The sequence below is a fragment of the Miniopterus schreibersii genome, assembly GCF_964146895.1.
Source record: "Miniopterus schreibersii genome assembly, chromosome: 8".
NCBI lineage: Eukaryota > Metazoa > Chordata > Mammalia > Chiroptera > Miniopteridae > Miniopterus > Miniopterus schreibersii.
This window is the reverse complement of record NC_138109.1, coordinates 14,124,960-14,185,907: the sequence shown is the minus strand read 5'-3', so window position 1 is coordinate 14,185,907 and position 60,948 is coordinate 14,124,960. Positions and strand designations below refer to the sequence as shown.

General features: G+C 51.5%; 3 protein-coding genes across 4 annotated transcripts; 2 read left to right on the top strand and 1 right to left on the bottom strand.

Annotated features, from left to right (window-relative positions):
- Positions 1-4,052: 4,052 nt before the first annotated feature.
- On the top strand, positions 4,053-20,111 carry TRIM63 (tripartite motif containing 63). 2 transcript variants are annotated; one of them, XM_081145478.1, is made up of 9 exons: positions 4,053-8,189; positions 9,080-9,252; positions 11,955-12,120; positions 13,335-13,430; positions 14,615-14,848; positions 15,518-15,540; positions 15,849-15,973; positions 18,217-18,288; positions 19,785-20,111. In XM_081145478.1, exons 1-9 carry the CDS (start codon positions 8,031-8,033, stop codon positions 19,793-19,795), a joined length of 1,059 nt encoding a protein of 352 aa, XP_081001604.1. In that variant the 5' UTR covers positions 4,053-8,030; the 3' UTR covers positions 19,796-20,111. The 2 variants fall into 2 exon arrangements, with proteins under 2 accessions (XP_081001604.1, XP_081001605.1); XM_081145479.1 differs by having other exon boundaries at positions 7,894-8,189; positions 11,952-12,120.
- Positions 20,112-22,946: 2,835 nt separating this feature from the next.
- On the top strand, positions 22,947-30,906 carry SLC30A2 (solute carrier family 30 member 2). Its single transcript, XM_081145477.1, has 8 exons — positions 22,947-23,238; positions 23,951-24,171; positions 25,466-25,612; positions 26,227-26,380; positions 27,136-27,292; positions 27,981-28,086; positions 29,151-29,285; positions 29,750-30,906. Exons 1-8 carry the CDS (start codon positions 23,189-23,191, stop codon positions 29,893-29,895), a joined length of 1,116 nt encoding a protein of 371 aa, XP_081001603.1. The 5' UTR covers positions 22,947-23,188; the 3' UTR covers positions 29,896-30,906.
- Positions 30,907-31,622: 716 nt separating this feature from the next.
- On the bottom strand, positions 31,623-45,812 carry EXTL1 (exostosin like glycosyltransferase 1). The gene is made up of 11 exons (XM_081145476.1): positions 44,181-45,812; positions 39,378-39,468; positions 38,962-39,069; positions 38,011-38,130; positions 37,397-37,529; positions 37,092-37,198; positions 36,168-36,257; positions 35,394-35,480; positions 34,926-35,086; positions 34,084-34,255; positions 31,623-33,919 (listed from the first exon to the last, which is right to left on the bottom strand). Exons 1-11 carry the CDS (start codon positions 44,948-44,950, stop codon positions 33,755-33,757), a joined length of 2,004 nt encoding a protein of 667 aa, XP_081001602.1. The 5' UTR covers positions 44,951-45,812; the 3' UTR covers positions 31,623-33,754.
- Between the last annotated feature and the right edge of the window lie 15,136 nt (positions 45,813-60,948).

Genomic DNA, 60,948 nt, shown 5'->3' with positions numbered 1-60,948 from the left:
ACCTCCAAAGGCCCCATCTCCAAATACCATCACATTGGGGTTAGAGCTTCAACATTCATTTTGGGGAGACACAATTCAATTCATAACAACGGCCCAGGCCATTTCCTAGAAATGTAACCAGCGAAATTAACTAATTACCCTGTGACTCAATCTGTAAAATAAGGATGAGAAAAGTATCAACCTCATAAGTTAATAATCAATAGTTATAAAACAGAACAGATTGTGATAGCTGGCCTCCAAGATGGACTTCAGTAATTCTTTTTAAAAATATATATATTTTATTGATTTCAGAGAGAGGAAGGGAGAGGGAGAGCGAGTTGAAACATCAATGATAACAGAGAGTCATTGATCCTGCACACCCCCTGCTGGGGATCAAGCCCGAAACCAGGGCATGTGCCCTGACCAGGAATCGAACCGAGATCTCCTGGATCCTAGGTCGATGCTAAACCGCTGAGCCACGCCGGCTGGGTGGATGTCAGTAATTCTTGCCTCCTGTCATTCATGTCCTTGTGTGCTTCCCTCCCACACTGTATCAGGGTTGGTCTGTGTGACCAATAGAATACAATAGAAGTGATAGTGTGTGATGTCTGAGGCCAGGTCATAAAAGACATTGCCACTTCTGTCTTGCTCTTTTGGATCACTCTTCAGCCAGCATGCTATGAGGATGCTCAAGCAGCCCTATGGAGAGGTATGTGTGCTGAGGAACTGAGGCCCCCCACCAACTTGCCCACCATGTGAGTGAGCCATCTTGGAAGTGAAGCCTTGAGATGAACTGTCTGCAGCCCCAGGCAACATCTTTGCTACAACCTCCTTAGAAACACTGAAACGAACCACCCACAGAAATGGGGCGAGATGATTGTTTTAAGCTGCTAAGTTTTGGGAAAATCTCTTATGCAGCAATAGCTAATACACAGATCATGGGGTTATCCGTAGTAACTGGTAAATGCCAGCCAGTATTATTCCCCTGACTATGAAAATACTAACAACAATGTTTGCCAAGTGTCTGTCATGTGCCAGATATGTGCCATGTGCCTGGGCAAGTGGACTCCCACCTCTATCATCTTTTTCGGCAAGGGATAGAATGTTGGGGACAGTCACTCAAAACCTGAGACTCTCAGGGCTAGAAAGGCCCAGAGATATCATTAGTCTAACCAACTCTCATTTTACAGATGAGGAAACAGACACACAGAGGTTAGGTAACCTTTCCAAGGAAACAGAACTGATATGTAGAGGAGCCTAAACTTGAAATTGGACTCATTGTTGTTGCCTTGCACTCTCAGGGCCTTCTAGTAATGGTTTATTACATCTCAGTCTATAAAGCACTTTCAATACTTTATTTCAGAATCATCGCTGTAGAGCCCCCTCCAAACCCTATTGACACACTATGCTCCCTGGGACAGTCCCTTTCTCTAAGGCCACCCATTCCCCAGTGTCCTTGTAGCTACCCACAATAATTATCTGGACCTGGGGGCAGAGGGAAGAGGCCTGTGGGACTTCCAGTCCTGAGCAGTGAGTCCCAGGACTCTATGTTCCCCTTCCATGGCACATGGGCCAGGCCCAGGGGACTTTGTCCTGGCATCCAGGGCACTGCATCATGCTCTGGACCCCATAGACCTGCCTCTGCCAACTGCTCTGGCTTTAACTTCTAAATCAAATGACCTATTGGTTTGATCCCATGATTTGGGATGATTCTTCTCTGAGGATGACTTTGAAGCATGTGACAGGGATCTCAAACTATTAGAAACCCCCCCCCCCTTTCTGAGGCACCACAGAGGCTCATGGGGAAATCCAGAGAAAGAGGCAGGGTAAACCCCACCCTCCAAGGGAGGTCACGGGGGCTGGAGAGAGAACAGCACACACGTGGAAAGGCTCTGCTCCGTGATGTACCAAGGAAACATTTAAGCAAGCCCAAGCTATGCAGAAATGAAAGGGGAGATGGAGGGTGGTTTCCTCTCCAGCGTCACTCCCCCCAGGCCTGTGTCATCCATGGAGAAGAGCTCCTCCAACAACCCTGCCACTGGGGAGGGGGAAGGACCCTTAAGGATCATCTCTTTCGGTTGCTCCATTGGGCAGATGAAGAAACTGAAGGTGGGTGTGGCTTGCTGGGCATCACATTGCTGGTTTCTGGCAGAGCTGAAGATGGAGCCCAGGTGTCTGGGCCCCAGGCCACCATTCTTCCCCTAACCAAGAGGCCTCGAGATCTCAGGTTTCTAAAAAGTCCCCTCTCTAGTGACAATCAAAAAGAGCACAGACTTTGGGGTTAAATCTGCCTATTTCAGCTCTGCTTACACTAGCTGTGTGGCTTGGGGCAACTCCATATGCTAATCTGTGCCTCAGTTTCCTTATCTGTAAAATGGAGATAAATATGATCTACTCATGTTTGTTGTGACGACTGACTGAAATAGCGCCAGGCTGCCCAGACACTTGCGAGCATTAAATCAATCAAAAATAGTGTTGTACTGTAATTACTATTACCTTCCAACTCTCTCTTTTCTTTGCCAGTCCCAGAGCATTTTCCCTGATAATTTTCCTGCCCCCTTACTCAGCTGGGACCCTTTTGGGCACTAAAGCTCCTTCCATTATTAGTAACACAGACTCTGGGGGCAGTACCGAGTGGGAAGTCTGTCTCTTAGCTGTGTAATGTTCCACAAGTCACTTAGCCTCTCTGAACTTCAGTTCCTGATATGTCAAAATGAGAGTCACAATACCCCGAATCATTTTCTGACAAATCGATGGCACAGAAGGATGGGAGGGAAGGCGACTGTTATAGATTAAAAGAGATTGATGAGACAAAATCAACAGCATGCCCTGTGTCAGACCTTGTTGGGGTTGGATTTGGATAAACTAACTGTAAAAAGACATGTGAGACAATCAGCAACCTCTGAAAATGGTCTGGGATTTAGATAATATTAAGAAATTATTGTGTCCTGGCCAGGTAGCTCAGTTGGTTAGAGCATTGTCCCGACATGCCAAGGTTGAGGGTTTCATTCCTAGCCAGGGCACATTCAAGAATCAACCAATGAATGTATAAATAAATGCAATAGCAAATCAGTGTTTGTCTCTCTCTCTCAAAATCAACAAAATAGAAATTTAAAGAAAAAAAGAAACTGCAAAACTTTTATGTTCCAGAGCATTTGAGGTCTTGCTCCCTGGCATATGTTGTCAGTTTGCTCAAATAAACTCTTGGGAGGGGGGAGTAAGCATTGTTAGTTTTGCTAGGTATGATAATGGCATGGTGATTATGAAAAGCAACCCTTATCAGTTAGTAGTGCTTACTGAAGTATTTATGGGTGAAATGACTTGATGACTAAGACTGGCTTTAAAATATTCCAGAAAAAAGAAGTGTATGGAAGGAATTATAGGTGAAATAAGGTTGAGGAAACATTAAGGATGAAAGCTGGATTTGGTTACATGAAACAGTGAAGTGAATAAATGAGACTTGCAGAGAGGGAAGCAGTAAAATGTAGTAGTTAGAAGCTTTGGGCTCAGATACACCACTGATATTCTGAATTTGTCTCTTAATCTGTCAGTCCATAGTTTGATAGAATGTTCTAATAACTGGTAATGATACTGGTTTATAACTTCCTGCTTCTGATGCTGGTGCTGCCACTCACTGGCTGGGGGACTTTGGCTAAGTGACTTAACCTCTCTGAGCCTCTGTAGCTCAGCTATAAAATAGGGAAAATCATGACCCCTGTCTCACTGAGTTATTTTGAGGACAGAACAAGAGGATGAATGGAAAGGGCTTAGCACAGTGCCTGGCACGCAATAAGCACTCAGTAAATGTTTCAGTGTGAGGAGCACAGATTTAGGAGTCAGGCTGCCTTATATGTGAACCCCAGCTCAGCTCTGCCACTTGTGACTTTGGCCAAGCTGTTAACTCTCTGAATCTCGTTTCCCCCTGGGAAAAACGATCATAATACCTCTCTTGCAGGACTGTTGTGAAGATTAAATGACAGGACGTGTTTTGATGCCCAGCATGGCCCCTGTGGGAATTTCCCTTCCCCACCCCTTGACTTTCAACGGTGCTGGTCTTGCCAAATCCCAGACTGGAGTCGATCCCACTGTCCATTTGCTTGGCTTTTGCACCTAGACTGCCAAGTGTGGCTGGAGAAAGTCAACAGAGTCATGTGAATGGCTCCTCCCAAATGGCAAATGCGTGTTAGGAAACATCAGCGAGGCTCTTCTGCTCCCAGACAGTCCTTTCACCCCTCTCTAGGGCACTTCCTCCTGTGTTTCACACTGTCTGGTCCAAACTTTCTCCGCCACCCACTCATGCTACCCTTCTTCCTGCCTCTGCCTCAAAAGTTGACCTCAACTCTCTTGACTGAGGTCATCAACATGAGCACCTTTCTCTCAGCTTCCCAACACCTCTGATCCTCACCTCCATCTTTTCCTGCCTCTTATCCTCCCATCTCAACAGTCACATTGTCCCTCCCATTCCCAAAGCTTCAGGATTTACTCCATCACCCCCTCCCCAATCTTCCAGTGCTTTCTCTCCACTGGCTGCACCATCTCAGACAACAAACAAACAAAAAACAGGGGGGAAAACTTGGTCAAGTGCCTTGATCTCCCTCAAATCTCACAGTGACCCTGCTGCTCTCTTGTTTAATTCACACACTCACTTGTTCACTAATTTAAGAAACATTTTTGCCCGGCCAGGCGTGGCTCAGCGGTTGAGCATCGATCTAGGATCCAAGAGATCTCGGTTCAATTCCCAGTCAGGGCACATGCCCGGGGTGCAGGCTCGATCCCCAGTAGGAGGCATGCAGGAGGCAGCCGATCAATGACTCTCTCATCATTGATCTCTCTCTTCCTCTCCCTTCTTCTTTGAAATCAATAAAGATATATTAAAAAAAGAAACATTTTTTAAGTGCCTGCTATGTACAGGCACTGGAGGTAAAGAGATGGACAGAGCCAGTCTCTGCCCTTGAAGTCTTCAACGTGCAGAGGGAGAGTCAGACTCACAGATGGGAGGATGACAAATGAGATGTAACGATGGGCCCATGCTTGATGCTGGGATTGACTGGGTGTGCCATAGAGGAAGGGGGAGCCCAAGGATGACTGTCAGCCGCCTGGTCTGTGCAAATGGGTGGATGGTAGAGCTGTTCCTGAGACGTGAAACAAGGAGAAGGGAAGGAGAAGCTCGGTGTCGCGGGGGTTGGTCTGTTCTGTTTGGGATACGATGAGTTTGAGGTGCTAGTGGAGCATCCCAGTAGAGATCGCCAACAAATCTTCAGTTTAAGGGAGAGAACAGTATGAACTAGAATTTGAGATTTGAGGATCATTAGCAGACAGTAGTTGGAATCAGGAATGTATATAGAGTGCTCTCTGCTGCAAGTAACAGAATAATTACACTATGATGACATTTGTTGTTACATCTTAAATAGTAAAGAAGTGGGCAGTTGCAGGGTGGGTAACCTGGGCAGCACAGTGACCCCAGTGCTTTCCCTAGGCCCTCTTTGTTCTTCTCAGGGAGCTGATTTCTTTCTCAGACTTGTCCTGTCTTGATTGCAAGATTGAACAAAACGGAGGTCATGTGAGCCAGGAAGAAGGAATGGCCTCCTTTCAACCCTCGTCCTCCGGCCCCCGCTGGCCTGACACTGCTGACCTATACAGTTCAATAGAGACCTAAGGAACTCGGGCTCCTGAGTCAAGCAAACCTGGATTCATGTCCTAGAGTCACTTTGCAAGCTGTGTGACCTCATACAAGTTATTTTACCATTCTGTGCCTGAGTTTCCTCATATGTGGAATGAGGATTGTGATATATAACAAGAAATACATCTTTGGCCTCTGCCCTGTTTCTGGCTCACAGCTCCCTAAATGCTTAGAATTTCCTAAGTGCTGGGAGTGATGGAGGTGTCTTTTGTTGTGTGAATGAGGTGATTTGGAAGCACCAAATGATTGGGGCTGGTTGCCTGGAGAATCCAACATGTGATTAGAGGGTTGGAACTTTAAGTGCCATCTATCTACCACTCATTGCAGGGGAGAGGAGCTGGAGGTTGAATCAATCACCAATAGTTAATGATAAAATCAATCATGCTTATGAAATAAAGCTTCCATAAAAACCCAAAGGATGAGGTTTGGAGAGCTTCTGGGTTTATGAACACGTGAAGCTCCTGGGAGAACGGTGCCCCTGGAGAGGGCATGGAAGCTCCACATACCTTGCCTCATGCCTCTCTTCCATCTGGCTGCTCCTGAATTTTATCCTTTTATAATAAACCCTTGATCCAGTAAGTAAAATCTTCCTCTGATTTTTGTGAACCTCTCTAGCAAATTAATTGAACCCGTGGAGAGGTGGGGTGGGAACCTCCAGTTGGTCAGAAGCACAGGTGAGAGCCTAGGCTCGTGGCTTGTATCTAAAGTAGAGGGTGGTCTTGTGGGGCTGAGCCCTTTACCTGTGGAATCTGATGCTATCTCTGGGTAGATCACATCAGAATTGTGTTGAATTCTTGGGCATCCTGCTGATGTCTGAGAATTGCTTGTTGGTTCCCCTCATGTTGGAATTGGGTCCAGGAACACTTTTCAGGGATATAAAAGTTTTATTGTTGTTGAGATCATGAAATGAAATGATACATATAAAGTTCTTAGCACAGTGTCTGCCGCATAGTAAGTACTCAGCAAAACTAGCCATTAACATTTTGGGGGACCGCCCTCTCCTTGAATTCCCCCAGCCCTTTGTCTTCTAGGCCCCTCCTCTTTCTCTGACTGGTCCCCCTCTCCTCCTCCTTACTTCCTCCCCTTCCCAAGTTGGCTCCTCTGCCCTCACTACTCTCTAGCTCTTGTCTCTGGGCTCCAACCATCAACTCTTTTCCAGACTGAGGGGGCCAAGCCTACTCTTCTGCTATCTCTTTCATGAGATCCTGGACACTCGTGTATGTCCCATACCCACTTAGGCACATCCTGAGGCCTAATGTTACCGCTCCCATTCTCACCCCAGCACCTTATACCCTAATGTCCCTTTGCATGAGATTCTACCTTAAAAACAGCCTTTAGAGCTGCTCTAGTGACTTCTACCTGCCAACATGGAAGATGTCCAGAAGCACATGGAGGAAAATTTAAATTGGTGCAGAGAGCAGAGGAGGGCATGTGGATAATGTCTAAGTGTGACCAGGTAGAGCTTATTATTTCTGCCCATTTCCCCACCTAGGCTGTGAGCATCTCAGGGCAGGGAAAAGGATTACTCATCTGTGTGTCACTTGGTGCCTGACAGATAGTCAGTACTTAGAAAAATATCTGATAAATAAATATGATTCCTGGCTTTGCCACTTACTTTCTTTGACTTTGAAAAAGACCCTTATTTGACCCCAGAGTCAAAATCTATAAAATGAGGGGACCGGACTACATTTTAAGGGACCCCTTTCAGCATTAAAGTGACATTAGTGGTTAAGGAATGGGGGGACAGGCTAGCTGAGGTGGAGTGTGGGTGTGAGTGCTCAGGTCTCGATGGGTTCAGAGAGAGGGGCTGCCCTGCTCTCAAATCTTGGGAGCTGCCCAGGACTCCAGAGGAGGGATGGGACCTGCTTATGGTCAGTGAGGGGTCACTGGCTATTAACCCCAAAAATCCCAGTGGCCCGTTCTCTGGGTCCCACCCCTGGCTCACCAGCCTGGTGTGGGAGGAGACTAATTTTTGGAGGAAACTCTGGGTCCCCAGCCCTCCCCCAAGTCTGCCCACGAACAAGCTGTTCTTGTTTACGACCCCCACCCCAGGGGAACAGTGATTGCTCATCCCTACATGTGATTTGAGAGGCAGCTCTTGTAGGCCCGCAGGAAACTCAAGCAGGAAACTCAAGCCCCGCCAGCCGTGCTGGCACCGGAATGCTCAGCTGGTCCCCTCCTGGGGCTCATGTGACCAGGGTTCAGCTATAAATATCAGAGGGGCCTCAGACCAAGGCAGAATTCGGGCACCAGGAGAAGGCCAAGAGGCTCCAGGCGGGTGTTTTGTTACAAAGGCAAGGCCCCAGGTCTGCTTAGAGCGAGCGAGGCAAGTAAAGGAGGCAGCCAGGTGGGCCCCACACCGCCTGACAGTATGGATTATAAATCGAGCCTGATCCAGGATGGGAACCCTCTAGAGAACCTGGAGAAGCAGCTGATCTGTCCCATTTGCCTGGAGATGTTTACCAAGCCGGTGGTCATCTTGCCCTGCCAGCACAACCTCTGCCGGAAGTGCGCCAACGACATCTTCCAGGTCAGTGCCGGGCATGGCCTAGTCCCGGGGCTCGGGTGGCTCCTCAGCTTTCCTGTGATGAAAGCTCTTCTCTCTTAGCCCCAGGCCCTTCTAAACCTGGGCCGGGCCCTGCAGTGAACCCCAGCAAAGGCCTCCGGACTGGGCCAGGGGGGCCGGGGCTGCGGCTCTGGCTGCCCGGTTCCTTTTCCATGACGCATGTTTCTCCCCACCCTGCCCGCAGCTCTGCCACCGCCGCCTCTGCCCCGAGCACCACAGGTGACTCTTCAATCAGGAGTCAAATGCCTCAAGTGATAAGTGGGGGAGGCAGGGGGAGAGGAGAGAGAAACCAGACCCCTGGGGCTGGAGCCAGCTCCCTGGTGGCAGGGGCCCAGAGCTGGGGGGGGGCGGAGGCACTGAGCAGCAGAGGCATCTGCCCTTTGGAGGCCGTTTCCTCTACTATAGGGCAGGAGGGGCTTCATCTCCCTAAGAAAGGAATGAGAGTGGATGTCCTGGCTGGGAGGCAGGACTCAGGTTCCCCAGAAGCACTTCACAAAACGTCCTCTCGCTATTTTATCTTTAAAGTTGTGGCCGTAACCTCTGGCTCTAATTATAATGCCCATTTGATGAATGGGAAAACTGAGGCTTGGAGGGCTAAAGTGGCTTGCCCAAAGTCATTCAGAGAAAAACTGTGACATGCATCCAGGTCTGCTGGCTCCCAAGCCTGTTGATTGCTTGGTGCTTCTCAGATGCTCCCCCGTGTAAGTGAGCTGCCTCCCATCTCAGGCCGGGGGCTCCAGGTCCTGTGGTTTGACAAGAATGGTTGGGGCGAGCAGGGGGAGGATAATGGGAGACTAGAAAGGGCGAGGGCTGAGGAGGGGGCCCAGGCCTCACCTCTGCCTTGCCACCCACAGGCCGCAAATCCCTACTGGACCAACCGGGGCGGCTCGATGTCCATGTCTGGAGGCCGTTTCCGCTGCCCATCCTGCCGCCATGAGGTGATCATGGATCGTCACGGCGTGTACGGCCTGCAGAGGAACCTGCTGGTGGAGAACATCATTGACATCTACAAGCAGGAGTGCTCAAGGTCAGCTCGGGACCAGCTACACCAGCCAGCCCAGAGCGCCCGGCCCCTCTCCCTCAGGGGCAGAGGCTCCCTGGAGCCCCCAACCCTGGTTCTCCGTGTCACTCAGCGAATGGCAAGGGGCCCAGGCTGCCCTCCTGATGTGATAGGAGCCAGAGGAAAGATGAGATGTGAGAGGGACCGAGGGAGGCACTGGGGCCAGCGAAGTGGTCCTGATAAGCAGAGAAAGCGCCAGGGAGAACATGGCCAGTTTCTCTGTAGCAGCGATTTTCAACCGGTTTGCTGCAGAGCACGAGTGTGTCGCAAGAATTTTTTAAAAAAATGTTTGTATTGATTTTACAGAGAGAGGAAGGGAAAGGGAGAGAGAGAAAAACATCGATCGGTTGCCTCCCAAATGTGTCCTGACCAGGGATGGAGTGGGTGACCCCTTGGGGCAGGAGACGATGTCCAACCAACTGAGCCACACTGGCCAGGGCAGTACCGCAAGAATTTTTAAGACATGTAATAGCTGTCTATTGAATCAGGGGCACTGACCTCTTTTCTCTTAGAATGTCAAAGAAATGACAACAGCCAACACAGCAATAGCATCTGGTGTGAGTGGTCAGATCAGCAAAAAATTAATATATTTTTGGGGGTGCTGCAGAATTTTGGTAATTAGTTTATGAGATGAAAAAGGTTGAAATCGCTGCTCTATAGTGATAGCGTTAGCTAAGGTCCGACATGCCCGGAGGCACAGTACCAGGCACTGGGAATGTCCCCCCCCCATGCTTCACAGCTACCCTATGGGTCAGGCGTGACTTATCACCCCCACCTCACAGGTGAGAAAGCTGGGGCTCAAAGGGGTGAAGTCAGTTGCCCAAGGTTGCCCAGCTGGGCAGTGGAAGAGCTGGGAGTGGGCTCTTCCACTTAGAACAGCAGCTCTGTCTCAGGCAGAATTTGTGAGTGGTAGACGTTGTGCAGTGTTAGGCCTCAGCCTGGAGAGAAACAGCTACCAGGAAGATCTTTACAAATCAGGACATCCTGACAAGGCTTCCAGGCTGCTGACCTCTCAGCCCTTATGGTCCAAAACTGTCACCAAGTGCCTGCCTGCAGGTAGTGTCCTATCCAAGGAGAGACGACAGACCAGTCCTAGTGAGAAAAAGCCCAGGCCTGGGAACCGTGTTTGCTAGTCTGATTCTATTACTAATGCATTATAGGATCCTGGGTAGGTTGTTGGGCCTTCATTTCCCCTGCTTGCCGAGGAGACAGTGAGATTTGTTTTTGTGATTGTATAGGATTTTGATGGGAAATGTTAAAAATATCAAATATTTTTTGAGCACCTACTGTGTGTAGGCACTGTACTAAGTATTTCCCATGCATTATCCCTATTTAATTCTCACAGTGATCCTGTAGGACATTCTTACCCTCATTTTACAGTAAGGAGGCTCAGAGGGTCGGGAGTTTGTCCAAGGCCACTCAGCTTGCAAGTGGTAAAGCTGAAAGGGAGCCTGTCTGACTGACTCCATGATGAACACTTCTGACTGCTATTGTCTCTCACGTTGCTAGGACTCAACACTACAAAAATGCCAATATGTTTTTGGTCATTATAATCATAATAAAATCAACATTGCACCAAAATATTAGCCAACCCAACGTGGGCCTATGAAGACCATGTTGTGTTTGAACCCTTTGAGGCCTTTCTACACAGCTGGATGACAATAATAGCTGTGCTTAGTGAGGGTCTGCCCTGTGCCAGGCACTACACATTCACTACAGACAACTCTGTTAGGGGCTGGGAAATCAGAGGCAGTATAGACATGGTGTTGACTCTAAATGAGTGCATAGTCTAGCTGGGGAGGTAAGACCTAGAACCCCCTAAAATGAATCTAGGGTAGGAGGTGACTGATTTCCTGAGAGAAGCACAAATAACATGACAGAGACCCTGAGTGGAGAGAGAGACACGAAGGGAGAAAGACATTCTTAGAATGAGTGTTTGGAAAGAAAGAGAAGGAAGAGACTGGACCCTGGAAACAACGTCTGGACTAGAAGCCAGGCTTGTGCTGGGCTGCTGGACAGCCCTGAGCCGCCCATGTACTGGCTGTGGGACTCGGGACACACACCCTGCTTCCTTCTCTGAGCCTCAGGCATCACCCTTCCCGGCAATGCTTACTTACCACCTTCTCTATGCAAGGCACTGTACACTGCAGATTCAGGAGTGAGAGAACAGGCAAGTTTCCCTGCTTTGGTGGAGGTTACAGTCTGGTGGATTAAATATAGTATCCAATGAGGCCATGAGTATAAATTGCTTCACTGAGAGCCCAGCCTGCAGAAACCGAGAGCTATGGTGACTATAATTAGAGCAAATGAACTTTAGCCTTCCCTGCCCTGACTTGCTGGGTGACCTTGGGCAAGTCAATTCACCTTTCCAGGGTCCAGTTTTCTCTTCTTGAAAACGTCTCCAGCTCTGACTCTGGGGTTCTACCACCCTTCCCATGTCTAGGCCAGCTCCATCACCGGAGTTTGAGTCCTAGTGTGTGGAGACAGCCTTGGTGTCATTGGCTTCCCTGGTCTTGGTTTCCCAGAGGATAAAAGAAAAGTATTAAGGATGTCCAACCACTGAGAACTTGGGTCATAGATCTGAGTTAGAGCTATGATTGGAGCTTGGGGAGGAGACAAGGACGCCGGACCCCCACCGTGTCACTTGTGACTCTTTTCCACTTCAGTAGGCCCCTGCAGAATGGCAGCCACCCCATGTGCAAGGAGCATGAAGACGAGAAGATCAACATCTACTGCCTCACGTGTGAGACGCCCACGTGCTCCATGTGCAAGGTGTTTGGGGCCCACAAGGCCTGCGAGGTGGCCCCGCTACAGAGTGTCTTCCAGGGACAAAAGGTATTGACCTGAGCCACTTCCACCCCCAGCCTGGGCCTGTTGAGCATGGCCTAGTGATTCAGGATGCAGATTTCATCCTTGCAGATCTGCTGAGCCGGCCTTTCAGTAATGGTCTCTCTGGAGGGACTTACCAGGCTATAGGGACAGCAGGCCTTGCCTTCCTGGGGGAGGTGGCTGAGCTCATGGGTTATACTTAGAGTCACTTGAGAGCACCTGGGTGTGGCCACAGGGGAGAGACCAGGCCCCAGGGCCAGGCCACCAGGGAATCTCTCAGGCCATGACTTCTACATCCCAGTGTGCTTTGGGCCCCAGTCACCTCTCTCAGTCTTCAAATTCCCCTGCAGCAGTAGGCAGCTGAGAGCCCTCTCCCTGAGTCCCTGGGCCTGTGGGAGACCCACTGTCCTGTCTGTGCAGTAAGCTGTGGCCCCTCTTTCCATACTCTTTCTTTCCTACCTCCCACTTTTTCTTTCTCACTCTCTCTATTGATTTTTTAAAAAAATATATCTTTATTGATTTCAGAGAGAGGAAAGGAGAGGGAGAGAGAGAAACAGAAACATCAATGATGAGAGGGTCATTGGTCAAGCCTGCAACCAGGCATGTGCCCTGACTGGGAATCAAACCCCGATCTCCTGGATCCTAGGTTGATGCTCAACCACTGAGCGACGCCCGACCATGCTCTCTATTGATTTGAGATAGAGAGAGGAAGGGGGAGAGAGAAAGAGAGAGAGAGAGAGAGAGAGAGAAATCTGTGTTCACTTATCCACTTATTTCTGAATTCATTGGTTGATTCTTGTATGTGCCCTGATGAGGGATCGAACCTGCAACCTTGGCATATCCGGATGACACTCTAACCAACTGAACTACCTGGCCAGGGCTTGACCTCTGTCTTGTAGAACTCCCACTATATTTCTTTTCTTCAGCCCTTCTTTCTTAGAAACAAGCTCCTCCTCTACCAGCACCTTGCTGTGTGTTTTGGGCAGCTCGCTTCTCCTCTCTGTGCTTCCTCTGTAGAATAAAGGAAACAGTATCTCTCTGATATTCTCTGCTCTGGACCTCAGCTGTACCTCAGAAAGAGGGGCCAGACAGCTGCCGGAGGCTCTTTCTAGCAGAGAGGGGAGTAAGGGTGCCACTTTGCTGCCAACTCCCAGGAGGGCAGGCCCTGAGACTATTTCTGTCTCTCCTCTCCTGATCCCCCATCCCCTCCTCCCATCTAGACTGAACTGAGTAACTGTATCTCCATGCTGGTGGCGGGGAACGACCGTGTGCAGACCATCATCGCTCAGCTGGAGGACTCTAGTCGAATGACCAAGGTGAGGGGACAGAGTAGCTCTGCCTGGGGATTTGAAGCCTCCAGTGTAGCCTGGTCTGTGGGGTGAAGGCTCACCCTTGTAACTGAAGGTTGAGGCCTGGAGTCTGGGGTGTTCAAGCAGAGAGAGTGAGGAGGGACTGACTAATCCATTAATCCACTCATTCAACAAATGCTTCTTGAGCACGGCTGTGTGTCAGGCACTGCCAAAGGCTCTGGGGATGGGGTGGCAAACAACACAGACCCCCATCCCACCAATAATACCCAGTATTCTTTTTTTTAACACTGATGTTTTTAGACCATTATTCTCCGGTGTGCTGTAGACCAAGACTTCAAACCTCAGAGTGCCTACAAATCACCCTGGGGTCTTATTAAAATTCAAGTTCTGATCCAGTGGGTCTGGAACGAGGCACGGGACTCTGCAGTTCTAACAAGCACTCAGGGTTTGCCCAAGTTGCTGGTCCGTGGACCACACTTTGAGTAGCCAGACTGTAGGGGCAGAAGGAAACTCATTTCTGCGAAAGCATTCATGATTTTCTCTCCTCACTTGGGATGGGGCCCTGAGGTGAAATGGGGGAAGGGATCACCGTATGGCTGGTGGACAAAGAGCGTATGATTGGTAGGTTCAAAGGAAGAAGAGGGACATTGTTAGCGCCTGTGATGGGCTCCCAGACTGACAGATGATGCTAGAGCCCCGGTCTGATGAGATGCCATTATGATACCCATTTTACAGATAAGAAACTAAGATATAGCATCTGTGTTGATGAGAAGGGAGCCTCAATGAGGAGGTCACTAAGGGAGGAGCTGCTTCTCCACCTCTTCCAGGACTAAATGATGCAGAGCTTCTTGAATCCAGTCTTGGTCCTAAAATGGGGGGACAAGTGTGACTTGGGGACACACAAGAGGGCTAGAATATATATCATTTCATTTGACCCTAGAGTCTCTATTTTTGAGGAAGGGGGTTGCTTTCTCCATGACCCCAGACTCCTAAACCTGTACTGGGTAGCTATGAAACTATGGCAAGAACTTTCTTCTGGCTAAGCCTTCATTTCATCTGGTGTAAAATGAGGGTGTAGTAAGATCTCTTCCAGCTTTCCAGTCTTTGTTCCTAGCACACCCATCCCAGGAAGGAGGTGTTAGGGAGAGGGAGGACCCCGCAGGATGTGACTCCAAGATTCCTGTCCCCAGGAGAACAGTCACCAGGTGAAGGAAGAGCTGAGCCAGAAGTTTGACGTGCTATACGCCATCCTGGATGAGAAGAAGAGTGAGTTGCTACAGCGGGTCACGCAGGAGCAGGAGGAGAAGCTCAGCTTCATTGAGGCCCTCATCCAGCAGTACCGGGAGCAACTGGACAAGTCCACTAAGCTGGTGGAGACAGCCATCCAGTCCCTGGACGAGCCTGGTGGAGCCATCTTCCTCTTGGTGAGCAGGACTAGGAGGGTGTGGGCAGAGTCACTTTAACTCTACAGCTCTAAAATTCAAGTTATGCTCCTTCACTGACCACCCATATGCCCCTGGCCAAGTCATTCAAACCTCCCCTAGGCTCAGTTTCCTCATCTGTAAAATGGGCATGAAACAATCCCTACTTAAACCTATTAATTGAGCACCTATTGCAGGTCAGCCACTGAGGTGGAGACACAGAGATGTAAGAGAGCAGTGCTGCTCTAGAAGAGCTCATTGGGGAGTCAGAAAAGGATCAGCTATAAGATTCCACAGTTTAGTTCCATAAAAATTTCCTAAACACCTACTGTAGGCCAGGCTTTGTGCTAGACATTGGATATAAAAAAGTGAGTAGGATAAAATTCTCATCTTGGAGAGTTCAGGGCTTAAGGTGTTTAGACTGATATCCCTAAAATCCAAGCTTCCTGCCAGGACAATGGGAGGGGCCTAAAAGTGATCACCACGACTTGTGCAGATCATCAACAGAAGGAAAAGATCCAAGTTCTACTCAGTGCAGGGTGGAGAGCAGATCAAGGCTGGGCTAGGGAATGGCACCAAGTACCCACCTGCAGCACCCAGTCACTGGCTTTGCTGATTTCCTGGGGCTACCCCTAATGTAATCCTAATCCTTTGCTCTCTCTCCCCACACAGAGTGCCAAGAAACTCATTAAAAGGTCAGTGTCTCCCTAGGACTGTGATCCAAGGCCCTAGCTCCCATCAGGGCCTCTGACTTCTGTCCAGTGGGCTGCTGGGAGGGTTTCATCCCAGGCTGGCTTTCCTGGCCTTTGCGTGATCCCCTGCTTTCTTGGACCGGTATGTGCTTGAGACTGGAGAGGAAATATTCCACCCCTCCAGGGGGGAGCCTCTAGGTGCAAGGCCTGGGTGTGGGCACAGCATGTGCACTGGTATGAACTGGAGCTAAAACACCCCCTCCCTGCACTAAGCCCTAGAGATCTCACCTCTCTCTCTCTCTCTCCCACAGCATTGTGGAAGTTTCCAAGGGTTGCCAGCTGAGGAAGACAGAGCAGGGCTTTGAAAACATGGACTACTTTACTTTGGATTTGGAGCACATAGCAGACACCCTGAGGGCCATCGATTTTGGGACAGGTAAAGGAAGTGATGGTGCCACTTGTCTATTTCCCTGCTTGACCCTTGGAAATCAGCTTCCCTCCCACCGACCCCATGTGGAGGCAGATACACTAGTGAAGATGCCCACATAGCAACCAACTTCTGGATGAGCCTGGAGCTGAGCACAGTGCTTGGTGCATAATCGTTGCTCAATAAATTATCACTTTTGGGGTGTCTTGGGGTTGTAGGAGGAGCATGGCGGCTGGAGGCAGGCAGACCTAAGTTTCAATCTGGAGCTGCCATTTGTTATCTGTGTGACCTCTGGAGAACCTTCTACCTCTCTGAGCTTAATTTCTCTAACCTTAAAAATTAGGTTAAAAGTGGGCCTGACTATATCATGGTGCTGTTGCAACAACTAAGACATTGATACAGAAGAGTTTGTAGAGTACTAGACATGTACTAGTTAGTGCCTAAAGCTAGTCTTAGCTTCAGCGTTTTCATGCTATCATCTATGATGCTCAGGTACCCTAATTGAGCTATACCATGTCCTCATTTCTGTTTAGAATTAATTACTCTTACATAAAGGACATATAATAATTGCAACAATGTAACTAGAACAGTAACAAGGGGAAAATAATAAGGGGAAATGAGGAAACCTGATGTTAATAATTTGCTCAAGGTCACAGTTGAAAGGTAGCTATTTAGCAACAGAGAGTGAATCCAATTCTGCTGAATGTTGCGTTGTTCTGATAGGCGGTGCTTCAGTGACCAGGACAGAGAGAGGAGTGCAGGAATGGGCAAGAACTGTGCACGGGCTGGCATGAGAAAGCTCGCTCTCCTGCCAGCTTGCAGAATCTGGTGTTACATCTGTTCTCAGCACCGGGTGCACCCCAGTTGTCAGTGAGGACAAAAATGCATCCCAGAGCTGAGATGCTGGCAGACGTGGGTCTGGCCATCGCTGTAGATCACCTGTTCCGCTGTTAGCCTCCCGAAGCTAAGATATTCCAGAGTGGATCACGCTGAGTGAACAGCATGGCGTTGTGAAGACCGGCACTGCCTTCCATTACCTCCCTGAGCCTCAGTTTCCTCAGAGTAAAATGGGGAGAGAACCACACCAACAGATACCATTTATTGAGCACTTTCTATGTCCCAGGCACTAAGCCCTTCACATAAATTCTATCACTTAATACAACAACTTCATGAGGTAGTTTCTGTTGTCAGCTCCATTTCGTAGTTGAGGAAATAAAGCCATGGGAGGGTGAGAGGTCTCCTGGAGGCCACACAGCTATGTAAGTAGCCCACGTGGATGGCACCAAGGGCCACCTGGCTCACAAGGCCCTCTTGAGGATTACATGAGACAGTGCATGTCCGGCGCTTAGCACGACACTTGGCACGTAGTAAGTCTGCAGCAAATGCTGCCGCTAGTAGTGAATGTGATGATTAAAGAACAGCAGCCAAAGTCCCTGGGTCGTGTCTAGATCCCAGGTAGGTGGCTGGAATTTTGGCTGTCGTTTTGTAGGCATTCACTCTTTCGAGCCTCTTCGCAGACGCTCTGGACAAATGCTCTGACTCTGTGGTGACCCCCTCAGGGCCCCAAAGGATTAAGGAAGCAGCTTTGGAGATGAGGTGGACAACAGGCACGTCCCTGTTAGCAGAGCTTGAAGGTGACACCCCAGGAAGGGAGAGTGAGGACACAGGCTGCAGCTCAGTCAGCCTGGGGGCTCAGCTTCAGAGAACCAAGGAGCAGGTGGCCCAGAAGCGTTCCTCACCCCCACCCACCCCTCGGTAGGCTAAGGAAGGAGGGAAGTGCACGGGGAGTGCTAGGCAAGCAGATTTCAAAGGCTGGGCAAATCCCTTCAGGACCGGGACTCTGATCGCTGAGAATCAAGGCGCTCTTGTCCCACCTCCACAGGCGATGTTTATCTGTCTAACTGAGAGGAATGCCGCAGTGCAGTGAGCCTACCAAAGTCCCCTTCGGTCACAGGCAGGTCAGGTCATAGAAGCCGCTGCAGCCACTGGAACAAAGGAGCCTCTTCAACCTCCCTCCCTTGGAGGGTGCAGGATGGAAGGGGAGGGGAGAGAAGGGAGGAAGCCGCCTCCGTGCAGCGTGGGTTTGGCAAGCCCGTCGCCTTCTGGGCCGCTGATGCCACTGCAAGGCTGGCTCACCCCGGCTGGGCCCTGGAGGGGACTGGGATCAGCGTTGTCGCCAGCCTGGCACCGCTCTGAGCAGCTCCTCTGAGAAACCAGCCTGTCCGAACGCTATTGTTCTTTGTAACACACAGATGAGGAAGAGGAAGAGTTCACTGAAGAAGATGATCAGGAAGAGGAAGAGTCCACAGAGGGGAAGGAAGAAGGTAAGAAATCCATCTGCTTTCATTCATTCATTCATTCATTCATTCAACAACAGGAGATGCTGACTGTGTGCAAAGTGCTGTGCTGGACATTGGGGATGATGCCAATATATGATGATGTTCCCAATATGTGTAAATGTTTTAAGGATCAGGTCCTGCTCCCTTTACCCTGAGAGGAAACCCCCCCCAAACTATTCATAATAAAAAGCTCCTATTTTTATATCTAAATGACCAATATCTATATGGAAAGCAATGCAGCGTAACAGGCGTGAAAGAGCACTCATGAGCCAGGCTGGGTCCACTGAGGTGTTTTGTTTGGCCAGCACAATGTTTAATTTTTTTTAAGTCAGTTGCCAACATTTTAAAAATTAGGAGGTTTCTAAAAGGATTTTTTATTTTATTTATTTGAGGGAGAGAGAGAGAAACATGGATGTGAGAAAGAAGCATCGACTGGTTGCCTCCAGCACACACCCCAACCGGGGATCAAACCTGCAACCTGGGTACGTGCCCTGCCCAGAAATCTAACCGGCCACCGAAAGGTGTACGAGATGAGGCTCCAAGCAACTGAGCCGAGCCATCCAGGGATTAAAGGATTCTTAAAAAGGAGATTTCAACTGAGAATCTGGATTTCCACCTTCTTGTAAAAATTTGGAAAGAGCTAACAGTCTTGGGCTTGCCCTTCTCTCTCGTCCCAGAGAGTTGGCACTGGGCAGTGGCTGCCCCCTTTGCGCGGGACATGCACCTGCCAGCTTGCCCGGACCCCCACCGTCAGCCTTCCCGCTCTTCTTCTTCAAGTCATCTGCTGGCCCCAGTAGGCCTCTGAGTTTGCCAACCTGCCAGACTAGAGTTAAGAGTTCTGAAGCGCGGCTTTATCCCAGACTGGCGGTGTGATCTAGAGCAGTTCATAACTTTTCTGAGTCTTGGGTTACTCACCTATGCATGGAGAATGATAGTACTGACCTCAAAATATTATAATGGGGAGTACATCAGAGAATCTTCTGACACGGTGTCTGGCACGTAGGAAGGACGTGTTTGCTAATTAGCATATGTTTGCTAGTGTTATTGTGTTAAAAGCCAAGTTATTATTGGAACTAAATTCCAATCCCGTTGAAACATACAGAGTAGTCTTTTGGAGTTTTTGTCTTGTTTTGTTTTGCTAATCCTCACCTGAGGACATTTTTCCATTGCTATTCGGCGGGAGGAGGGGAGAGAGAGAGAGAGAGGCAACCCAGGTATGTGCCCTTAACCAGGAGTCAAACCCTGGACCCTTCGGTATATGGGTTGCTGCTCTAACCACTGAACCACACTGGCCAGGGCTGGAGTTTTGCATTGGATGTACAATCCAATTTTGTTTTGGCAACTAAATTCTATTTTGGTTTAAAAAGAAAGAGGCCAGGCAGGAATTGGAGCTTGATCATTTGGTAAGCTTACAGCTTGGTAAGCCCTGGATCCCCCTGAGTCCCTGTCTCACTTTGAGTTTCTTTGTATTTTTCTTTCAGGACACCAGTAAGGAGCTGGAGGAGGAAGAGACCCTCTAGATGCAGAGAGACTGGGGAGGGTGGGGATGGGCCCAGCTGCCTTGGTGACAGGCCCAGGGTGGGAGGGGTCGGGGCCCCTGAGGGGGCAATGGGGAGGTGTGTCTTCTCTCTGCTCAAGAGCAGGGACTAGGAGTAGGACCCCCACCGCTGTGTCCAGCAGTCACTGAAGCAGAGCTGGAAATGTGCTTGAAACAACCACACAGGACACTTTTCTACATTGGTGCAAAATGGAATGTTTTGTACATTTTTAAAATGTGATTTTTGTATAAACTTGTATATGTATGCCAATTTGGTGCTTTTTGTAAAGGAACTTTTGTATGATAATGCCCGGTCATTGTGTGACTGGCGATTGTTAGATAGAAGGGAAGGAAGCCAGGTTGTTACAGCTGCCCCCGTCCTTTCCTGGCTGGGAGGGCTGGTAGCACTCGCAAACCTGGAAGGGATAATATTCTGTATTTCAGTGCCTATCCCTGACAGAGGGGATGGTGACTGAGTTTGTTACATGTTGTTTTAATAAATGCACAGAGCTCTCTTCCTGTTATTACTAAAGGAGTTGGGTTCATTCAGCCTTTTTTTCCCTAAAAACTTCAGATGGACAGAGGCCTAATAGTAAGTGTGTGGCAGGAGGGATACATAATGACAAGGCTGGGCTTCTGTCCACCAAAGAAGAGCTCTTTACATCAGCATTTCCCAGTGAGAGCTCCCTGGAAAGCTGGCCCTGCGATGATCCTCAAGAAACAGGTTTAATGCCCCATTCTCTGGTTCTCTGGAAAGCAGAACCTGAGGCAAAGCTTAAATGTTTTAGTCTAGATACAAGCCCAGGGCAGCGAAGGTGAGGGAAAGTGGAAGCAAGGCAGGATAGGAGAAAAGCAAACAGAAAGTATCACAGAGACCCGGCTGTTTGCTCAGACACATGAGATGTTTCTAGCAGGTCATAAAGAACACAACTGATTCAAAGCAGTTCATCAGGGGGAAGGAGAGATTTTTACCTGTTGGCTTATTTCATCTGTCTCAGAACCGAAGTTTGTCTCTCGGAGTGTTAATCCCCTTACACGTCCAGGTTGCATCACTTGGCCCCCTTGGGCAGCTGCTGGGGATGCTAAGGTAGATGGCACACCATCCGCTGACTATGTGGGTAGCGGGAGGAGTACAGCCTCTGTGGTCCAGTGGGTTGGGCATCGGTGCAGGATGCACAGTGGATTCTCTGCTGGCACCCAAATTTACTCCAGGGAAGGTGAAGACAGCCACCAGTTCTAGGGGATGGGGCGATGACCAAGGCCAAAATAGCACCAAGGCTTTCCACGAACAAGGGGCCAAGGGGTGGGAGAGAGATGAAGCTGAGTGAATCGGACATGGTTCATTCATTGGGTCTGAGACGCCTTGTACTTATAAATTTGAGGAACACTGCAGAGTCCGTCCCACCTTTTTGACATTCAGAACACAGCAAGCTAAGGGCTCTCAGTAGTCCTGCCATAAAGAAAGCTACTTGAGCCCATATATATGAAAGCTATTTGGCTTTAGACAATGACTGGCCTATCAAGTTTATGGTGTTTGGAATACTGCCTGATGTTTAAGGCTCTTAATGTTTTTTGGTGGATTGAATATTTAACCCAGCATTTCCCAATTTATTCATTTATGTGACATCCTCCAGAACTAATGTTCTATGGAACTCACTTTATGAAAGTGCTTTAAACCCTCACACCTTGGCCCACTTTCACTTCTGGGAGTTTCTCCAAGGCTAACTCCGTCCCTAACTTTGAATTTCAGGGAATCAGATTTTTGCTTTCATTTCTAGTGCTTTCTCAATTCTGAAGCATTTTTTTAAAATTTCTTTAAAAGTCGTGTAATATATTACAGACACACAACTGTACAAAGCTAGTTATGGAGTTTAATAGTCTACTGTAAAATGAAATCCTGTGTTGCTACCATGCAGGTCAAGAAAAAAACACTGCCAGCCCCCCGAGGCGCTCCATGTACTCCCTCCCCAGTGTAACTTCTTTCACTTAGCGGTAGCCACTATCCTGTCTTTTTTGATAATCACACATTTAAGGTTTTTTATAGTTTTACTTTCTAAAGTATCCTCCCATAGCCCTGGTCAGTGGGACTCAGTTGGTTGGGAGTCGGCTCATGCACCACAAGGTTGCTGGTTTGATTCCCTGTCTGGGTCAGGGTGCATGCCCAGTTCCCCCCACCCCCCACCCCGCTGGGTTCCCCTCAACCCCTAGGGGGCGTGCAGGAGGCAGCTGATACACTCTTCACGTCCATGTTTCTCTCCCCCCCCCAAAAAAAATTTAAAAAAATGTATTTTAAAAATAAAAAAGTAAAGTCCATAGAAGACTGAAGGAATTTGAGGCCAGAAAGCAGGAGGCGGAACCCCATGCACGGCCCCTTCCTGGGGCTCCTGTGAGCTGCTGGAGGGCGGCGGAGAGGGGACGGTGGTGGTGGTGGTGGTGTCAGCTCTGCCCACATGGAGGTCGATGCCAAAGCGCGGCACTGCCCTAGGCAGGGGATGGAGACAAGCCCGGCGCTCCAGATTCTAACCCGAGCGCGCAGGCAAGGCACGCGAGCTGCCTCACTGGCTGGGATGGGTCGGGGGCCCCAACCAGTCCTAAAGAGGGCCACTGGCCAAGCTGCGGGGGCGCAGACCCCCCTCCAGGGCCCCTCCGCCAGCCTGAGCGGGACGCGGCCGACCGCGGGCGGCTGCAGCCGGAGGCGGAAACCTATTTCAAACGAGCGTTCCGGAGTCTCCAGCCCCAGGTGAGACACAGCCCTGGCCTCGGGAGCCACATTCCCGCTCTCCCGAGATCCAGAGCGAATTCCAGCAACTGAGATCCGAGAATTTCTCCGCGGGACGCTGCCGGCCCCCCGCGGGGAGAGCGCGCTCAGCCGTCGCCCAGTCCTAACTCTGTAGAGGCGGTTAGGCTTCTGTCGCAAGCCAGGTGGGCTCCCCGGGCCCCAGGGACGCGGGGATGGGTGCTCGGGGCAGCTCCTGGGCATCCTTTGCAGCCGGCCACCCCATCCCCCTTCCCCGGGGGCTTTTGCACACGACGCGCCGCAGGCCGCTTCACACGGGGTGGCGAGGGCCGAATAAAGCGCTCGGCGCGCGGACCAGGAGCTGAGCGGCGCGGCGGCGGCAGGACGGTCCCCACGCGGCCGCAGCACTGCCCGGGCTGAAGCGGCGGCGCGGCCGCGAGAGGCGCGCAGGGGGGCGCAGGGGGGCGCAGGGGGGGGCGCAGGGGGGCGCGGGAGGACGCACAGCCCGCGCAGGTGAGTGCGCCCGCGAGGCGGCGGGCGCGCGGCTTCCACGTCTCGCCGCGGGGAGTCCGCGCGCGGCTTCCAGACCCAGCGCGGGCCGTGCCGGCCGCATGAAGGCCACGGATAAGCAGCATCTGCTGGACGCCAGGCCCGGAGCCCGGTAAGGCGAGAGCGTGGGGAGGGTGGGAATTTGAGCGCCTTCGGGCGCACCCCCTCGTTTGCTGTCCTAGGTTGGTTTGGGCGGCGGCTGGAGCTGGGACCACACGGGGGGCGGGGTGAGGTGCGGGAGAGGGGAGGTCCGGCCCGGCTCGGGGGTCAGCCCACCTTAGCTGCTGAGCCCAGATCCTGCCCGCTGCCCGCTGCCCGCTGCCCGGGAGCGCGATGCCTAGAGCCCCGCCCACGGCCGGGAACTTTGCCCCCGGGCAGCGTTGCCCAGGGAGGCCCCGTGTCCCCCGGTGCGCGAGATGGGGGTTCACCCATCTGCCAGGGCTTGAGCTCCGTCTGTCCTTCGCGCTCGGCTGGGCCGGTTCCGCCCCTTGGCCGGTTCCCAAGGTCTTCGCCTCCTCCAGGCCCTGGGAGGGATAAAGGAGAAGTGAACATCCGAGACCAAGGCCCCGAGACTCCTGGAGACCGGTCATTCCCCAGCACCCACCTGCGAACGTGGGCTTCTGGTCACTCCTTGGGGACTGTCGAGCTTGGAGTGTCCTTCCTTAGCTAGTCCCCTAATTGTACACATGGGAATGCCAAGGCCCCTGGGACAGACAGGACTGGAGTCAGCCCTCCTTGTCCCCATCTCAGAGCTGAGTCTACTTTTTTTTTTTTTTTTAACTTTATTGTTGATGAGTCTACTCTTTCCCTTCCTCTCTGGCCAGGTCTTACATGGGATCTCTGCAGCAGGATGGGGCTGGCTGGATTTCTATGTCCTCACCTGACTCGGCCTTGCCATCCATTGAGCTGGCTGTGGAGAGCAATCACTACTGTCACTCCCAGAAGGGTCCTGGCAGTCACTGTGACCCCAAGAAGGAGCGGGCCCGTCGCCAGCTTTATATGGCTTCTGCCATCTGCCTGGTGTTCATGATTGGGGAAGTCATTGGTAAGGACTTTTGTGCTAAGTAAATGATATTGGCACATGGATAGCCTGGATGATCCAAAAGGCTTTTCTCCTGAATGTTCCAGCAATATTAATACAGTTGGCATTTGAACAGTGGGGTGGGAGTGGGGAGTTAGGGGTGCTGACCTATACAGTTGAAATTCCACTAGTAACTTTTGATTCCCTAAAAACTTAGCTATAAGTCTCCCCTGTCTCATTGATGGATTCAACCAACTACGGACGAAAAACCGTGTTTGGAGATGTGAAAGTACTGTTTTCCATGGGGATGACTGAGTTAGCAGATGAGAAATCCGCAGATATGAAGGGCTTATTGTATTTATTGAAAAAAATTCACGTATGAGTGGACCCATGCAGTTCAAACCCTTGTTGTTCAAGCGTCATAGTAATTCTTTTTAAGTTTTTTTATTTGAAAATTTCATTTTTCAATTACCATTGACATACAATATTATATTAGTTTCAGGTTAGACATTTATATATCTTACAAAGTGATCACCCTGGTAAGTCTAGTACCCATCTGAAACTATACATAGTTATTATGATATTATTATTATTTATTTGTTATTATTGATTTCAGAGAGAGGAAGAGAGAGAGATAGAAACATCAATGATGAGAGTCATTGATCAGCTACCTCCTGCATGCCCTTTACTGGGGATAGAGCCAGCAACCCAGGCATGTGCCAGGACCTGAATTGAACCATGAGCACCTGGTTTATAGGTTGACCCTCAACCACTAAGCCACACTAGCTGGGCTATTATGTTATTATTGACTATATTCCCTATACTTTGTTAACTCTTTTTTTGTCTGTTAAGTATTACATACACCTATCTCATGCAATCCTCAAAATAACCTTGTGCTGTCATATGAGTGCTGTTAGTTCTCCTGATTTTACAGATTTTGAAACTGAGGTACACTTAGGTCATGTAATTTGCCCAAGATCACACACAACTAGTAGGTAAGGGAAGGTCTGAATCCCTAGAAGGAAAAGAGCATTTACTGAATGCTTACTGCGCTTTCCAGGCCCTATTTGAACTTGATTTTCACATTCACCCTCTAAGACTTAGAGTCTAAGTAGATGTTGTTAGTCCCGTTTCACAGATGGTAGGAGTTGAGGTTCAGAGAAAGTACTTGACTGTGGTTACAGAGTGAATGGGTGAAGAGGTCCTGGCCCAGTGTCTTTCTCCAGGGCCCATGATTTCCCTGCTCCACACGTAGTCTGGGAAGTTGGCTCCTTGGGGAGCTGATGAAGACTCTCCATTGTCATCCCTGTCCCTGCAGGTGGGTACCTAGCGCACAGCTTGGCGATCATGACCGATGCAGCCCATCTACTCACTGACTTTGCCAGCATGCTCATCAGCCTCTTCTCTCTCTGGATGTCCTCCCGGCCAGCCACCAAGACCATGAACTTCGGCTGGCAGAGAGCTGGTGAGGGCCCTGGTCTGGATGGGGACAGGACCGGAAGATTCAAGACATGGGTTCTTAAGTGGCTGTAATGGGTGGATCCCCCAAGTGAGGCCAGGAGGGCAACTTTCCTGGGGGAAGGTAATGTCAAACTTGGCTTCTGTCCTCTGGGAGCTCCCAGTCTGGGGGGAAGGACAGTTTACCTTCCTATGAAATGCAGTGGGCAAGCTTCAAGAACAAATGACTAACATTAACTGCACATGACTCCATGGATCAACTCCGGGGGGTGGGAAAGGTCAGCAAAGCCTTCTGGAAGATACAGACTTTAAACCCTCTTTAGTTCATCTCTGGGCTGCATTGTCATTTTTCTCTTGGTGGGAGATGGCCCAGCCTCTCCTCCTCAGGAGCCTCAGTTTGCCAGCTGAGCAATAGGTATATATTTTAAAAAGTCATCTTCATTACATGTAAAACAAAAAGGCTTGACCCAAATGACTTAAGTTCCTTCTAGCTCTGACATGGTCAGGTGTTTGAGACCCAGGCCCTGACTTGGGGTGAGGGTGGGGACACCCAGAGGGAGGAGGTCTCCTCAGCCTTAGGGCTCCATGCTAAGATTGGTGTTGGGGTCGGTTCCTCCTCAGAGATCCTGGGAGCCCTGCTCTCTGTGCTGTCCATCTGGGTCGTGACTGGGGTACTGGTGTACCTGGCGGCGGAGCGGCTGATCTCTGGGGACTATGAGATTGAGGGGACGACCATGCTGATAACGGCGGGCTGTGCTGTGGTTGTGAACATCATGTGAGTGAGTCCTCGCTCCTCTCATTTCTCACGTGCATACCTATGTGCCTTCTGGTGGAAACAGGGCAGCCGAACTCCAGCACAGGCTACAGGCACAGAATTTCCCTAACGTCTGAGCTCTGGCACCTGGAACGCCTGGGTTCTGCCTTAGGCCTGGGCCAAGTTCGTCAGGAACTGTAAATCTGGGGCAGCGTCAACTCCATGCCCCCAACCCATACATGTTGCTGAATAGCCTGGGAGGCTTCATACCTGAAGTGGGGAGGGGTTAGTCTAGTTCTTGCAGGAGCAGGTGTCCCTAGGGGAAGAATCCAAGTTCTTTTTCAAGCTGATATGACTGAAATTGGTCTCAGTGAGAGGCAGGCTGTAGAGAGTATCTGTCTTATTTGGGTTCTCTCCCTCGTTTAGTGGCCTAGGGCAAGCCACTGCCCTAAGACTCAGCTTCCCCATGTGTGACACAGTAGGGGCAACTGATGACCTCCATGGTGTCCTCCTGCTCTGAGATTTGGCACTGTGGCATCTTTGTGCCCAGATTCGGCCTGGCATTGGGGTTGAGTCCTTTCTCCTATAGCACTCTAAACCAAGGCCTCGTGGGTCTGGGTCAGGCTCCTCATATAGCCAAAGGGATAGCACAGTCTGGGGGTTTGGGATTTTGCCCCCCAGGGAGGCCAGCCCTAACGGGTGGCCTCTACCTGGCTGATTTGAAGCCTGTATCTGCTACCTCAGTGAGCCCTTTGGCTTTGTCTCCATTCCTGTAGAATGGGGTTGACTCTTCACCAGTCTGGCCACGGGCACAGCCATGACACCAGCCAGCAGCAGGAGAACCCCAGTGTCCGAGCTGCCTTTATCCATGTGATAGGGGACTTGCTGCAGAGCTTGGGCATCCTGGTGGCGGCCTATATTTTATACTTCAAGGTCAGAGCTGGGGACAATGGGAAGGGGGTGGGGCCTGGGGAGGGGGAGGGTATAGATCATCTTGGTGCTGCTCTCTGCACAGGACCCTTCCCAGATTCTAGCTCCACTCCCAGGTCTTGGCAAAAGGGTGGGGAGAGGGAAGGAACATTTATTCAACTTCTGATCCTCACAACCCTAAAGGGTAGGTAGTGGTGTTTTCTGCAGCTCAGAAAGGTTCCATGACTTGCGTGGCGTCACACCACTGCTAAGTTATGAAGCCGGATTCAAACCCAGCACTGTGTGCTGCTGAAGCCTGGGCATTGCTTGTCACATAGAGGCAATGGGTATATTGGAAAGAGCCAGGCCTTGGCTCCAGCCCTTGCTAGCTATGATGTAGAGTGGGTCCCTTGCTCTAACAGAGCCTCAGTTTCCCTACCTGTAAAATGGGGGTGATGGACTAGATGGTGTCTAAGATTCCACTTAGATCCGTCCATGTCTCAGCCCCTTGGCAAGGAGGGGTGGGAAGGGACTATGCCTTATCCTGAACTGTGGTCTGTCGGGCCTGTCCTTCTGGAAGGCAAGGCCTGGTAAGGCTCATGCCCACCCGCAGAGAAAGCCCCTCTTCCCTACACAGTGCTGGCAGGGAAGGGAGAAGGGAAGCTGAGGTGTTGGTGCTGAACCTTAGCTCTGCCTTCTCTCTTTTCTGCAGCCAGAGTACAAGTACATAGACCCCACCTGCACCTTCCTCTTCTCCATCCTGGTCTTGGGAACAACCTTGACCATCCTGAGAGACGTGATCCTGGTGCTCATGGAAGGTAACCAGGCTTCGGGCTTCCTTTTTGCTCTTGGTTTTCGGGTTCTAGTGGAAGTTCCAGGGTGGGGGTTGGATCTTGGCACATTGGTGGGGAGCCAGGGTCTGGAGCCTGGCATAGCCTGGGGCCCTAGGCCAGTCTTGGCATAGAGCTGGGCCCTCAGGTGTGGCCATTCCTGGAAATGTCCTCTGGACTATGCCTTCCCTTCCCCGTAGGCCCAAGGGTGCCTCGTCCCTGCTGAGATGCGTGCTCCTTGCCTAGTCAGGTGTTTTCTGGGTTGGGTCTGTAGCACCTGACACTCTAGCCCTTCCCCATACACTTCCTCAATCTCAATTTGCCTTTCCTCAGGTAGAGAGGGGTGAGGATCATGCTTCCCATTGCACAGGGGGACAGACTGAGGCTCGGAAAAGGCAGTCAGTGTTGGACAAGGTTGCTGAATCTGTGAACCAGTTCAGGCCTTCTTTTCCGAGGTCCCTGCCTCAGGAGGATGTGGCTGGGCTTCAAGGGGTGCTAGGTAGTGGCAGATGGTCTGCCCTGAGCTACCACACTATTCATCTGGCTTTCTTGTGCTCCAGGTCTTGGGTCATGGGTCTGTGTGGGGAGGGTCAATCTGGATCCTGGTTTGGGGTCAGCAGGAGTGTCCAGCTGCAGGTCAGAGCTTTTTCTCCAAGAATATGACTGACCCAGATCAAAGTGATGATGATGATGCCCGACGTGGGTGTGACAATCTCCAGGTTCCCTTCTTTCCACTAAAAAAGAAAAACCAACCCCTTTTTATTGAGTACCTACTATGGGTGAGGCAGTTCTAGGTACCGGTGAGGATAGGGTAGTAAACGAAATAGACTGTCCTCTCATGGAGTTTCCGTTTTAGAGGGTGAGACAGACCAGAAACTAACAATTTCAGACAGTGTTAAGAGGAAAATACAACAGGGTGATAGGACGGAGATCATTTAGGAAGAGGGGGCAACAGCTGGCCAAGGAGCTCTTCTGAGATGCCATTGGAGGAGCAGGAACCAGCGTGGGTGGAGGGGAGCAGTTCCACTCAGCCCCATCCCTGCTGTCCCCAGCGACCCCCAAAGGTGTGGACTTCACGGCTGTTCAGGATCTGCTGCTGTCAGTGGAGGGGGTGGAAGCCTTGCATAGCCTGCATATCTGGGCGCTGACTGTGGCCCAGCCGGTGCTGTCTGTCCACATCGCCATCGGTGAGTGGTGGGGACGCTCAGGGTGAGGTGAGGGAGGCAGCCAGAGAGGCCTGGGGCATCCCTAACAGGTCCAGGCGACTCCAGATGCTTGCAGTGCCCAGGCTTTGAACCTGGCCCCGTGCTGAGTGCTTTGCATACATTATTTCATTTGATCATCCCAAGCCCATTTATAGATGAAATTGAGGCTAGGGGAGTGGTGGGGTGAGTCACCCAGACTTTTACAACTAAGTGGCAAAGGAAAGCCTTAAAGCCAGTGCTTTTCCTGTTCTTCCAGGATTGTGCCAGGTGTGGGAGCTGGGGGGTTGCCTGGAGCAGGAGTGGAATCTGGGCTTTCTTGATGTTTAAGATCACCTCTCCTGATCTGCTATGGGTAGAGCATGAGAGTTGGGCTTCTGATTGTTTCTGAGGGCCCAAGAGTAAACATTTTTCTGGTGCCTCCCCTGATGTGTCTTCTTGGCCCCCAGCTCAGAACACAGATGCCCAGGCTGTGCTGAAGGCAGCCAGTGCCCGCCTACAGGGGAGGTTCCACTTCCACACCATGACCATCCAGATTGAGGACTACTCTGAGGACATGAAGGACTGTCAGGCATGCCAGGGCCCCTCGGACTGACTGCCTGGCCAGATGCCAACTGGGGCATGGACAGGACCTGCAGACAGCAGGGCCCAGTGTCCCCCAGGCCCAGCCAGAACTGCTTTACCCTGGCTGTGTTATAAACCAGATCCCTTTCCTGACCTTAGCTCCATGAGCAGTGTGGAGGAGCCTTGCCCACTCCAGGAATGGGGCTCTTCCCCTGCCTCCCCCATCTGACTATAGCCAGTCCCAGGATGGGGACTTGGCAGGTGTAAAGCTAGTTTGATCCCACTCCTCCCGCTCCTGGGTCAGTTCCCGGCAGGGCTGGGTTTGGGCCTAATGTTCAGCCAGTGCTGTCTTAGCACCAACCTCAGGGAAAGGCAGTGAGGCACAGTGAGGGATGCCGGAGGGGAGCCTGGCCCTAGTGTCCCCTGCCTACCTCCCTCACTTCCCATTTTCTTTGCCTTATGAATCTGTAAAGAAGCCTGGGAACAGAGCCCCCTCCCTTTGCCTCTAACATGATCTGATTTAAGGAGGCCATGGGGGCTAGTAAGCCAGGACAAGTGGACTAGAGAAACTGAGACAGGTGGTTAACCAGCCAAGCAGTTTACAACCAGCCATCTAGTAAATAACAAAATCTGATCTTCCCTAACCAAGGACACTTAAGAGTAAATGGTTTACACTTCTCCCCAACCAGAGGGTAAATAAAATCACCCAACTCAGGAGATAACAGATATCCAATTAATGCCATTTGTGCCAACCACACCCAAGGAGGGATGAAGTCAGGGGAATCTCATTTTGGTGTATCAGCGTAAAGCTGATGAATATTTTATTGAGATCCTCCTCTAAACTCCCAGCCTTTAAAATCCTTAAGGACCCAGCACGGTGCTCTCCCTCTAGGGAGCATACCTGCGCCTGTCCCTTCCCCCTCTTCTTCCCCCCAGGCACATTACCTCTGCTTTTCTCTCTCCTAAACCCCAAGGGCCCTTCTGTAACTTTCTAAATAAACTTTCTCTTATAATTTGAGTTCTTAGCTCTTAAATCTTTGCCAAACTCAAGAACTGAGGTACAATTTCACTGCCAACACACTGGTAACATAAGGACCCTGCACTCTCCTACGTGTCCCCCTGAGATGGGGAGCTGGGGGCACCTGAGGCCCATCTCTGTGGTAGTCACTTCAGCCCTCAGCCAAATGTTTCCCTTTCCTGGAGGGAGGAGACTTACTACTAGGTAAGGACCTGGCTGGTTTCCTCTTATTCCCTGAGCTCAGGAAGCTGTGCCAACAGATACCCAGGCCACAGTTGGGGGCAGAAGGGGAGCAGGAATGTCATCCTGGGTCCTACCCTAACCGCCACACAGTTCCTGAGTCAATTCTCAGCCTGATAGTGTCCTGGGGAACTCAACCTGAAATCAGATCTGACTGGGTCAGCTCTGTTGCCCCATGGCCTGACGGGCTCTGAACTTGGGGATGGAGGAGAGGGCCTATATACAATTGGGACAGGAAACATTGGCTTCCTGGAGTGTGTGAAGGTTCCTGAACTAGGGGGTGGCTTGTGTTTATAAGATGAAGGGGGAGACCTGTCCCTAGTCTCACAGAGGAGGCAGCATGCCCAACATCAGGTAGCCCTGGTCTGGTGTCCTTCTGCCATAACAAGCAAGTGCCCTTACGCAAGTCAGCCTGGCTGTGCCTCTGATTTTCATCTGAGAGTAACACCCAACTCACAGGGTTATTGTGAAGACTGGAGCCAGAGTCTGTGAAGCACCTGGTCAGTGAAGACTGGTTACTTTCATATTTATTCTGGAAAGATGGCCGTGGTCCACCCCAATCTCCCAATCTCTGGGGAATCAACAATCCCTTCCTCCTCAGCCATGGCAGGCCCCAGGAACCTGGATCCTGAGCTTTGCTGCATGGCAAGTCCTTACACCCCTCTCCAGACAGTCACTGCAATGCTCCATTTTTACAGATGAGAAAACTCAAACAGGTTGAGTCATTTGCCTTAAGTCACACAGCAAGTGTGAGGCAGGTCTGGGGTTTCTGCCTCTTTCCCCTGGGCCTCCCCCTACAGCAGGGGCTAGGGACCCGCTCTGGGCTGCATGTTGTTACAGTGTGAGTCCTTGAGCCTTGGAGTGCCCTCCCTATGGGCAAGGCTATGCCAAGGCCGTTCAGTGTTCTGGGTGCCACAGCTGTGATTGGGGAAGGGAGAGGTGCCTCTTTCCCCTGGCTGGGCCTGGCACTCAGAGCCCTCTGCCCTGAAGGCTGCCTGGGCTGCAGCTGTGTGCTTTCTCACCCACTCTCAACTGTTCTTGATCCTGGGCCAGGCTGCCTCTCGTAGACTTTAACTCCCAGTTCCCCCTCCACCTCAAGAATCTAGCAGCCCCATGCCTCCCAAGGGCTTCTCAGCACCCCCAGCTGTGACTGGCCCCAGGGAGGACCTGAGTCATCCAGGGGCCAGAGGTCAAGCTGGAGAATGGGGATGGGAAGCCTTGGAGAGGCCTTGGGGGACAGCATGTTCTGGCCAACGAGCTAGTCACAGGAGTTTCCAAAGCGGGGAGGCCATCAAAGCAGAAAAACACCTGACACCCTGGACCTGGGCTGGACCCACTACCCCCACCCTTCTAGAGCCGCCCCCCTCCCAGGTTCCTGCCGGCACACAGCTGCTGTAGGGGTATTTATAGCCTGAGCTTGAGGGGGCAAGGACCGCCCTTTATTTCGGAAGTGATAATTTCAGCTCCAGGTGGATGAACCCAGGAGAACCCAGAGTCCCCTCTCGCACTGCACTCTCACCTACAGGCAATCCAGCTTCTGCTCCCACCCAGCCCACCTGGAAATGGCCCTGCTTAGTGCTCAGTGTGTAGGCCAAAGGGTGAGGCTATGGTTTCAGCTATTCCCCTACTCCCCAAGTTTCCAGACTTCAGGCTGCGCATTACCAAGCCCTGCCCTTGCTTCTCCAGCCCGGAGGTGCTGAGAACTACACTCCCTTTCCCGGAGGAGAGAGCGCGGGGCGGCGCTGACCTCTAGTGGTCGAGGCTGGTAACGCAGGGCTGCGACCGGGCCGGGCCGAGCCGAGCCGAACCGAGCCGAGGGTCCCGGACCCCTGGGGCCCACCGCCCGCCTTCTCATCCCTGCCCTCCCCTCCCCATTCTGCTCCGCCCAGTCGGGAAAGAAGCCCGGAAACTGGCTTCCCGGTGCCTCTTTGCTCCATCGCTCGGACGCGAGGACTGCGCCTGGCAAGCCAGGCGTCTGCGGGTAGCTGCCTTCCCGCCGGACCGGGAACCCCGGAGACGGGGACGGAGTCCCGTCTTCCCACTCGGCACATCCTGTCCACACTCCCGCTACCGTCCTCAAAGGGCCAGGCACGCAGTTGATGTGTCTTCCATTTCTCTGTTCGTCAAATATTCGTAGCGCACCTGCAAGGCCAGAGAGGAGGACACGACCCTGCCCTCCCGGGGTTCCCAGGCCAGGCTGGGGCCTGACGGTGACGCGATGAGGCGGCATGAGCAGCGCCGGGACTGCGGGAAACGCCGGGCTGCGAAAGCGCAGAGGAGACCAAACCGACCCGGAGAGGGAGGGGGGTCAGGCAAGTCCCCGCGGGAGGCGAGGATTTGAAAGACAAGTAGAAGCCAGGTCGGCAGAGGCGTCGGCTGAGGCAGACGTACGGAGACCCGGCAGCGCAGCGCACCCGGGAGCACCCCGGCGGGGCTGGAGGGCGGGGCGAGGTCCCGCCCCCTCCGGGCGCCACGGCTATGATTGGCCAATCGGGATCCGACGCGTTGGCCAGCCGGGCACCAGGATTGGCTCCCTAGGTGTCTCTAGGGAGGGAACACGTGAGCCGAGCCTCCGGCTCGCAGTAGGTGCAGCGCCCCGGGCAGTAAGGAAGGGGGTCTCCGTGGGTCGTTTTTAGGGTTTCTCCAGGCTGCGGTACTTCTTGCGCAGCATGGACACCGGGTCCTTGAAGAGCACTGGGTCCAGACGGAGGCGCGAGGACACCAGGGGCATGTGGCCGAACCCTGCCGCCGCGCGGTCGATGCAGTCTGGGTCTGCGGGCCCGAGCCCCCCGGGCACCTAAGACGGTGGGGGGGGGGGGGGGAGAAACCCGTCCGAGGTGTTCTGTCCTCCCGAACCCAGCCTCTCTCCCGCCCCCTGCAGCAGAAAGAATTCAGGTTGGCCCGAGCGGGAACCCTCCGTCCCTCCCCCTCCCAGTGCCCACCAGTCCCCGCCATGCTCACCCGTGGTGGTCTGGCTTCCTGGTGCCGCTTCCCGTAGGGCACCTTGATGGGGGGCAGCTTGGTGACTTCTGCTACCAGGAAGTTCATTAGGACGTCCACACAGGTGGGTGCGTCATCTGCCAGGCTCCTCAGAGCCTTGGGCAGGGAGTGGGTGAAGAGGGTGTGGTAATACCTGGGCGAGGGGGAAGACGGGGAGGCTGCAGCCGAGCTTACCCCCCCCATCCCAGGCCCCATCTTCCCAGTCCTGACCTCACCCTCCCTTTGACCCCCGCTCTCCAAGCCTTTGCAAAAACCCTGCTCCCCTCCCTGAGCCCTGGCCACTTCAGAGCGCTCCTGACCGCTCTCCATTGCTGATGCCGCTCCAGGGGAGCCTTGCTTCACAGAGCCCTCCTGCCACACAACCGGGGCCCCAGCAGACTTTAGGGGTATTCTTCATTCTACTGAGGATTCCCTGCAAGAGCTTCCATATTTGGTTTAAACATGTTTAAGGGACCCCTCTAAAGAGGCCCTCCAGAATTCAGTCCCTGCCCCAAGACTGGGGTGCTTGTGCAGTCCCCAGTTCACACACACATTTATTTTTTTGATTTATTAAAATTTCTTTTATCATTTGATTATCACACCAGCCCTGTGAGGTGAATACATTTTACAGATGAGGAAGCTGGCCCTCAAGAGATGTGAGGAGACTTGCCCATCACATAGCTGGGACATGGCAGATCTGGGCCTTGAACCTGGATCTCTGGGCTCTCGGCTGACTGCTGTGTTCACTCCCATGCCACCCTGCTCCTGGTTTAAAGAGGGGGTCTCTGGCCATCTAATCCTGGTGCCAGGGCTACCACCTGTACCTATGGTAGAAGGCGGCTGAGGTGAGAACCATGGAGAATTCGTTGACCCTCTCAGTAGTGTAGCCCCAGCCACCCTGGGCCTCATCCCAGAAGTGGCTCCAGGTCAGAAAGCCCACCATCCGCTCCGGGAAGCTCTGCCACACCACAAAAGCAAAGTCCACCTGCGGAGATATGTGAGGTGTGAGGAAGGAACATCAGAGGTATGGAGGCAAAGCCAGCCTGGCTGAGGGGGCAATGCTTAGGGGAACTTTTCCAGCTGGGAGCTGAAAAGAATATTTTTGAAAGAGTCTGGAAAGCTGCTATTAGATTTCTAAGGAGAAGGCTGAGGGACTTGCTGGGATGGCTTCAAAGGCAAAAGACTGGACCTCTTGACATCTGGCCCTCCCAGCTCAGGGAATCCGAGGGACTTCCAGGTCCTTCTGGCTCAGTCCCCACCCACTCTGGGCTCCTCTTGGGCCCAGTCCTCACCTCACTTGTGGAAAGACTGCTGTGGGCATCAAGGCTGAGGATGGCATCGGTGTTGATGGCACTGTATGGGAAGAAGCGGTCGCTGACCTGCAGAGGGAGGGAGGTGAGGGCAACTAAGCATGGGAACCTCCCCAGGCTCCCACAGTGAATATCTGAGTATCTTCTAAGCAGGAGTCCTGCAGGCATGGTGTAGGGAAGGGCAGTGAAAACAGCAAGCCTGCCCAGAACTCGGATCTGAGGAGCTCCTTTTACCTCTCTGGAATTCAACTTCCCCTTTGATAAAATGGGGCAGTTGGCGTCTAGGGGCCCTTTCAGTTTTGACATCTTAGGATTCCTTCCTTGCCTCATTGGATGCTCACCTCAACCCTGGAAGGGGTTATCAAACATCCTTCTTTGAAAGAATCAGATCCAGAGATGAAGGGACTTGCCCAGAACCACATAGCAAGCAGGTGGCTCATACCATCCTGGGTTTGCAGAACCTCTGGCCCATTTGCTGCCATCCATGTTTCCTCAGGATCCTAGATTTCTCCTCTATCCCTTATCTGAAACATTCAAGGTACTCCCAACTCATGAAACCCCAGTTCTCTGGAAGCACAATTAACAAGGGCCAGGGATGGAAGAGAATCTATTAGGCCTATAGCCGAAACCTCCTGTCTGATATCTTCAGGCCCAACGTGAAGTCTAGCTTTGGCTCAGGCCCAAGTAAATGCCCTCCCCAGTTCCCAGCTTTCCAGGGCTGAGCCCACCCCTTCCACACCCCTCCCCATCCCTTACCTTTCTGTGCCCCTCGATGACTATCAAGGGCACTGCTGTCTCAGGCCACCTGGGTGGGGGTGGCTTGTCATTGCTCCAGAGAACCAAGATCTAGGAGGAGAGGGGGTGTTACTGAAGTCTGGGGCAGAAAGATCCCAGGAGCCATCTTTCTCAGGGTGGAAGAAATATGAGTGAGCAGCTGTATATGTGAGTTTGGGAGAAGAGCTTAGTTGGAGCCAAGATCCTTTCATTACTGCCCTGTTCTTGCCTCTGGGCTTCTGCAGGGCAGGAAGGTGACTTGAAGGTAGTTAGAACTCAAGAGAGTTCCAGTGGTGGACCCCTAGCCTGGGCCCTGACCCCACATCTCATCCCCATCTTCTCTCAAAGATTTTCACTCTCCTCCTCCTGCTCCATTATCATTCCCAGCCCAGCTCGATGTCCTGTGTGTTGCCATTCCCTCTGTGCCCTGGCTGAGCTCACTGCTTCCCCCTCTGCAAGTACTCTCAAGAGTCTACCTGGCTTCTCTGGAAGTGACATTTGACAGTATGTGTCCCAGGAAATGCTAAGTAAATCTGAATCCAGGGCAGAACCCTCTCCTGCCTTTTCTCGGCATTCTCAGCATCAAACCCAGGACCTGGTGCTCAGAAAGTGACTGCTGGGTAAGTAAATGAGTGAACACAGGTATGTTTATTTCTCCAGCCTCCCCAGGAGGCACCCCTTTTTAGATGGAGTCATCAATTTCCATGGGGAGGCAGAAAGGGGTGAGGGGAAAGTACAAGAAACTTAGGACTTAAAGAAGGCAGCAAGAGCCCTTGAAAGTCCTCCCCCTGCCTCCCCTCCCCCAAAATGGATGGTCATCTTTGGGGTGTAGGTATCTTCAAGAGCCCTGCCCTGTCCTTTGCCCCTACCCTGGATCCCAGAACCCCAGCTGGCAAGGAAGCAGACCTGGACACAGTGCTGGGAACCTGCTACCGCCTGGATGAGCTTCAGGGGGGGCTGGCCTGGGGCCCCCACCCAGATCAGGGCGCTGAACCTGCCTGCAGAGCGAGAGCCTGGGGGAATGAGACACAGGCTATTAGGATGGGAGGGGACAGAATCCCCTGGAGAGTGACCTGGGTTGGGGACCCTGGGAGCCAGGAGAGATGTTGGGGACTTGGGGAGGGCCTTGGTGAGGCTCTATGGTTGAGACTGAAAGGAACTTGGGGAGAGTTGATGAGGGGACTTCAGGTTGTCTCATCCCCAGGACATACCGTGCTGTAGATAATAGAAGGGGAAGTCCAAGGGATTTGTGGAAAACGTGGGCAGGGCCAGGAGCGCCCCTGGGGGGCTGTTCCACAACAACGAGGGGTGAGCAGACACTCCAACGATCCGGTCCTGAATAATCTGCAAAATGAGAGGGGGCTCTGGGTGGCAGCGGGCAGGGTCTGAGGGGTGGCAGCTGCATCACCCTGGGGAGAGAAGGGTTCAGATGCAGAAGTCCAGGGTAAGGCGTACTCAGTGATGGTGTCTAGAGTTGGCAGATGTTGGTGAGCTTGCTGCCTTCCTTTCCTTCCTTACCCATGACAGACATCACTAACAGCTCATGACATTTTTTCCAGACCCAGAACCCCTCCCAGCACAGCACCCGGGCAGCCAGTACCATCAACTGGAGTTGGTACAAACTTTGGAATCTCTTTGCCACAGCTGTCTCTCTACGGATGGGGAAACTGAGGCCAACATTGGGGAACTTATCCAAGAGCTCCAGTCTCAGATTCATCCCAGAAGCATCTTTAAGGGGGAAGCCTAGACAAGGCAGAGGAGGTGTCTAGAAAAGGGCAAGGCAGGAGTCAAGCACCAGGGCCCCTACCAGGCGAGTCCTCCTTACCTCTAGAGTGGTATGAATGACCTTCTCCACTGAGGAGAAGTAGGCGTCCCACAGAAACTGGGTCTGCTGACGCAGGGCAAGGACCCGTGTGGGGGGCATCTCCTGGAGGGCAGCCAGGACCTGGGCCACAGAGGGAGAAAAGGAGAAGGCATGGGGCCTTGTCAGGCCTTGACTGACCCTGGGGTGGGGACAACCTGGGGTTGGAGGTCTGGGAACCAGAAGCCCTCTCTCCGTGGTTCTCCAGAGTTAGCAGCAGCCACCCTTGGCCAAGTCCCGGGCAGCATAGCCTCAAGAGTTCAAGGGTCACAGAGAGCTGAGTTTAAATGCCATTTAGTAATTGTGTGACTGTGGACAAGCTACTTAACTTCTCCAAGTCTATTTCCTTATCTATAAAACAGGGATAATTGTACCTGCCTCATAGGGTGGCTGTAAGGATTAAATTAGTACATACTAAGTGCTCAGCACATTGTAGAGGCTCAATGAATGGTACCTGTTGTTATTAATCCCCTATACCTTTCTCACTTCTCAGAGGATTCAGGGCTCACACATATGTTTTTCAGAGCCAGGCAAAATTAGTTTCATCAGATGGAAGTCACTGTGTCTTTTTCTTTGCCACCCAAAGCTGTATGGGGGCACTCCAGTTTTGAAGTGTGTGTGTGTGTATGCATATGTGTGGTCTTCCCTTAAACTGGGTATTTAAGGGGAACCCCATGGAGATTATCTGGTCTAACATCCCATTGTACAGATGGGGAAACTGAGGTTGAAAGAGGCTCAGGAGTCGGCTTCCTTCTGATCCTATGGAGTCCCAGAGGCATGGGGCTGGGGGACAAAATCATCAATATACTACATAGATGGGGGGATAGGAATGAGGACTGAGGCTAGCCTGGGATCCTGGGGTCCCTCCCGTGTCCTGGGTCCAGTCCCCACCCCATGGGCAGGGCCCTCAGCTACCTGAAGTGGGAGCCTCTTGTCAGCTACAATGGCCGCCTTGGTCCAATCGATAACCTCGGAGAAGGGCAGCTCCCAGCGAGGGCTGAGAAGCACAGGGATGCAGCCAGCCTGGGGGGCAGGGGTGTCACTGGGGAGCCCAGTCCCACCTTGCACACACTCACCCACCTCCCAGTTCCAAGTCAGCAGCTGCTGCTATTGGGGGCAAGGAGCAAGAGGAGAGGAAAGTGGGGTTGGGAGTGTGGGTGTTCTGCAGAGGGTGAGATAAACGTGGCCACAGGCACACCTGAGTCCCAGAGTAAAGGAGTAAGAGCAGCTTACCTCTCCTTCCCCTTGGAAGGGGCCCAGAGAACCCTGGCAGCTAGGAGTGTGGGCTAGGGGGATGAGGGATGCGCAAGTTGTGCAAGTTGGGGCTGTACCTGCAGGGCTTGGAGGAAGCGCAAGGCATCAGGACGGCGGCCGGGGATGAGGCAGAAGGTGGCATTGGGCAGCGTTGCCCCAGGGTGGGTCCTAAGGAGGCACAGGAGGGGTCCAGCACACCCGAGGCCTGAGACAGCTGTCCTTCCCCCCACTGGCTCCCTCTATAACACCCCAGCCCCCACACCAACACTTCACAATGTACAAACACACCATTGTGTTCTCATTTGTGCAAGCACAGCTACACACAGATACACGAGTGCCCGCCTCACACTCGCCCCTCACCCACGCCTAGACTGGAGCAGGAGCCCTGGGTTCTAGCTCCGCCTCTGCCCTTGCTGTTCTTAGACACTTTTCTGCTCTTCTCTGGGCGGAGGTTTCCTCATTTGCAATATGAGAGGGGGCAGGACCTGGCTTCCCAAGGCCCGGTCTGACTTGGACATGCATGTGTTTGCCCTCCCACCGCTCTGCCACACGCAGGCTCTCAGGCAGTCCTCACCTGAGTGGCCTCCATGCCCTGCCCACCCCCCTCCATTCTGAGAGCCCAGGCCCATGAAAGGCTCTTCTGTCATGAGGTGGGCTGGGCCCCTAGCCTGGAACCACACAGGAAGCTGCTGCCCAGAGGCCCCCTCACCCAGATGACAGGCCTCCTCTGTTCCTCCCACCTCCTCCCCACAGCTCCAGGGCCACACTCAGGCTGTGTGTGCCTGTGGGGTGGGGGCCGAGGGGCAGTCACTGCCCTCTCAGAGTCACTTCCCTGGGACTGCCCACCCAGAGGAGTAGTGCCCATCACCTAGCTGCTGGGGGTGGGGTGGGGAGGGGCGGCGGGCAGGCAGGATCCTGGACTCACAGGCCTGCTCAGAGCAGGACTGATGAATAGGGAGGGCCTAGAGGGTCCCAATCCTCCTCAGCTACAGCCTATCTGGTCCTGAGTCTGACCCTTCAAGCAGTCCTGGGAGTCCTTAGTCAGTCTCTGGACCAACCCTCACTGAACAGACGGGGATACTGAGTCTCAGACTCAGAGGAGCTCAGGGTCTCAGCAAGGGCTGGGCAGAGCTGGAACTAGAATCAAGATGTGCTTATCCCGGATCCTGGTTGTTTGAACCACCCAGAGCTGCTGTTAGGCATCTCCCTGCCTTCTTTCTTCAGTGCTCGGGTGTCCACTAGGCTTTGCCTGGAAGAAGCTACAAGTTAAACAACAAAACAGCCTGCACCTCACTAAAATGGGCAGCACCAAGGGACTGAAATCTGAGGTTAGGCTTCAGAGAACCCAGAAACGAAGAGCCTGCTGAATGAAGTACACCTCTCAGCCCTCTTCAGCCTCCGCTGGTCCCTCTCTTTGCAAGTTCTACCTCAGCCTAGAGCACCCCTCCCCTGCCTTGCAGCCCAAGGAATCCTACTTGATCTTAACATCACCTCCTCTAGGAAGCCTTCCTGATCTCTCTAGAAATGGCTCCCTCCTCTCTGCTTCCACAGCCCCTGTATGCACTGGAGTAATAATAAGCTAAACTAACTTTTGTTGAGCACATACTTTGTGTTTTATATTCATTACCTCAGTTCATTCTCACAGCAACTCTACGAGATAGAAGGTATGTGATGCTAGTATCCCATTTTACAGATGAAACTGAGGCCCGCAGAGGTCATGTAGTTCTGAAGTACAGGAGCCAGGCAGGCAGCTTGCATAGCATCTCTCCACTTAACAAGGTGTGTCCTAACCAGTGATCTATCTGTCTCTCCTACGAGACTGAGCTACATGAGGACAGGGCTGTGCCTCCCTCATCTCAGTATCTCCAGGGCCTAGCAGAGCACCTGGCAGAGTGGCACTCAGTGGGTGCTAAATTCATGAATTTTCAGTGTGCCATAGAGGCTAGACCCAGGACCAATGGACCCAATGTCTAAAAAGTCAGTTTCAGCACAAATTCTGGTAATGGAGCTGGTTGCGAGTAGCCAGTGGGTGGCCTTGGGAGGTGGTGAGTTCCCCATCAGTAGAGGTAAATAAGCAGAGACTGGATGAGCGGCAGTGTGGGGGTGTTATAGAAGGATCATCATGGTAACTGCCAATGAAGTCTTAGGGTTCTGTGACCATGAAAGGTGCTTGCCATGGACTCCGGGCCTCAGTGCCCAAGGCTGGAGTCAGTGTGGCTCTGCCTACTTTCATCTGCCCTAAGCACTTTAGCCTTTGTGGCCCCTCTGCCATAAAAATTTATAAAAATTGTATTTGATAACAGTGTTGATGTAAAAATGAACATATTAATATTATATATGAAAATATTTTCTTCTACCTAAAAGTTCATTTTTTTCTCCTGATTTAAAAAAACACACACATTTTCACAGCCTCCTAAAAGTATCATGGGCCTTAGGCACTGTAGCCCCTGTGCCCAGTGGAGATGGACCAGGGACTTTAAAACCTGCACTGAACTTATGTAAATAAACAAACAAAAAGCGGGGAAAGTGTGTGTACCGGTTGCTTGTACACAGAGTACCTCAGAAAAGACACAAGGGAAATAGCAGCGGAGTTTCGTTCCCGGAAGGAAAGCTGGGTGGGAGGGAGTTTTTACTGTATACCCTTTTGTGCTTTTGGAATTTTGTACCATGTGAATGAATTCCCTATTCATAAAAATAAATAACAATTTCAAGGGGTGGAGGTTGTTCAACAAAGGTGGAAAAACATGGGCTTTGGAGCCAGAAGTGCAGGGTTTAGTCCCAACGCCAAGCGCCTGATCAGAAACAGGAGGGAGGCTGTGGCGAATCAAGGGCTTGTCACCAAGGGCCCTTGGCTGGCTCCCTCCACCTCTCCGAGCCTCAGTTTCCTGTTCCCAGAAATGAGAATGCTAATACCTCCCTTGAAGGGTGCATCAGAGGACTGGGCATGGCTTATGTAAGGTGGCTGGCAAGGCCCCTGGCCCAGAGCAAGCTTTCCCCAAACACTTGCTTCTCCCCCGCTCTTGCCAGCTGAGCGAATGTGGGACAGTGGCAGGGACAGTGAATCGCCTCTTTCTCTGGCCAGCAGTTGTTTATCCAGGCCGCCTTCCAGGGTCTGGCCCTGTGGCTGTAGGCCTCCTTCTGTTACACTGTCCCTAGACTGTCGGGTCACTCAGGCAGCTCCTGGCACTTCAGGGAAACTGAGGCTAGAACTACCTCAGAGATTAGAGCTCCTGCTGCTTACAATGGGCTGAAGCCAAAGATAGAACTTCTTGATGTTCAGAGGACAATATTAGAGCCTGCTAGGTGTCATACCTTGGAAATAAACTTATCAAAAAGGCTATTTAGAGGGTGGCCACACTGATTAGGAAACCTTGGCCAGTTCTGGCCAATTTTGGATCAATCAGTAAACATTTAGTGAGCACCTACCTACTGTGTGCAGCTCCCTAACTCAGTTTCTCAAAGAAGTTCAGGCTGCAATAGCTTTCAGATTCACCAATAACCAACTGCACTTAGTTCAGCTGAAGGAACTTTCTGTAAGCAAGAATAGCTAAGTGCCAAATCAGAAAGTGACGCGGGGCATGGTGAGTAGAGAATATTGTCACCAAAGGTGAGCTCTGAGCTTGAGGTACCCGGGGGATCCTGACTTTTCAGATAATTGCCGAGGATGCCAGCTAGGGTTGAGTCCTGGCAGAAAGGCTGTGGGAACTGATGGGGGAAATTCTGTTCTTACCCTTGGCTGTGGGGCTCCCGAGAGGAGGGAGAGGAATTCATTCCCACAAGTGCCCTTTGGCTGAGAGAAGCCCCAGAAGCCCCAAGCAGAGGCAAAAATGGAGCGTGGCCACATGAAGAATTCTTGGGAGGGAAGTAGAGCTCAGAACAGCCCGTGTCATTCCAGCAGAGAACAGGGAGGTGCCTGGGAGAGGGAGTAAGGGAAGGAGACCAGGGTGACAGACTCCAACTCAGGTCTGTCCTGGGAGATAGAGAGGGACCCCTCTGCTTCAGGGGCTCTGGAAACCTCAAAAGGATTTTCATTCTTGCCTGTTCAGCCAGCCTTTGGGTACTCTGGCCTCCTGGGGGTGCAGAGGGGTGGGGATGCTTAGGGGTTAATTGCTCTATTGCCTAAGGTATGTCACCCCAACTAGCCCAGGTAGAAAGAAGTTTCTAAGCAAGGTCTCCATGTCCCATGGGCCCTGCTGCCCCTTATATGTATTCAGGACTCTCACTGGCAGGAAGTTCCTTTGTAAGTCTAACCTAATTCATATTTGCTGTAACCAAAGGCTGTTTTCTTGAGACGTTAATCCCCAAAATTAGACATAGGAGCAGCTTCTATCTGCGACTAATCTCCATGGCTCTGAGGAATTTGACAGTGTTGATCATAAACCCTTCCTTAAAACTCAGAATTCTAATACTGAAGGCTTTGGAGACAGGTAATTCTGAATTAAAATACTAGCTGTGCTCTTTCTGGCTGGGTGGCCTCAAACAAATTACTTAACCTCTCTGAGCTTCAGTGGCAGGTACACAAACTTAATGATAGCAATTAGTATTATCTTATTATAATCATTATTTGTGAAAGTGCTTAGCACAGAGCATGCACTATAGAAGTGTATGTTAAATAAAATATTAAATTGAAATAAGAGAAAAAGAGTAAGAGTGAGTCATGTCTTATGTTTTTAAAGATCCCCAGGGAGAGCTCCAAAACCTGCCTTGGACACCTCTTGCAGCAAATCACCATCTTGATGGTGGTGTTCTCTGCTGTCTAACTTGACTCCCTCCTGCTGTAGCTGGTGGTCCCATCTCAATCCTGCCCTCTACCCTGGCCTCCAGCTCGCTCCCATTACAGACCCCTCCCATCCAGCCCCCGAGGGGAAAGGTCCACTTACTGCTCCGGTCCATGGTCTTGCTCACAGTGCCCATCCCAGAGGCAGGCTGAGGAGTTGGTAGCTGCCGTGCGCCACCCGCCCCTCTCCTCTGCCAGGGCTAGCAGGGCCACCCCAGGCTGGGGGCTGTGCTGCCGCAGCTGGCCAGGAACCCCACCTCGAAACGGGTGGGCTTCAGGGAGAAGCGGGAGGGCCACGTCAAAGCCAGGCCGGAAGGTGTCCACTGCGGGGCTGGCCTCGGCCACCATCGCCTGTCCCAGCTGGAAGGTCCAGGAGCAGGAGGCTGGGTGGAGCCGGAGGACCAGATGGTTCTTGCCCCCATTCCATTTTGGGGGCACCAGGCTGCACTTTCCAGCCAGGGCATCCAGGCTGAGGAGGTGGAGGCAGGCCTCGGTGGGGCTGACTGTATGGTAGCGGGATCCCTCAATGGAAGCCAAGATCTTGTGCTGAGTCTTAGAGATGGGTCCAGCCACTGGGTACACAAACACCTTGAAGCCACCACCCCTGCACTTCGAGGCATCAAAGCAAGCTCCCCAGTCGCAGCTGCCACCACTGGGGGCTTGAGGACGTTGAAGGGCATCTTCTAAGAGCTCCCCAGGTTGGGAGAAACTCTGCAGGAGCTCTGCATCCAGCCAGCGGGGCCAGCTTTGGCGGGCCCCTGCCCGAGGTCTGGTGGGCACTGCCAGGCGGAGAAGGGGAAAGATTCCCAGGAGGCTGAGGAGCCAAGAGGCCAGCAGTACCAGCCAGAGGGACTTCCTTCTCCACGACTGCATGTGGCCACCCACAGCCAGGGCTGGGGAAAGCAGGAGGAGCAGGGGCCTGAGGGTGGGCCGCTGGAGCTGGGATCAACCTAGTTCAGCGCCCTCATTGTACAGATGGGAAGACTGAGGCTCATCAAGAGCAGGCTGCCTGTGTAGGGTCAACCAGGCACAGGGAGGCCAGGTAGGACCCAACTTTCTGGCCTTGCGTTCCTGTGGTCAGGACTCTGCTTCGTTGGCCTTTAGACAACCAAGCCAGCCTTTGCCCTCCCAGCAGGATACCCCGCTGCCCCCAGGCACTATTCAGCCTGATGCAACCGCTGTCCAGACTGCTAGGCTGTGTCCTTCTACCCTCCTGGCTAAACCCCCTGACCTGGCCCTCAATGGAAAGGACTGTCTGCCAGGCCATGGGGGACCTGTTGGGGCTCCCACAAGAGGCGGCTTGGCCAAGGTGCAGGGCTGGAAGGAGCAGGGGTGGTCTCCCCAATCCTCCCCCTGCCTGAACAGCCCCAGAGCAGCCCTGGCCACCCCTGTGCCCGCTGACAAGCACTCCTGGGCTTTGGGCCCTGTGGCTGAGCTAAAATTAGACCCTGCACCACATGTGGGCTATCAGGGTCAGCTGAGGTCAAGGCCTGGGTGCAGCTGGTGCGCCTGCCTGGGGGGTGAGGAGGGTTCCTGGTCCTGGTTCTCTCCCACCCTGTCACTGTCTCCGACACAGGCAACTTGGCCCCTCCTCCTCCAATCCCTAGAAGTTGGCCCTACACCCTCTGGCTTGGAGCTATCACGGTGCAGAGGCCAGGGACCCTGCCCCAAGACCCTGCCCCATGGCCCCCAATCCCTTCAGATGCGTCTTCTCCTTTCCCTCTCTCCAGGCAACATCTGGCTAGTCTAGATCTCTCTCCTAGTGGCAGCCTGGCTCCTCCCCTGCCAGCCCTGATTTGTTCTTGGCTGGGAGGCAGGGTCTCCACTTAACCCCTTCCAAACCAGTTTCCTTGATTGCTAATAATAACCTGCAGGGACCACACCTCAGTTTGCCATAAGCTATCACAGCCTCTGTCTCAGAATTCTCACATCAGCCCTTCAAGGCATGGAGTTTAAACCACCAGCAGCGTGGCTCGGTAGATTAGACAGCATGTTCGTCATCCCGGAGTTTTGCAAGCCTTTTTTTATACATCAAGTAGGGGGTGGAGGTAGATGTGAGCCTTCTGAAAGGGTTACATTAGCCACAGACAGAGGGTGCCGGAGAAGGTGAAGCGGGGCCAGTTCTGGCCTTGGTGCAGCAGAGTCCCCGAGGAAGAGGTGTCCACTCCTGTGGATTAGCTGTGGGCAGCAGATTGGGAAGCTTGTGTGTAAATAAGAAGCAAGGGCTCCTGGGGTTTGATAATCATGGAAATAGCCAAATGGAAATTGATTCTGAATTCCAACATATATACAGGAATGTGAGCAGTTTCGTCAGAGCTGGTCCACAACTATGACCAGGCTAACTGTTCTGTTTCCTTAACTCCCCAGCCACTGTAATTTTAATTTAGAACATCTCAGATTTTTTCTTGTCATTACACCCAAGAATGTCTTCAAAATGGCCAACAAAGGGGAATCTGGCCTCTTGGCACAGCAGGGTCAGTCACTGAGTAATGGGTGGACATTCCTTGCGCACCTGCTGTCCTCTCTGTCATGAGGGGCCTTTGCACACGCCGTTTACTGCCCCTGCCCTCACGGCCTCCCTCCACTTGCTGGCTGGCTCCTGGCCCTGCTGGAATCAGCTGAAGGCTCCCTGCAGGGAGTCTCCCTGACTCTCCTCTGGCTGGGTGAGGGTTCTCCTCTATCTAGGTTCTCATGCCATTTCTCCATCCCTCTGTACTCAGACTCATTCATTCAGCCAGCCAGCCAGCCAGCCAGCCAATGCCACTCAGTACTAAATGTGGGCCAGACTTTGTGCCGGACACTGGGATACAACCCTGAAGAACAGTAATAACTGACAGTCACGTTACATTTACTGTGTTTGCTCATTCTACCCTCTTCTATGGGGCTCCGAAGGAGATACTATTATTATCCCCATTTTACAGATGAGGAGATGGAAGCCCAAGGAGCTTTAAGTAACTTGCCTAAAGTCCCACACCTTAGCTGGAATCTGGAGCTAGGCAGTCCATTCCCTTAGCCACTGCACCATTCTACCTCCTGCTTGAGACAGACATGGCCCCAGTTCACTGCCCCGGGGACAGAGAGACCAGTAACCAGGCAATTACAGAAGAAGGGGGCCAGGGAAGGCTCTGAGACAGTGACACCTTCCCTGAGACCTAAATTGTTGTAGCAATTGTTCTAGCAACGTGCTTTCTAGGACAATCACTGTGGCTGCCCGTGTGGGAACAGACAGGAAATGGCAGGAATGGAGGCAGGGACAACTTTTTTACGGGCGTTACCCCCACAAATCATTCATTCACTCATTCCACAGCACGTGATGGGGCCAGGCAGTTTCTAAAATCTTGCCCTCCAGGAGCTCATGTTCCAGGGAGGGGAAATCGGCAATAAACAAAACAAATAAGGAACACATCTTGTATTATTTGGCAATAAATGCGATGGAGAACGGGAGGGACTGCAATGTGAAATGGGCCAAACAAGGCTGGCCTCCCTGAGAGGCTGACATTTGAGTACCATCCTGGAGAGGTGAGGGAGTGAGTGGGTGTATTTTTAGGGGAAGGTCATTCCAGGGGGAGTGGCCAGGTCACAGGTTCTAGCGGGAGGGGGTGCCTGCTATGTGGGAGGTGTGATCTGACCTTGTTTTTAAAGCACCAGTCTGACTCCAGAAAGAGCTTAGGTGGGGGTGGGGGGGGGGTTAGGGTTAGGAGAGGAGGGCTGAGACAGGCAGGAGCCCTCCTGCCTGTCAGGCCACACAGGTAAGCCACGATGGTGGCGTGGACAAGAGTGGCAGGAGTGAAAGGGGTGAGTTGTGGTTGGATTCTGGATATATTTTGAGCCAGGGCAAAACGACAGATTTGATCATGGGTGGGATGTGAGGTTTGGCCTGAGCCACAGGCAGGGTGGAGATGCCACTAACGGAGATGGGGAAGACTTGGGGGTAAGGGGTGATTTGGGGGAGAAGGTCATGAGGACTGAAAAGCAGCGCCTGTTAAACCTGACAAGGGGAGGCCTGCATGGCGGCCTTCCAAACTCAGAGACGAAAGCAACCACATAGGATGGTCTGAACATGAAAATTCCTAACTAAAAGCAGGTCATGGCAGGTAGTCACATCCTGGGCCTGTAGCTTCCTTGACAAAGGTCAATCTTTACCTTACGTGAGCCTGTCTATGGCCCTTTTGCATCTAGGACAACAGATCTTTGAAATGTGAGAGTAATCTCCTGTTCCAGACCCCTCAGGGCTCAACCGCTGCACTAGAGCAGAGACCGCGGAGCCCTAATTGCCATCTTGTTCCCCACATACCAAATCCATGTGCCGTCAATGTTCATTATTAACTATCCTGTACCCACCAATGTTCCTGTACCCGTCAGTGTACAAGAAGTTACGTCTCTTTCTTTTCCTCTTTATCCAATCCCAGAGATTTCCCCGCTTTGCTTTCTCGTGTCCCTTTAATCTACCACCAATGGATTCCATGTAACCTCCTGATGTCTCCCCCTTTGATTTTAATGTACAAAATAAGATGCAAAGCTGCCATTCTCTGGAGCATTTTCTCAATTTGTTGGATTTTGCTTCCCAGCAGTGGCTGTCAGTTTGGCTCAAACAAACTCAAAGATTCTCTACAGGTTTGGATGTTTCTTACATCAACAGTCAGGAATCCGGTTCTGAGTCTGGGAACGCATCCTTCTCACCCCCCGCGCCAGCATAATAAACGGCCAGCCAAAGCTTGTTGGATGAGTGGATGGATGGATGGATGGATGGACAAAGTTGGGAGGGCTAGGAGGCCAAGGCCAGCTGGTGGGAGAAGGCGGGGACACCTGCTCTAGCTCCCCTACCCTCGGCCCTGCCTCCCCCCAGCTCAGGCCCACGCCCACACTGGAGAATCCACACGAGCCTTCTCCTACCTTCCTCCCTGCAGGGAGGCTCTCGGGCCAGCTGGGGCCTGGGCTTGTCTGAACCGCCCTCGCATACTTGCCTCGGGGCTTGGATGAACCAAGAGAGGCAGGGCATCCTGGCGGGAAGGACTGAGCTGGGCCCATCCTAAAAATACATCTCTGGGCTCTGCTAAGATGTATTAGCAGGGCTCTGGGTCTCCATCAAAGCCACCAGGAGTGCTTGTCCTATACCTGAGCTCTGGTCAATGGGATAGAAGGGGTGACAAGAATGGGACAGGGCCCGAGAGAAGAGGAGAGCAGTGAGGAGGAGGCAGCCTGGCTCTGGTTCAACAAGGTGAGGCTTCTGGGAGGAGGCAGCCTTGTTTCCTGCAGGGCAGGGCTGAAGCAGGTCTTCGTGTGGGTTTGCAGATAAGGAGGTGCTCTGGATGGCGTCCCGGAGCTCTGAGACAGCCGTGCTTGTTTCCTGGCTGTGCTGGTATCACGCTGCCTGGGGGCGGGGGTGGGTGGCAGGGGATGCCTGAGGGCTGCCTGAGCTTGGAGTTGCATCCTGCCTGAGGTGCCAGGTATCACGTTGGCCCAGATGCCCAGGCAGAAAACGGAGGCTGACTTCACTGTGTTTGATCTGAAGTGTTCCCTCTTTGCACTCAGATTCTGCTTCCCTTTTCCACCCTTCGTTTTCTGGGATGGGCATGAAATCTCCAGAAGGAACGTATCTAGTCTTCTAGGAGAAAGGGCCCTGGAGCACTATGTAGTGCTATGGTTAAGAGCACAGCTCAGGCGCTCTTAATGAGCTGTGTGTTCCTGTGCAAGTTACTCCCTCTCTCTGTGCTCCTGTTTCCCCATCTGTAAGATGCCGATAACGGCGTCTTCCTCAGAGGCTTGTTGGGGAACAGGATTAAAGGAGACAATGCCTGGCACAGAGCAGGCACCGAACCAAAGGTAGCTCAGACCCAGAGGGAGGTGAGATGACTTGCCCAAGGGACACCAAGCTTCCATCAGGGGTAGATCGGGACCAGGATTTCCCTTTCTGCACCCATGTTCTTCCTGCTGCCCCTCCATCTCTGTTCAAGAAGAAAGAAGACACTTAGAGCTCTGGGAGGCAATCACCATGGAAACCCATCTGCTGTGTCTTTGCTGCTGCTTGTACCTCCAGCCTGAGCTACCTGGGTGTCTCACTGCAAAATTAACCAGCGCAGGGGGCTGGAGGCTGCAGGAGCCTCCGGGGTCTCAGCTATCACTTGCTTGAGCACAGATAAGCCCAAACTGTGGTGAAACCCCATAGGACCCCACTGTATCACTCTGGCTCCAGCGAAAGTGAGCCTGCCCCCCTAGGCACCACCAGGATTCAGAGCAATTCCTGCCCACAGTAGATAATCCCCACCTGGACCCCACCTGGGTGAGGGCAGGGATGTAGCCCAGGGGACCCAGGATGGGGGTGTCAGTTCTGGCTTCTGCTCCTCCCCTAGGTATGGTATGTGACCCTGGACAAGCCACACCCTTTTTCTGGGCCTTTAATTTCTCACCATCAGCCTAACATGGTAGCAGGACTAGGTTTTCTAGAGCAAAAAGACCTGGAATTCTTGCTCAGAAGTAATCCTGACATAGTTCGGAAGGTCAGTCCTTCCCTTTCTCATCTTTTTAACACTTGACCTTGTTAAGAAAAAGTTTACAAAACTTAGAAGTGAGGCAATGAGGAAACTGTGACCTTCATCTGTCCACTGGGGACATCATCAAACAAGTCCCCAGGGGTCATGTGGCTCCCTATGTATTCAGGCCCAGGCATTTTATAGGTCTGAGAACTAAGATGCTAATTTGTAGAAAACAGATATCCAATAGTGATACAAATGATTTCTGACCAGTCGAGATTCTAGGTTATAACCCAAAGGGCATAGGTCACGCACTGCAGGGCACTGGCGGCTGGAACCTGACTGGCCATCTCCCAGCATTACCCCTGCTTCTTTGACAGTGTCCGCCAGCCCTCTGAGCCAGCTGTGACCCTGATCGTTTCTTCCTGAGTGAGTGAAATACAACTTTAACTCACGCTCACTATGCGTTTGTATGAGGATTTTTAAAAACATTCAGATGAGTATAACTTGGTAACTCACTGAGCCTCATTTTCCTCCTCTGTAAAATGAGAATTCAAAGGCAGGGCTGACAAATTTGCTGACCCTGCACCAGGCGCTCTTGGCGCTCTTTAGATCCATGATTTCATTCAAGCCTCTCAGCAGAACTGCAAGGGTGGGGCAGGGGAGGGGCGGCTATTCTCCCCATTTTACAGGTGAGGTGAGTGAGGCTCAGAGAGGTGAAGTGATGGCCCCAAAGCTACACAGCAGTGAGTAACAGAGCCTGGATTTGAACCACCGCACCACGGGGGGGCTGATTCCTGCTTCACAGGTTTTTTGAGGAGCTGCTTGAATGAGATAAAACGTGGGAAAGTGCTTGGCACGCTGGATAGGTAGGCACATGTGTGAATAATTACAGTCAGCCCAAGGCAACCTTCTTACCAGGCACCCTAGACCCGGCCCAGGGTCTGGGCTCCCCTCCCATGGGAAGCGGGTCTCTGCTTCCTGTGAGGTGGGTTTCTGTTGTCTGGAGAAAGCCAGAGGGGACTGAGGAGAGCAGGCAGTTCTGGTCCAGCCCCTCACACATAGGACGGCGTCCCTGCCTGAAACTGCAGAACAGGCTCTCAGCCCTGGCCGCTCCTTTGGGGCCTGCATTGCTGGGACAGGGGTCTGGCGGACAGCAGGCTGGACAGGCCAAGTAGAGTAAATTTCAAACCCTGGTCTTGAAGTCATTTTGTCCCATCCTCCTGAGTGTTTCAACCTGAATTCGATCTCCTCTGAAGGCTCCAGAAGCCATGCCAGCCTCCTCTAAGTTCCTGGACCCTCCCAGAGCAACCCACACCCAGACAACTTCACCTCAGCCCTGGGGGCCAAGGGGTTAATCAATGGGGCCAGCTCAGCAAATGTTTACCTAGCAGGCAGATAATTATGGGCCTGCTTTCCAACGCAGAGGCAGGAAGATTTATTTCTCCTCTCCTCCCTCCCTTAGGGATGCCACTTGGCAGAGTAAACACAGCTTTCTATTGGCTCTTTGAGGAGCCACCCAGCAGAGAGGTGGGAGCTGGGGAGAGGGATCACGCCTGGAGGTCGGCTCCCAGGAGGAGGTGCAGGGGCTCAGCCCCATTTCTCTTGAAGTCCAGCCCCACCTTGGGAGCCTGGGCCCTCATTTAATCCTCACAACCACTAGAAGTGCTAGGTGCTCTCTTTTTTTTTTTTAATTGATGAGACAGAGAAATATTGATTTGTTGCTCCGCTTATTTATGCATTCACTCGTTGCTTCTCGTATGTGCCCTCACTAGGGATCGAACCCAAAACCTCGGTGTATTGGGAGGATGCTGTAACCAACTGAGCTACCCAGCCAGGGCTCTAAGGGCTCTATTTTTTGTTTTGTTTTGTTAATCCTCACCTGAGGATATTTTTTTCCACTGATTTTCAGAGAGAGTGGGAGGGAGGGAGGGGAGAGAGAGACACATTGATTGGTTAACTCTTGCATGTGCCCCACCTGGGGCCAAGGATCAAACCTGCAACCCTGGTATATGCCCTTGACCAGGAATCAAACCCATGCCTGGCCGAGCGTGGCTCAGTGGTTGAACATCCACCTAGGATCCAGAGATCTCTGTTCGATTTGGGTTGCGGGCTTGATTGCCAGTCGGGGGCGTGCAGGAGGCAGCCAATCAATGACTCTCTCATCATTGATATTTCTCTCTCTTTCCCTCTCCCTTCCTCTCTCTGAAATCAATAAAGATATATTTTTTAAAAAAGGAATCAAACCCATGACCCTTCCATGTGCGAGCTGTGCCACACCAGCCAGGGCCAAACTGTCTTTTCAATGGCAGCTGTCTCCTGTTCTGTTGGCCTCATCATACCTAAATAATGATAAAATCTCTCTCTATATATATATATTTAAAATATATGTTTATTGACTTCAAAGAGAGGAAGGGAGAGAGAGGTAGAAACATCAATGATGAGAGAGAGTCATTGATCAGCTGTCTCCTGCAGGACCCCTGCTGGGGATCGAGCCCGAAACCCCGGGGGCATGTGCCCTGACTGGGAATTGAACCCTGACCTCCTGGTTCATAAGTTGATGCTCAACCATTGAGCAGGTATTATTTTTATTATTATTTCCATTTTGCAAGTGAAGAAACTGAGGCTCAGTGAGGTTAAGTCACATGGCCAAAGTCCCACAGCTAAGAGGCAGGAGAGCTGGGACTCAAACCCAGCAGCTCATTTCGAGTCACTGCGTCATATCTCCTGGCAGAGAGTAAGTTTATAATAACTGTTATTATTATTGTGTTGAACAGAGGCTGAGTCCCACCCACCCATTTTCTTTCATCAAATCTGAACTCCTTTATGCAAATCACCCACTGTCCCTCCTGCCCCCTTATTGTATTATGTGGATTTATCTGACTTCCTTGGACCCTGAAGTCATTTGTGTTCACAACCCCTGCTCTTCCACATTCGCTCATTCTTTTAACCAGCACCCACTGTGCCAGGTGCTGTGCTAGACCCACAGAGATGGATCAGATGGCATCCGTGTCGTCAAGGAGCCCATGGCTGAGAGGGGAGGCGGACCTGCACACAGGTCATTCTGCGCTGCTACGTGTGCTGTTGTGGAAATGTCGATGTGTGTTAGGGATTCAGACAGGAAGGATTTCTCAGAGAAGTTGCCACCTCTGCTGGGTTTGAAAGACTGGACAGGAAGCAGACGGGAAAGATGCAGCACAAACAAACGGAAGCAGCACAGACCAGTGCACCGCTGAGTGCTGCACGTCTAGGGACCCGCCTGTCACTTTGGGTGAGAAGGAGCCAGTCTTACTGGCTGATGGAAGCTGATCCAGATCTTGATGGGCCCTGAGCTTCTGGTAAGGACTGCGACCTTTGTCACGGAGGCTGCAAGCAGTCCTAGGGGGATTTGAAGCTGGGGCTGATGCAGTATTGTCAGTGAAGTTCTACGCTCACCCCATCCTCATTTTCCCAAACCTATTAAGAACTTGGTACCTGCCAGGCCAGCACATGTTCTGCAGGCCGGGCAGCCTTTTCCCGGCATTCGATGGGATCGATGATAACAAGGCTGGGAGCCAGGAAAAGGAGGGTAAGAATGGAATTCAGGCCTTCCTTGGCCTCTGGGCCTCCCTGAACTGGCTTAGCCTCCAAAGATCATTTTTGATGAGAGATTCTGGGAAGCAGGCCATTGCCAAGGCAAAGTAAACCCCCAAAGAGATGGAAGGGGCCCGAAAGTTGAAAGAGCAGTGCCCTCACCAGTTTTCCCCTCCTAAGTGGGCGCAGGCAGGAAGCTCCCTCAGCCTGGCCTCCTTCCTATGGGCTCCACAATCCCTATTCCTCCCAGTAGGGCTCTGGCAACTGCCTTGCGAGGTGTCCCCTCAGTTGTAAAGTTAGGCCTCACAGAGGGGGGGGATGTTGGAGCAGACTCAGAGACCCCAGTTCCTATCCTTGTCCCCCAGCCTGGCATCACGGTATCTGGGTTTTGATCCTGGCTTTTCCAGTCATTAACTTGCATAAGTCACGTGGCCTCTGTGAACCTTGGTTTCCTGACCTGCAAACTAGGAATGACACTACTGATGTCTCAAAATCATTGTGACACCTGAATGATATCAGGTATGCCAAGCACCTGGCACAAACATGATTCTTTTTATTTTTTTTATTTTTTAAATCTTTATTGATTTCAGAGAGAGGAAGGGAGAGGGAGAGAGAGATGGGAACATCAATGAGGAGTCATCGATCGAGCCCACACCGGTGTATGTGCCCTGACCAGGAATCGAACCTCGATCTCCTGGATCCTAGGTGGATGCTCAACCGCTGAGCCACGCCCGGCTGGGCACAAACATGATTCTTACCAGGGCTGGACACTGGCGGCTGGAGTTCATCAGGTGGAAGGTAGCAGGGAGGGAGTGAAGGTGGACACTGGATGGACAACAGTGGCTTCAACACTGTGTCACCAGAGGAGACAACACTTGCAAAGGCACAGAGGGTGGCAGGGCATGCTAGGTTTGAGAACGTTGTGTCCCCAAGCAGTTTGCTATGCCTGGTGCAGGGGGTGGCTGGGAATAAGGGGAAGGGAGATGAGACAGGAAAGATCAGCTAAGGTCAGAACAGGAAAGGGCTTGAGCCAGGATAGAGGGCTTGGTCGCATCTTCAGGCTCCTTGTCACCAGGTGTAGGGGTTACAGCCAAAGGCAATCCATATGGATCTGTATGCAAATTCCGGTTCTGCCACTTGGCTTGGTGGCCTTGGGCAAATCACTTAAGCCCTGTCTTATTTTGAGTTCCTCCAAACGCAGACCCTGAGGCTTGGGTGTTGGTAGTCTATTTGGGAGATGATTTCAAGAGGCAGAAGTGAGGGCGTGGAGGAGGTGAGACAGGGAGGAGAGAAAAGCTGATATCAGGTGCAGTAAAAGTGCAGCTTGCTGCCGTGAACAGCTGGGTTCAGTTCCTCTGGGGACTCTGACAGCGTAAAATGCACCTCAAAATCATCCTACCTGAGGATGGGGAGGTGTGTGCTACTGATGGTTGGAGGTTGCCCTCGGGGTGGGTCACACCCTTCCTGGTTCATAGATGTCTACCGTCAGGCAAGGAAGCAGGACCTTGAGTGGTGGGGCTTATAATGTACTGGCAACCACCACACTGGCAGAGGAGCTCAGAGGAGGGGTGAGAGAACACGAGGCAGGTCTCAGCACTGTCTGCTATGAACTCTTTGAGCCTCTGTTTTGTTGTCTGAAAAATACAAAGAATATGACATACTTCCCAGGATTAAAGGAGGTAAAGGATTTGAAAGTTCCTAACAACCTGTCTGACACACAGCAGATAACCAGGGAATGGTAGTGAAACCGACGCAGGGCCCGGGCTGCCTGTCGCTACTTCAGCCAATTAAGCAGAGACAAGGTTGAATCATACATGCGCGTTTTATTCCATTGTTGCCAGTAAAATGGGAGAGCAATGGGATTTGTCCACCTCAAATCTGCTCTAACCTGCCCCCCACAGGCTAGTTCCTTGTGTTGGGTATAAGGATGGATTACATGGGGAAGTGGGCAAAAGGAATAAGCATGGGAATAATGGTTTACAGGTCACAGGAAATGCAAAGGTGGGCTAGTTGGAGGTTGCAAAAGGGTGGGGCGCCTCTAGGTGCAGGGGGTGGGGGACTGGGGGTTGCAAATGAGCGGGGTACCTACGGTCTCCTTTGTTCTGCAACAAGGCTGGTAATCTTTCCATGATGATAGGCAGTTAAGGAGAATGGCTCACGGTCCATGGTCAACTCACATGTCCCGGGTCGTATAACTACCAGCCAGGTTAGAAGGTGCTTTTCCTAATTAGAACAGAACAATCACAGTTAACAGAACATGATTAATATTTCTCATAACTATAGCTAAAATCATGATTAACAGAGCGTGACTAATATTTCTGGCCCCAACAGTAGGTGTGGTTGCGCTTAGCGCCAATGCCAGCTCTTCAGAGAATCCTTTCCCACCCATACGGTTGAGAGTAGCTCACTTCTTTCATTCTTCAGCAAAGCATCCTGTCTTCTGTAGAGCATTTAACGTAGCATGCACCTATCTTGGTTATATATTTGTTTATCTGTCTCTCCTCACTAGAATTAAAGGGCAGTGTGTTAGGGAATGTCTCTCTTCATTCCTGCTTCATCTCCAGTAGTGAACACAGTGCCGGGGACATACTGGCACTCAATAAATATTTTTTGAATGGAAGAATTATTATTTATTTTTTTAAAAAACATATCTTTATTGATTTCAGAGAGAGGAAAGGAGGGAGAGAGAGAGAGAGAAACATCAATGATGAGAGAGTCATTAATTGGCTGCCTAGCCCGCAACCCGGGCATGTGCCCTGACCGGGAATCGAACCCCATCTCCTGGATCCTAGGTCGATGCTCAACCGCTGAGCCACGCCCGGCCGGGCTGAATGGAAGAATTATTATAGTAACAATACTAGAGAAGCACAATTACTGTTCTTGACCTTTATTAAGCATATACTCTGCCTATTAACAGGATGCTAGAAAGGATTCATCCGGACTCCAGCTGGGTCCCAATGCTGAAGACAGTAGGAGCAGGTATGCTTGTGGAAGTGAGCAAAAGTCTTTGTGTCCTTTGCAGCCGTGACCTTTGGCCAACCTCACTGTCCTTAGTAAGCATATCAAAGCCTTCTAGTTAATGATTATATCTGTTCCCTAGAATGTTATCATAAAAACTTTTGTTAGTAATGGCCAGATGGATGACAACCGAGATGAATATCAAATTGGTGATAGTATGGCCCCCCTCGGCACTACTGAGTTCTTTGTCCCTTTGTCTTGTCAGGCGTTAGTACCCGAGTTACATTATAAAAACAGTGGAGAGTAATTCACTCTGCTCCTGCCTAATCTTCCTGTAAGTAAATTACCCTATAATAAGTTCTGTTATAGTCTCTGGAGTTGCCTGCTTTGTCTTTTGGTCTGAAGATACCTTCTCATTACCATGACATTCCACCTTTGCCCCACCCCACCGCCAGACGGGGCAGCTCCATTCAGAGCAGAACCCGAGTCAATTCCTTCATCACTAGCTCACTGCTTACTTTCAGGCTATAATGCAAGAAAGAGTTAAAGAGAGCTCGAGTTGGTTTGAGCCACAGCTAGGATATTTTTTGAGAGTTTGAAAGCAGTGGTTTGAAACAAATAAAGCTCTTTCGTAATTTTGCTCCTTCTCAGGGTTAGAGTTACCAAGAAGCTAATTAAATTAAGCTTTAGAGTCCCTTCTGAGGCCCTGGGAGGGGGGAACTTGCAATGTGTTCATTCACACAGTCATGTTTTGCAAATTCTGAAAAAGTAATGTTACTGGGAAACCCCGGTGGGGTTCGGGCTGCCTGTTGCTGTGTCCATTCAACAGAGGCAGGGTTGAATCATATAAGGTGTTTATTGAGAAGGCCGGCCAACCAAGAAGACAGGGAGCATATGAGCATCCAAAACCTGTCCTAAGGAATGGCCTGAGGGATAGGGTTATATAGGGAAATGGGGTAAACTGAGGCTGGGAACCAAATGCAGCTATTGTGCAGCCCCTGAGATCCGCAGGCATCAGCTATTGTTCTTGGTCATCTGGCGATGTCTCAATAATATGATATCTTGACTCCTGGTTGGGTCAGCCTGACCATGCCTGTTCAATCATACATTGTCCACAGCAGTGTCACCTCCTTAATTGCTTTGTCCAGGATCCAGGGGAGTATATGGGAGCAAAGGCCTAGGAGAAAGAAACTTAAGGAAAAAGGAACTTTAAACCCCTGTTCACATGAGTATATGTGTTCTACAATTTATAAGTAATATGATTATATTTCAGATCAATTCAGGTGCTCAATCTTTGGAAATTATAAGTGCCCCTATCATTTCCTCCTCTGATTAAGTAAATTAGTTGATATCTATCAACCTTATACTATACTAAATCTTACTCTTAGTCATAGAGTCATAAGCATAAGTTGACCAGTTAGCCAAAATGGGCCCAGGGGGTTGCCAGGTAGGGTTGCCAGTGCATTTCCCATCTTTTGGAATTATACAACACCCACAAACAATAGAAACAGAAGTTACCTTAAATATGCCACTCCTGGCTTACAATGCCCAGGACTTAGAGATCAGATCAGAACAGGCGCACAGAGTGCGGATTCAACCAACAGCAAAGGCGACTGGGGAAGTTCATAAGTGCTTAAGGAAAGTCCCCGAGTTAAAGAACTTGGCAGCTGCTAGGGAGTCTTTGCACAGGAGCTTGCACAAAGTCTCCCAAGTCCAGGCAACCACCCAGAGTCCTTTGGCACTACCCGATGGCACTTACCTTAGGGCTCAGAGGAGGGTCCTGGCAGAGTCGCCAAAATCTTTGGAAATTATAAGTGCCCCTATCAGTAAGACATTGTAAAATTCTTTTTCTTTTTTAAAAATTCTTTTTCTTAAAGAGGGTTCCCCCAAATTGTATAAGCTTCAAGCCCCACAAAACCTGGATCCACGCCTGCCTCTTGTCAAATCCAAGCCCTTTAAGTAATCAGTGATCCATGGGTTAGCTCATTTAGTCCTTGCACCAATTCTATAATGTAGATACTGTTGTTATCCCCATTTACAGATGAGGAAACTGAGGCTTAGAGAATAGTCCTTGCCCAGGATTTCAGTTAGTAAGTGGTAGATCTGGGATTTAAAGTTCATAGCCTGACTCCAGAGCCCAGATCCTTAACTATAGTGCTTTCCAATGGTATGTATTTGTTTTTTCTTTAAAAAAAAAAATAAATAAATTTTCTATTGTTTTATTTGTTTATTTAATCATCTGGAGGATATTCCTCCCATTACTTTTTCAGAGAGAGAGGAAGGGGGAGAGAGAGATAGAAACATCAGTGAGAGAGACACATCGATTGGTTGCCAGGGGTGGAGCCTGCAACCGAGGTAAGTGCCCTTGGCTGGAATTGAATCCAAGACCCTGCAGTCCGAGGGCTGATGCCCTAACCACTGAGAAACCGGCCAGGGCTGTAGTTTCTTTCTTGTTCACTTTCCCCACCAACCATCAAGTTCCTAAGGATATGAAGCAAATCATTTGTATACACCCAGCCCAGAGGCGACATCGACACGTTAGGATGTAAAAGAGAGAAAAGCGGTCCCCAAACAGCTGGGAGCTGGCCTGGCACTCACAGCCGGGCTTCGGTGTCCCTGGCTGAACCCAATTTCACAGCACATTCAGCACAGCAGACAAGGCCACTCGGTGACCCTGACGGGTGGAGATATACACACAGGACACTCCAGACTCATGTCTGAACACAGCAGACGACACATGAACGGAAGGGTCCAGCTGCGCCTTTGTCCTCATTAAGAGACTGGGGCTCCTTCCGAATGACCCCGTAGCCTCGGTCATCCTCCCTCCTCCCCGATGGAGTCACTAAAATCTCCAGTCCTAGAGTCACCCTCACTTCCTGACAGCATCCAATCCAGAGCAAAGCCCCGCTTCCTGAAACCCGCCCCAAATCACCTAACAAAAGCCCCAGTCCTCCAAGTCCTTTCTGCACCCTCTTTCTGAGAGGCCCCCCCGGTTTCCCAGCATGTGCATTCTGCCCCCCTCAGTGAGTATCCAACTCATTCAATTACAGGCGTGTTTCCGGTGGTCTTGGAAGGAAGGGCATTGACACAGGGATCCTACGTGGGTGGATCACTGAGCACAAAATGTTATTGTCGAAGGTTACAAAACGTTGTTTCCCCCAAACTAGTTGATGATAATAGAAAGAAAGAAAAATAGTTTCCTCTGGGGAATAGGGATGAGTGGTTTAAACTGAGGAGGGACATGAGGCAACTGCTCAGGGCTCTGGAAATGTTCTACATTTTGAGCTAGGTGATGACATCAAATTTTAAAAACAGGGGTAAGGCCTGGCCGGGTGTGGCTCAGCGGTTGAGCATCGACCTAGGATCCAGGAGATCGCAGTTCGATTCCTGGTCAGGGCACATGCCCGGGTTGCGGGCTCCATCCCCAGTGGGGGGTGTGCAGGAGGCAGCCGATCAATGACTCACCACTGATGTTTCTCTCTCTCTCTCCCTCTCCTTTCCTCTCTGAAATCAATAAAGACGTATTTTTTAAAAATGGGGTTAAGCTGTACACTCAATATTAATGCATTTTACACACTTTTATGCTTTGACCAAAAAAAGTGTCCACCAACTTCAGCAGGTAGAGGGTGTTAACAAAAAATAAGGTTTAAGTTGTAATAAAGAATAAAAGTATTTATCTGAGCATAGGAGGAATGGTAATCGGGGCCCAGATCCAGGTGGCAACCTGAATTGTGCTCCAAAGGGAACAGAGATAGCAGGGTTTATAAAGGGCAAAACCGTTGGCGCTGCTCTCATTGGGGGCCTCCATGTAAATGAAGGATGCTGACCAGGTCAGTTGGAATTGGTCGAGTCCATTATGTGAATGCAGGA

Coding starts and splice junctions, on each gene's coding strand:
- TRIM63 (XM_081145479.1), top strand. CDS start 8,031: ATGGATTATAAATCGAGCCTGATCCAGGATGGGAACCCTCTAGAGAAC. Junction 8,190..9,079: donor GCGCCAACGACATCTTCCAG/GTCAGTGCCGGG, acceptor TGCCACCCACAG/GCCGCAAATCCCTACTGGAC. Junction 9,253..11,951: donor TACAAGCAGGAGTGCTCAAG/GTCAGCTCGGGA, acceptor TTTCCACTTCAG/TAGGCCCCTGCAGAATGGCA.
- SLC30A2 (XM_081145477.1), top strand. CDS start 23,189: ATGAAGGCCACGGATAAGCAGCATCTGCTGGACGCCAGGCCCGGAGCC. Junction 28,087..29,150: donor GATCCTGGTGCTCATGGAAG/GTAACCAGGCTT, acceptor TGCTGTCCCCAG/CGACCCCCAAAGGTGTGGAC. Junction 29,286..29,749: donor GTCTGTCCACATCGCCATCG/GTGAGTGGTGGG, acceptor CTTGGCCCCCAG/CTCAGAACACAGATGCCCAG.
- EXTL1 (XM_081145476.1), bottom strand. CDS start 44,950: ATGCAGTCGTGGAGAAGGAAGTCCCTCTGGCTGGTACTGCTGGCCTCT. Junction 37,530..38,010: donor TCATTCATACCACTCTAGAG/GTAAGGAGGACT, acceptor CTCATTTTGCAG/ATTATTCAGGACCGGATCGT. Junction 37,199..37,396: donor CTTCTATTATCTACAGCACG/GTATGTCCTGGG, acceptor TCATTCCCCCAG/GCTCTCGCTCTGCAGGCAGG.